Source organism: Podarcis raffonei, chromosome 9 (genome assembly GCF_027172205.1).
Source record: "Podarcis raffonei isolate rPodRaf1 chromosome 9, rPodRaf1.pri, whole genome shotgun sequence".
Taxonomy (NCBI): domain Eukaryota; kingdom Metazoa; phylum Chordata; class Lepidosauria; order Squamata; family Lacertidae; genus Podarcis; species Podarcis raffonei.
The window spans coordinates 71,424,475-71,496,563 of NC_070610.1; the positions used below are offsets into that span (position 1 = coordinate 71,424,475).

General features: G+C 43.8%; 1 protein-coding gene across 2 annotated transcripts; it reads right to left on the minus strand.

Moving 5' to 3' along the window:
* Positions 1-7,976: 7,976 nt before the first annotated feature.
* On the minus strand, positions 7,977-45,230 carry GC (GC vitamin D binding protein). 2 transcript variants are annotated; one of them, XM_053404408.1, is made up of 13 exons: positions 45,069-45,230; positions 27,000-27,069; positions 24,516-24,648; positions 23,348-23,559; positions 22,507-22,639; positions 19,597-19,691; positions 17,452-17,581; positions 15,492-15,700; positions 13,802-13,934; positions 11,500-11,591; positions 9,346-9,478; positions 8,934-9,034; positions 7,977-8,130 (listed from the first exon to the last, which is right to left on the minus strand). In XM_053404408.1, exons 1-12 carry the CDS (start codon positions 45,130-45,132, stop codon positions 8,978-8,980), a joined length of 1,461 nt encoding a protein of 486 aa, XP_053260383.1. In that variant the 5' UTR covers positions 45,133-45,230; the 3' UTR covers positions 7,977-8,130; positions 8,934-8,977. The 2 variants fall into 2 exon arrangements, with proteins under 2 accessions (XP_053260383.1, XP_053260384.1); XM_053404409.1 differs by lacking the exon at positions 27,000-27,069 and having other exon boundaries at positions 45,069-45,211.
* Between the last annotated feature and the right edge of the window lie 26,859 nt (positions 45,231-72,089).

The following is a 72,089-nucleotide window of genomic DNA, read 5'->3' on the forward strand; positions in this document are numbered from 1 at the left end:
AACCGTTTCATCCTGGGTGTTCCATTTCAGCAGCAAGTTGTACATTCTTGAAAGTATCTTAGTTTTGGGGTCTAACAGTTCTGTTTCCAATTTTGATTTTTCCACCTGGAAGCCAGTTTTTTTGTCCAAATTGTAAGCCTCCCTTATTTGATAATAATGAAGCCAATCTCGCACTTTATCTTTTAATTTCTCAAAACTCTGCAATTTCAATTTATCTCCTTCTTGTTCCAGAATTTCCCAATATTTCGGCCATTTGGCCTCCATATTGAGCTTTTTCTGGGCCTTTGCTTCCATCGGTGACAACCACCTTGGGGTTTTATTTTCAAGTAGGTCCTTATATCTTATCCAGACATTAAACAATGCTTTCCTGACAATATGGTTTTTAAATGCTTTATGTGCTTTAACCTTGTCATACCACAAATATGCATGCCTCTACTAGCAGAAGCCAGTGCAAAGACTTCAGCTAGTGCAATAGGACTTTCTTTGCTCTCCTCCCTGCATGCCTCCCACAAATCTACTCTGGGGGGTTGGGAGAAACCCCAGGAACAGGGCATGGCGAGGGGGGAGGAGCAGGAGGACACTTCTATCCTCACAACACCCCAGTGAAGTAGATTCGGCTGTGATATAATGACGGGTCCAAGCATATCCAGTGGGCATCATGGCTGAGTGGGGATTTGAACTCAGGTCTCTCCAAAGTTAGATCAGTGTTGTGTCCGGCAAATGTTTGAAGGGATTTGCACTACCCTGTTGTAAAGGGAGGAACTCAACACTGTACTGAGACTCAATCAGCACGAGAATTTCTGCTTGCCCAATGAGCATAGCTGTCAACTTTTCCCTTTACTCGGAAGGAATCCTATTCGGAATAAGGGAATTTCCCTTCAAAAACGGGAAACGTTGACAACTATGCCAACGAGATGAGGGGAGTTTGGCAGGTTCCCTCCTTTTCCTGCCTATTGGAGGAAGAGGGAGATATAAACTTAATGAACCAACGCTTATTTCCATTTATATATTTATAGAAAAGCCATCTTCAGGCTGCTCACTCTTCTGAAGCTCAAATGCAACCATCCACACTGAAGAAGAAGCTATCTGCAGGCACGGTGGGGAGACTAGCCCCCGAGGGTGGCAAGACAACAGCTTTAGGAAAAAGCTCTAAGAACGAACCCTCCCAAAATGTCCAACAAGAACTGAGCATGCTCAGTGGCCACAAGATGTTGGGTATGTGTTGGGCTGATGGTGGGGAGCATGGCTGGCATGCTAAACAGGAATACTTCACAGTGCAACAATTTGTTGCAGTTCCTACTTGTACTACGGAAAGAAAAGTGACCCAGGGGGTAGGCAGGGCTGTTGCTGCCCCCCAACTTGACCAGTTGGGAAGCCTAGGGCAGTCACACATCTATTACTATGTGCACAGTGACTGGGAGCTGAGCGATGGCAATATTAAGATGAAGCTTTGCTGAATGGAACAGTTCAGGGATGTGAAAAGCTTCACCTGTAGGTTTCTGCCTGTTCTAGCGCTGTTAAAGGCCCAGCGCCTCTATCCACCAGAGACAATAAAAGGCTATTTAAGGAAATATCCCTTTAAAAGAATGAAAGAAGCAAACCTTAGTTAAAAACCAGCAGCATTTATAGGTCTAAGCAAGTTAATGTTTGATGCATTGATAAACCAAGCTATTTTTCCCACACTTTGAACCGCCCTTTGGTGATATGAGACCGGGATGGAAAGAACATTATTTTAATAAATGATGGAGGTGTTGTTTACTTAGAAACGACAAATGGCATTTTCTCTTTCTCCCTCTCTCTGTTCACGCAATCCTCACTTCCCATGTGATGCCTTCTGGTCTCTGAGAAACTCTACTGACATGGACGCTGCGTAAAAAGGCCGTGATCTCAAGTCAAGATTCTATGCCAGCAATAAATGCGTCCATTCAGATGTCTTTGCCTTCTCAGCTGGTGGTTATTGACGAGAATTTGAAAAGCAGCTGAAAGATACATGAGCAAGAATCACACTGAATGCAACTGCGCATTTACCACCTGCTTCCCATGTGAATTTTTTTTGCATAACTGCCTAGCCTGAACTGTGATGTTAGAGCAGTTAAAACTGATGGTTTCAAGGAACCAGGGGTGCCAACTTGAATAAACTTGCCCGTCAACTTTGGGGCCCCTGGACCCTTCAAATATTTTATTGGGGGACCAAAGACTCCTTGGCCCCTAAGAGTTGGCTCCCATGGTTCCAAATGTCACATTTTTCACTTAAAGATTAATCTGTAGGGATCAGATAAATGTCAGCCCCCAAAGAAAAAAAGGTAAAAAAAGTAAGAAAATGTGGTCAGGAATGCTTGGAGGAAAGGAATCAAAATGCTCTTATTAAGTATCAAGGTCTCCGAGAACATGCTGTTCAGAAGCTTATACAAAACACTGCACCTAGCCGTTTTTTGTTTAAAAAAATACACACCCAACATCAGAACAAATTAAGAAAATCTGTTTTCCCCCACAGCCATGGGAAAGGGATAAACTAGGGACAAAGAGATGAGTTCTCTAAAAATCAGTTGCTTCTAAACGTCGACACATTATGTTGTAATATTTGCACCCTCCCCCCGCAAAACCCCCCCATACAAGTTAATTTGGAGGCATAGCTTAAACTCTCCAACACACCCTCACAACCCTGTTCTCACATCAGATTTCCAAGGAGAAAAAACAAAAGCCCCCCCCCCAGTCTAAACTATAGTTCTCTGCATCTTTTCTCAGTCTGCCTCAAACTGCTAGTCTATTCTTTTCACACAAAGATCCAGCTTGGCTTCCCCATCCTTTACTGTCCCCTCTTTGATTGTTCTGTCCCAAGAAGCAATTGGCCAGCTCTATAGTTCCCATGGCAACATATCACCCCTAATTTTGCCCAACAAAGGGAAATACTTGCTAGGCCAGGCCAGGGCTACCAAGATATATGGGACCATGCTGTACTTCTCCCAGCTGATCCTGTTTGTGCCTGGAGATCCTGTATGTCTCTCAGGGATTTCCTTATGATTCCACTCTCCTTTGAAATGTCCCATGCAATTTCTTTTCCTCCTGGCCTGAGGACTGGGTTTATGAGGTCAATGGAATCATTCAGCTGGGACTTGAAAGGAGTTTTCGGTAGAACATTACCTTGGTGCCCCTGCTTTAATCCTGTAAAGGTAAAGGTAAAGGTACCCCTGCCCGTACGGGCCAGTCTTGACAGACTCTGGGGTTGTGCACCCATCTCACTTAAGAGGCCAGGGGCCAGCGCTGTCCAAAGACACTTCCGGGTCACGTGGCCAGCGTGACAAGCTGCATCTGGCGAGCCAGCGCAGCACACGGAAACGCCGTTTACCTTCCCGCCAGTAAGCGGTCCCTATTTATCTACTTGCACCCGGTGGTGCTTTCGAACTGCTAGGTTGGCAGGCGCTGGGACCGAGCAGCGGGAGCACACCCCGCCGCGGGGATTCGAACCGCCGACCTTTCGATCGACAAGCCCTAGGCGCTGAGGCTTTTACCCACAGCGCCACCCGTGTCCCTTTAATCCTGTAGCACTTTTCAAATACCTTCTTCCTATATTGAATATCTGAGAATCATAGAAATGGGAGGGACCTGTCAGCCCTCACTTGCCAATACAGGAAATTCACTTCTACAGCATTCCAGATAGGTTGAACATCTGGATTCTGCCTTTAAAAAGGGTTCTTTGCTATTTCCACTCCTTTTGCTTTCAAATCAGAAGGTCTTTTTTATTGTGCATTCATAAGAAAAGTGCATTCATAAGAAAAGCACTGGAATGTAGACAGGTAACACCTTCTTTGATGCAACATCATCTAAGCACCGTGCAAGCAAATCAGGATGATTGTTCAATAAGCAGGTTGTCTGGAAGTGCTTTCATTTTTCCCCCCAAATGATATTTATTCAAAGTTTCATCAATACATATATATAAAACCCCAACCCTAACCCAAAAAGAAAAACAATAAAAATAGAAAAGGAAAAAAAGAGAAAAAAATACAAATCTCAAATTACAGTTTTTCATTTGCTTAATTCTTGAACCTCCTCACACCTCCCTTTTTCTATTCTAGTTTAGTTCGTTATTTCAGCAAATTCTTCCCATATTTCTCAATTTTAGTTTAAGTAATTAATCTTCACACTCTACCTTATTTATTAATCAACATAACATTTCCCTCTTTTAATATCATCTGTTAATCAATTTACCTTACTCTCTTTAGCCTTATCTTATCTTAAAATTTCAAAATCACATCACATTCATGCATTTCTCCTTAAAATCATTTCTACTAAAGCCAATTTAGTTCCTTTCCAGCATAATCCCTCAAATTTCAATAATATTACACTAATTCCAAAATTAACATAGAGTTTCCCTTCATATCTCTAATTTTCATCTAACGTCCCTTCTTCCTGGTTTCGGGTCATATCAGTCCTTTCTGTCCATTAATTAGTCCATCAGTCTGGTGTTCTAATGTCCGAGGCCCTTAAATCTCTTCTAGGCCCCCTCTGCAAATTTTTTTGTTCTTGTTTGTGCTTACGCAGTTCTCTGTCTATTGTTAGTTTCTGGGGGAGTGGGTCTCCGGAGGGTTCCATCCAGTAATAGTTTCCATTTCCCTTGATCCAATTGACCCCTTCCCCCCAGTCCCACTCCCAATCTTCATCTTTATAGTCCAAAAAGTATTTGTCCAAATAGTTGTTCACCTGTTTCACAGTCCCACTAGAGTAGAAAGCTTCCTTGACTTCAAATACTTCCCAGCTTTCAAAGACTGGGGAAAGTGGCCCTGCTCCAAATTGTTGCTGTGCATGCTCTGTTCTATCACTCCTTCCATAAATTAGAACTTATGCACAGCTAGCATGGTCCACTACGAGCTTTATCTACAATGTTGGCTTTATTCAAGCTGGTAACATTGACCATGGACAACGACATATCGAAAGCAGATGTTCAGTGACCTCAAGAACACTCCCCAACAGTCTTAGGACTCAGCTACATTAGCCAAAAAAATGCATTATAGACATGCAACACCAGATGGTGCTGTAGAGCACAAAACATTTCTATGCGATTTTACGTAGAGTTTTTTTCTTTTGTTATAATGAATTAATTTATGACTTATTTTTAGTGGTCCCCCCCGTGTGTCGATTCACCCCTACATGCCCTTTGGCAACTTCTAATCTATTTGCTCTTTTGGTCTCTATCTCAATCTCTGAGCTCTTAGCCGCCTCCTCCTCTCTTGTTGCAATTGACTCTGATGTCAGAGTGGAATTTTGCAGAGGTTTTACAGTTTCTTGCATAGAAGCCAACTCCCAGGGGCTAAGGACCCTTCGTCCCCTCCATAAAATATTTGAGGGGACTGGAGGAGGCAAAGTTGATGGGCATTGCCATTCAAATGGTGCGTGCATGCCGTCTCGTGTGATACAATAGAACATTGCACTATAAAGTGTTATATACCATAAAAACAATGCAATTGTTTGTCCAGGGGCAGGTACCACAAAAAGGAGCCTTGCTGGTAAACGGAATATATTGAGACTATGCCTAACAGACTCCAGAGCACAGCAAAGCATGCAGGACAAAACCTGCCCTACTGTTAGGCAGAGAGAGGTGAGCCAGACACAATCCATAATGAGTTCAGAGGGTCAGAGGTTCTCTAAGCTTTCCTTTTGCCCCAAAGAGAAGAGACAGGAGGACAGAGGAAGACTAGAGCTGTGATGTTATTTCACAGATAGTGCAATGTTGCCATCTGCAGGCTAAAGCAATAAGAATACACATTTCTTCATGAAATAAAACTAGGTTTATTGAGGCTTTGGTGGACTAGAGATCTCTTCAAGAATCCTAGGAATCTGATATTCTAGTGCAAGCCCTTACTGAAAACTTTGGTTTTGTTTTAGGGTTGTCACCCACTGCAACCCATTTCACTACACTGGATGAAACTGTGGCCAGATGATTTGTGTCCTTCTCTCTCTACTGTCTGGGACGCGGGTGGTGCTATGGTCTAAACCACAGAGCCTAGGGCTTGCCAATCAGAAGGTCGGTGGTTCAAATCCCCGTGATGGGGTGAGCTCCCGTTACTCAGTCCCTGCTCCTGCAAACCTAGCAGTTCGAAAGCACATCAAAGTGCAAGTAGATAAATAGGTACCACTCCGGCAGGAAGGTAAACGGCATTTCCGTGCGCTGCTCTGCTTCGCCAGAAGTGACTTAGTGATGCTGGCCACATGACCCGGAAGCTGTACGCCGGCTCCCTTGGCCAATAAAGCGAGATGAGCGCCGCAACCCCAGAGTTGGTCACGACTGGACCTACTGGTCAGGGGTCCCTTTACCTTTACCTTTTTACCTCTCTACTGTCCAGCTATTTGGAAGAGTACCTCCGTGACCTCCCCCTTCTCTCACAAACCTATCTCATCTTTCCTCCAAGGAGCTCTAGGTGGTGTACATACCTATCCTCCTACCCATTTTATGTTCACAACAACCCTGTGAGGTAGGTGAGCGATTGTCCCAAGGTCACCTAGTGAGCTTGATGGCTGAACGAGAATTTAAACTCTGGTCTCCATGGTCCTGGTTCAGCACTCAAAACACTAGACCACACTGTCTCTTCTTTTTGTGGTTGTCTTTAAATGGACTTGGACCACACAGTCCTCCAAACAGGGTATTCCTTCAAATAGGGACCTGGTGCTAGACTGAGGCCTGTCTGTCTTTGCATGCAGTACATGGGGCTCAGCTTCTGCCAACAGCGGCAACTTTGACTCAACTTAGCTCTGCCTCTTGCGTCCCAAAAGCTTACAGATTCCTTAAACCATGGGAATGGCTAAATAGAGACGTGTTTCATAATAAGGGCTGAGCTCCTTTTCCAATGCTGATTTGTATGGTACAAGTCAACACATATTAAGTACCTTTAGTCTGAGCTGATTAACCTTTTGGACCCAGATATACAAACAATGTGAGTGGGAAGGTCTGTTGCCCCTCCTTCCTCCCTGGTTCATTTTCTGCTGGCTGGTCTTATAGCTTGCCTTACATAGATGTTGGGAAGTCTTCCAGAACTCAGAGGGCCTATTCCATTTTCCTTGTGGCATATTGAGATACATCTTCTATCTCAAAACCTGTCCTGCATTCTGAAGTTTGATATTTGGGATTCGCTTACCTCTGAAATTTACATGCTACCAGAAAGATTGTCTCCCAAAATCTGCCTCTGATGAAAGGGGACTTCAGTTTTGGACGGTATGTTAGCTCAGGAGGTGTGCATCAGATTAGCTCTTCAAATCAGAATCCACAAAGAACAACTTCCACAGGCATGCCTATTTCCTCTTGAGGTTAGATTGGTAGCTGCTTGGAGCAGGGCCTTTTCAGTGGTGGCTTCAATTGCCCCTATGTACTGTGGACACTCCTGCTCCTGTTCCTGTTGTTGTCTTTTAGAAAAAAAGTTTGAGGATGTCTTTTTAATTTTATTTAATGTGAACACATGCATTAGGCCTCAACCTTTCCCCCAGGTCTCTGGAAATGTAGCAAGAAGAACACATCTTACCTCTAGCACATATAAAATGTGTGTGGAGGATTAGTAGGCCATGCACTGAACAATAGATATTAAAGTACATAAGATGGTCACTATTTTCATTTGAGGTGTTCTCCTTGAGGTAGGTCTGCCTGGCTACATCGCCTTCTGGGCTTTGTTGTCCTATGAATTTTCTATTTTTATTTTGACAGGGTTTCGAATCTGTTGTCTAGCATGATTCTACTTTTGCCACCACTCCTTTTCTGGCTCAGTTTCCTTGTCTGCAAAATGGACTTTTTGTGTGTGAAGCTGAATCACAACTGCAAAGCATTTCACTCTCTGAAGCAAAAGAGCTATACAAACAACGATAAGTAGAATTCGTAAATTATAATGAATGGGATTATTTTTCTTATCATTTCTAGGTGTGCACTTAGACAACTTTTTTAAAAAAGGCTTTCTCCCCCCCCCCCACCTGTATTGAAACAATCACAAGGCTGGAAGTATGAATACAGCTTTTATTAAGATGCCAATATGCCCTAATCAGGTTTCTAGAAAATTAGACAAAGAGATGTGTTCAGAGGTCAGCAGTGTTGACTCAGCAAAATCTAGGGTCTGTGTGCAATCTGAAGTCACAGAAAGTCTTTTCTCGCTGCATCTGCAAATATGAAAAAGAACGTTTCTTTCATGGGTATGGGAAAGGGATGAATTAATTAGCAAAGATATGCTTGTGGAGTGCTAACACTGGATACATTTGTGCAGAGAAATACATGATCAGCCTAAAGGATTTGCCATGCTACACTTTTAATTCTCAGTCACTTGCAATAGCACAGGTGTAGCATCCTGTCATGAATGAGCCAGCCCCCAGTGAAGGCTTGCAGCCAGCTCCCAGGGAAGACTTGCAGCTAGTCCCCAGTGAAGTTTTGCAGCTAAATGAAGAAAGCAGCCAGGAACAGAGAGGGTTAACTGCCATGCAGGACGAGTGTCGGCTAGTGCCAACTCCCCCACCCTGGTGGGGAGCTGGCCGGAACCCAACCAATGCTTTCAGGAAGTGCCAATTGGCGTGGACATGGAAGAAAGCAGTTTGTCAGAACGAGATGAGATGGGAGCTGAGCCAATCCCTTTTAACACTAGGCTAAGGGTAGGGCTGTTAGACAGAAAACAAAGCAAAAGGCGCAAAGTGAGAAAGTTCAATATCTTCTGTAACCGGAAGAGGTCTTCAGAAGGGTCATCTTGATTGATGATGGAGGAGGCTGTGTTAAGCCATCCGGAGCTATCTGTTTGTTTTGACAATAAATCATCCTTTTTAATTAACTACGTTCACTGTGTTATCAAGCCAGGGACTGGACTCCTGACACATCCCAAAGAGATGTTCGTGAAATAAAAACTTCACAGTGCATACATAGACACAACACCATACCCTGCATCACACACAGAGTCTATTTTTGCTTTCCTACCTACCTGAGCCTTCCCTGCTCCAGAAGACACAAATCATATTCTCACAATTAGTTCTGGGCCAAGCAGTCATCACCGGTGCATGTGTAAGCCACTTCACTTTGAACCTGAAAATAGAGGGGGTGGGGGAAATGTTTCAAAACTCTATTTTCTAGGGTTGCCATATTTCAAAAAGTGAAAATCCAGAAACAAAAAGTCGTTGAGCTCTTTTTTTGGGCAAAGTTGTTGCGAAATCTCAGAAGATAATGAAGTTTTCATTTTTTATGAAATTCGCCAAAATTTAGACTTCCGACATCAGTTGCCATACATCTGGAAATACATTTCCTGGACATTTCAGCAATGTCTCTAGTAAGTCCTAGAAACCAGAAATCCAAGGGCTGCTTCCTTGAATTGCTGAGCTGGAGAGACAGCTCCTTACCTTCAACCCGCAATACGATGGAGGTGCGTTCAAATGGCAGCAGGTGGATGCAAACGTAGACCTTTGCTCGACCAGCCCAGAAATAGTATCTTCAGAGGCACTGGGAAGTGCCTTGTGGTAGTGCTCTCTTAGTCTGCAGAATGGGCATAATATCTGGTTTAAGAAGGCCTTGCTTTTTGCAATTTCAGGGGGGAAATGACTCATTCGATATGTGTTTCATGAGTCACTACTAAGCCAATGGACTATACTGCTACATAAAGGTAAAGGGACCCCTGACCATTAGGTCCAGTCATGGCCGACTCTGGGGTTGCGGCGCTCATCTCGCTTTATTGGCCAAGGGAGCCAGCGTACAGCTTCCAGGTCGTGTGGCCAACATGACTAAGCCGCTTCTGGCGAACCAGAGCAGCGCACGGAAACGCCGTTTACCTTCCCGCCAGAGCGGTACCTATTGATCTACTTGAACTTTGACGTGTTTTCGAACTGCTAGGTTGGCAGGAGCAGGGACCGAGCAATGGGAGCTCACTCCGTCATGGGGATTCGAACCGCCGACCTTCTGATCAGCAAGTCCTAGGCTCTGTGGTTTAACCCACAGTGCCACCCGCGTCCCCATTCCAAAGGATAGGTGCCACCAAACTAACTAACCCGCAGTGCCACCCGCATCCCTCATACTGCTACATAGTGGATGTTTTTTTTAATGTATATTTAGAAACCCAACGGATGACTGGCAGGTTCCCACCAAATCTGATTTTACTTGGTTCTGATCACATGTGAAAATTCATTTCTATTAGCCTACTTTGCATCTATGAAAACAAGATTCCCTTTTTCTTGACTGATCTTGGGTTGAACCTTTTAACGTTCCGAAGTAATATCTACCTATCCATTAGAGAGCTATAATAGCATGTCACCAACTGGTCCTTTGTTTCGTTGCATCGTAAAATGTTTTGATTATTCCAGAAAAACTTTAAAACTGGAGAAAGCAATACGGCTGTGTCGCTAGCACTTTGTATGGAACCCACCTCTAAATCGAATCCTTAACATCTACATTGGGTTGGGGAACATTTTATAACCCAAGAGCAACTATATTTTTGGTGGAGGGGGCACATGCCATTGATCAGAAGAGACAGAGGTAAAGTGGGTGGAGCAATGGATATAATTTTTTACCTTTGTGCACTAGGGTAGTTTCTAACATGCTACCTCTCTACCCTTCATCCAGACAAGCAGGAAACATAACCAGGCACATCCCAGCCATACAAAAACACTCAAGGACAGTGAAAAGCAGAGTCAGAATTGGTGTGGCTGATGAGAGACATGAGGGCCAGACAGGGAGACTTGGAGGGTGGCCATTGTCAATTGGGATTGAGGTTTTCCACCCCAATCTACAAGCTGAAATAAAATCTTAAGAAATACAGCAAAGCCTATACAGTCATGCCTCTTGTTACCTTTGCTTCATGATACATTTTTTTTAGGTTTCATCCCGCGGCGACCCGGAAGTACTGGAAAGGGTTACTTCTGGGTTTCACCATTCGCGCATGCGCAGACGCACAAAATGACGTCACACACATACGCAGAAGAGGCAAATCTTTACCCGCACGTGTGCAGACGCACAGATGCGGGTTGCGTTCCTTTCAGGTTGCGAACGGGGCTCCGGAACGGATCCTGTTCGCAACCAGAGGTACCACTGTAAATTACATGGGGGTTACAGTATATTCTGGGGATCATGCCTAAAGCCAACATTGCTTATACAGTGGTACCTTGGTTCTCAAACTTAATCCGTTCCGGAAGTCCGTTTGACTCCCGAAACGTTTGAAAACCAAGGCACGGCTTCCAATTGGCGCAGGTACCCCAGAAACAATAGCTGACAGCTGCACCGGAAGTTTGGCTTCCCAAAAACGTTTGAAAACAGGAACACTTACTTCTGGGTTTTTGGCGTTTGGGAGCCGATTTGTTCATCAACTAAGCTGTTCGAGAACCAAGGTTCTACTGTAGTCATAACACACTGGGTTCAATGGTGACTGGGATTGCCAAAGTCATTTCCCCCAGAACCCTCCGCTTTCTGCCTCCTATTTATTTATTTATGCCGCGTGCATAACACTGAATGCCCACAATTTTTGGGCTTACTATACAACCACTCCTTATCTAGAAGGCAGTGCTCACCTCTTCTTGAAATCCAGGAAATTATGAGTTGTGTAAGCTCCGCACATTTCATTTCCTTTCGAAAGCAAATCAAATAACTTTGTCGGTGGTTTCTGGAGTTCATAAGGAAAAATGTAGAATGGCAGTCATATTAAGCAGTATATAAGTGCTTTTTAAACAATAATGAAATTCTGCGATGCTGATGCCACCAGTGAAAAAACCTGTCTCCGTGTCACAGCAAGTCAATAATAATCAGGCCATGTCTAAACTAACTGGGTTCCATTTGCAGTACTAGTTCTTTTAGCATTCCCTTTAGGGCAGGGATGGGGAACATGTCGTCATACAGTCATTTGTCGGACTACAGTTACCATCATCCTTGACCATGCTGGCTGGGGCTGATGGGGGTTAGAGTCTAGAAGCCCACATCTAGAAGCCCACATTGCCCTCATATTTTTTATTTTATTTTTAATGTGAAATGAGGAGCGGAAAGGGTTTCGTTTAGGGCAGTTTTTCATGTTAATATGCCATGCCATATTCTGGAGACCCTATGGAGGCAGAAGATCGCTCGTGATTGGCCCAAGGTAACTCAGTGAGATTCACTGTTGTGAGGGGGTTTATCATTGAAATAAAAAAATTTAAGGTCTTTTATATATATATATAATAAATGTTCATAAATGTACCAAGCAGGCGCATACATAGATGTGTGGACCACATGTCTGGAGCAGCACAGGAGGGCCGCCCTGAAACCATTTTCACTCCCAAACTGACCACATGTTTTCTCTGCAAGGAGGGAGGAGCTGGGGGAGCCTCCCCATTGTCTTTTCCTTCACAAATCCTGTCTTAAGGGTTTGTCTGTGTATGAATAGGGTGAGTCTGTGACCTGGCTCAGGAACTAAGTATTTGTCATTACAAAAGACTAGCTAGGCTCTCCAGGGTATCCAATCAAGTAACCATTAACAGGTAACTTGCCAGACAGGAGATAAACAACGCACTCAGATAGCTGTTGTAGATCACCTCTTCTGTGATGTAGGTATGATGTTTCTGGGGGTGGTCTTGGACTCCAAGGCAGGCAATTTAAAATGTCTATATAAGGGCAGACACACCTTTGTTCGGGGCCCTTCTCCTTTTCTGCATGTGAGGGGAGCACCCTGTTGCAACAGTTCAATAAAGATCAGGCTTACGAGCTGCTTTGCTTCTCAATATTCTCTGGTTGGCCTCTGTTCTTTTCTCCGACCGATGGAGAACCTACAAAGGACTCTATAAGGGCTCTTGTATCCCACATAAGGGAATAAGGGCAGATTTTCGTTTATTACATCATAGAATCCAAGAGTTGGAAGGGACCACATGAGTCATCTAGTCCAACCGCCCTCTTTTGCCCAACATAGGGATTGAACCCAGGATCCTGAAATTAAGATTGAGGTTGGGTGGCCATGTGTCATGGATGCTTTAGTTGAGATTGCTGCAATGCAAGGGGTTGGACTAGATGACCCTTGGTGGATTACTTCCAACTCTATGTCTCTTTCAGACCGGGCTCTTTCAGGTTTTAAAACTAGGGCACACTATATATGGGGCTGCCCTTGACATGCAACCTTCATCTGGTCCAAAATGCAGCTGCTAGCCCCCCCTCTAGGGCCCAGAGGGGGGAGAGTGCGGTCTCCAAAGGCTGATGGATCGTCAAATGACTGATAACTGTGGAATAAGGTTTATCTACATTGTAATATTGCAAACAGTTTTGCCTAACAATTTAACTTGGAAGGTACTGGTTGAATGAAGCTCAAAAGGAAGGTTTGGGCAATTAATGATTGGAAGTTGCTGCGCCATTAAACTTCAGATAACAGGCTTGGACAACATCCCGGATTGGAACGGAGACAGAGGAAGCTGCGCTGATACAAAGACAGTTGGAAAAATATATACTAACGAAGCTGCATTCGACGGATGAAAGTACATGATGTTTGACATGATTGAGAATCGTGGACTCAGGGACAAAGAATTATAAAGCATCAAAATCGAGATGTGGAAAATATGGAAACAAGGAGGAGAGGTAGGACTGAGATGTGGAGATATGCTTCAGAGATCCAGACCTTGGGGAGCTCCAAAAAATTAATAATTATAATTTGGACCATAACTTGGTCTTTTTTATTTGAGTTTTTTATATTAATTTATTTAATTGGAGCATTATGATTGGATATATTAATTGGAGGTTTTTTGTTGGGAAATCAATAAAAATGATTTAATAAAAAAGCAAAAACAAAATGCAGATGCTAGCTGGCTGGGCTTCTGTTTAGAAATGAAAAGAAGCTTTCAGAACTATATTGCATCATACCTTTCCGGCAAAACAAGCAGCGGGGTCCTCCGTGCCACAACAACTGTTCGCCACTGTTAGGCTATCGTCATAGAGAGCAACGAGAAGAGCTTCTGGGGCATACGTAAATGTCTGGGCAAAGCGGTGTATATAGCTACAGCAGAGAGAAAAGCGTCTCAGAACATTTCACAGAACGTTTGCGCTAGGTCTTCCTATGCTCTTATAAAGGTAAAGGGACCTCTGACCATTAGGTCCAGTCGTGACCACTCTGGGGTTGCGGCGCTCATCTTGCTTTATTGGCTGAGGGACCCGGCCTACAGCTTCTGGGTCATGTGGCCAGCATGACTAAGCCGCTTCTGGCGAACCAGAGCAGTGCATGGAAACACCGTTTACCTTCCCGCCGGAGTGGCACCTATTTATCTACTTGCACTTTGATGTGCTTTCAAACTGCTGGGTTGGCAGGAGCTGGGACCAAATAATGGGAGCTCACCGCGACCTTCTGATTGGCAAGTCCTAGGCTCTGTGGTTTAACCCACAGTGCCACCTGTATCCCAGCGCCACCCGCGTCCCATATATCATATATATATGACCCTATATGCTCTTATATCAAGCAGCTAACCAGGACTTTTATTCTTCATGAATAAGTTCTTGAAAAGTTTGTTTTAGGAAGGAATTAGTTCCAGTTCATTCCTCACCTTACAAATGAATTAGTACCCAAGGCTCTGGGTCAAGGCTGGTACAGTGGTACCTTGGGTTATAGACGCTTCGGGTTACACGTTTTCAGGTTACGGATGTGCCAAAACCTGGAAGTACCAGAATGGGTTACCTCCGGGTTTCAGCACTCACGCATGTGCAGAAATGCTAAATCATACTTTGCGCATGCGCAGAAGCGCCAAATCGCGTCACATGCGTGCGCAGACGCAATACTGCGGATTGCGAACGTGCCTCCCGCATGGATCATGTACGCAACCTGAGGTTCCACTGTACTGCTCTCTTTCTATTTTAATTATTGGTATGGGTTTAACCAGTGCTTTTTTCCTAAAAAAAATTAAAATACTCATATTGAAATGCTGTCCCTCAATCAGGCCAAACTTAGATGCACAAAATGTTTAGGGGTATGCGTACCCCTGTGTCCCCTCAGAGAAAAAGCACTGGGTTTAACAGATTTCACATATGTATAGAGTTTTAATTTTATCAATGTTTAATTGTTTTTAAATGATTGGCTTCTTTGAGAAAATGTTTGTACCGGTTCTTGTTTTTAACTGTAAGTTGCATTTGAGTCCTGTCCGGGGGGAAATGCAGGTTGTGAAAAATAAATATATAATAATGATAATTAGGGCTGCGTGGCTACTTTTTTCTTCAAAATAAACACATTCAGTTTCAGTCCTGCATATTACAACACATCATAGCTTGTCTGGGAGAACTTAAATGTTTTTCCTTGGTGCCTAAGGCCCCAGTCTCTTCCACAAGTCCTACCACTGATGAATTAAGAAATGTCCTGTTACCTTCAAGTCGAGTGGGAAAAAAGCATATAAGTGGGTTCTCCCACCTTTTTGACGCAGGTTTATGTTGAAGTGGGAATTAAGGTCAGTTTGCAATTTTGAGTTTGGAACCAGCAGGTGTTGCCAGTAATGAATAAGCACATTTAAATTACAGCTAATTAAAAAGCTTATCTCTAGGAAAGTGTGTGTGTGTGTAGGGGGACACTTACTTATAAATTTCCCGCTGTCTACAGTCCACATTACACAGGCATTCAGGAGTCGGACGTGCAACATTTGAACTGTCGGTATTCTTGTCCCATGGCAGGGAATATATGCATACGTATTTCTGCAAGGAGCCAGAATTGTCTAGGCAACAGTCGTTAATTCTTTTATCTTGGGTTGAGAGTTTATTGCAGGTTTTGGCAGTGTGGTTCGACACCTGGGGAGGAAAGACAGCCAATGATTTCGCAACAAAACTGAACCACATGCGATGCTTCGTGTGGAAGGATGCGGGCACCGAGGGACCGATTTCATGTGGCATGTCCAGCCGCAGAGGCCAATTTCAAAGTAATTAACTAACTCGACGTTTTTAAAATCCACCTTTTGGGAAAGGGCCATAGCTCAGTAGTAGAGCATAAGCTTTGCAGGACTGGAAATGTCCACTGTTTGAAACCCCAGAGACTTAACTGCTGGTTAGTGTAGACAATACTAAAGTAGATAAACCAGTGACTTTACTCAAGATAAAAAAGAGCCATAGGTCCCTGCTTCACCTGAAATGTCCCAGGGGAGAAATATACCATCAAGGACTGGCTGAAAAGTAGTGGCAGAACCCCCTAGGGCAGGCACAGGCAAACTCGGCCCTCCAGATGTTTTGGGACTACAACTCCCATCATCCCTAGCTAACAGGACCAGTGGTCAGGGATGATGGGAGTTGTAGTCACAAAACATCTGGAGGTGTCCTAGGGCGATCTCAGAGGAGGAAGGCTCAGAGCCCAGGGAGTGGTGGTGGGACACTGAGAACAAGTCAGAGGATGAAGCGGGGGCAGAATGATTGGAGGCTGAAGAAGCAGCAGGCTTGAGTGAGAGAGAGGGGCCAGATGCAGAATGCAAGGCAGACTCAGGACATGAAGCAGAGAAGGAGGGGCAAGAGGCAGCAGAAGCATCCACCGAGCTTGCCTTTCCTACTGCAGCAAGCTCCCCTCTTCCCTTGCCTCTATGTTTAAGGCTGCTTTGGAGGCATCCAGCTGGGGAGGAGAGTTAGTGGGAAGTAGAAGACAGAGACCTTCAGTCCTGGCAACTATTCCTTGGGGGCCAGTCCTTGGTGCTTGGGATGCTGTTTTCTTGAATAAAGAGCTAACTTTTCTGCTTGTCTCTACGTCTTGAGTGCTGACCTACATCTGAACCAGCCCTGATATATACAGTGGTACCTCAGTTTTTGAAAGTCTCCGTTGAAGAACATTTCAGAACTCGAACGCTGAAAACCCGGAAGTCAACGCTTTGGTTTTCAAATGCGCCTCGGAAGTCGAACATGCCACATGGCTTCCATACTGGGTTTTCCGTATTGAGTTTTCCTTATTGAGTTCTCCGTTTTTGAACGTTTCGGAACTCGAACGGTCTTCTGGAATGGATTACGTTCGAAAACTGAGGTACCACTGTACGTGGTCCAAACCAAAAATGAACTGATTGAAGCCTGCCTACCTACCTACAGGTAAACTTTTGGATATTCTTTTTCGGAATTCATAGACTCATTGCACTAAATCCACACTTCTTTGGAAGTAAGTCTCATTGAAATAGGGAGAACTTGCTTCCAGGTATATCAGTAGAACTAGCTGGCTCAATCTGTGTTACGTAGTCGGCATGGTCACATGACACAGCTCTTCCTGTCTTGTACCATTTTGAAACCAGTGGAGGGCGGGATCACATGTCTGAATGCCCCATATAAAAATTGTTCTGCAGATGGAAAACCAGCACATAGAAGACTAGTTGAGAAGGCCCAGTTAAAGCCCGTCTCCCTGATTTGCTACTTTTCTATGTGGAGCTGGAAGCGGTACAACCCAGCAAGAGCTACATCACCTGATTCTGTAGATAAGAGGTCTCAGCCATTCCTGCTGGACACAGAATGCTCTACTATTTTCAACAGAATGACAACGGCCATCAGTGTGAAATGGCCCTTTGCTCCTGAATGCTCACCTCCTTCTGGACGCAGTCTTCTTCCAATGAATCGCAGCACTTGGCAAGCACTTCAGAAGCATCTTCAGCGAGGGATAAGATATCCTCAACAGAAGCATTTGGACTTTTCTGAGTATATGTTATGAAATAGCTAGACATGGGCAGAGAAAATAAGTGGGAATTTAAATTAGTGTAGCTGTCCCAAAATGGTCCATTCAAAACCCCCTAAAAACTCTGAAACCCCATTTTAAAATACAATATACTCTTATAGAGACTCCTTATACTGCGTTTAAAACCAGAATTGCATTTGGGTAGAAACTGTTTCTCAGGCGGCTAGTCCTAGTCTTTATAACTCTGTAACTTCTTCCAGAAGGCAGAAGCTGAAAGAGATCATTTTCGAGGTGCGCACTATCCTGCGCTATCTCTGCAGCTTTCTTATGGCACCTGGAAGCAAAGATTTGATCTAAGGTGGGGGGAAAAAGGTGGGAGAAAACCAATGACAAACCTAGACAGCCTCTTAAAAAGCAGAGACATCACCTTGCCAACAAATGTCCGTATAGTTAAAGCTATGGTTTTCCCAGTAGTGATGTATGGAAGTGAGAGCTGGACCATAAAGAAGGCTGGTCGCCAAAGAATTGATGCTTTTGCATTATGGTGCTGGAGGAGACTCTTGAGAGTCCCATGGACTGCAAGAAGATCAAACGCATCCATTCTGAAGGAAATCAGCCCTGAGTGCTCACTGGAAGGACAGATCGTGAAGCTGAGGCTCCAATACTTTGGCCACCTCATGAGAAGAGAAGACTCCCTGGAGAAGACACTGATGCTGGGAAAGATGGAGGGCACAAGGAGAAGGGGGCGACAGAGGACGAGATGGTTGGATAGTGTTCTCGAAGCTACCAGCATGACTTTGACTAAACTGTGGCAGGCAGTGGAAGACAGAAGTGCCTGGCGTGCTCTGGTCCATGGGGTCACGAAGAGTCGGACACGACTAAACAAGTAAACAACAACAAGGTGGGAAGAGTGCACCCAATTATTCTCTCTGCAGTCTTTACAACCCTGGACAGCGTTGTTTTTTCCCTGGCCGTGCAGCTCCTATTATTATTATTATTATTATTATTATTATTATTATTATTAGAATTTATATACTGCCCTATACCCAGAGGTCTCAGGGCAGTTCACAGAATTGCTGCAGCATGCCTATTAGCCCTATATGGCATTCTTGTCTGAAGCAGTGTAGGAAAGGGGGCAGTGATTGGCTCCATATCCCAAATCCTGATACTCTCTGACCTTCCCACATTTAGTGTGGTGCATTCTAACCATGCTAAGCTAAATGTGTGAAGAATCCCAGTCACTAATATGTGTCCAGGCAAAACAATAGGTCTATTGTCGTGATCTGGCTTCAGGCAGTGACCTGGACACAGTGGATGGGAGTAAAACGTTTATAGAGGATCTATACTATAGGGAACCTGTGGCCCAACTTGGGAGCTCCTGAGTGAAGCTGGCATCTCACAAAAGGGAGACTGTGGCTCTCCCAGTTTCTCATTTTTCCATTCTTACATTCAGTTCTCCACATTTCTCCAGCAATTTGTGATTTTTTGTTTAAATCCTCATGAAAATTCATTAGCATTTTAGTGTGAATTTTGCCCAACAAACACATTTTTGTATGCAGTTTGGGCTAATGTTCAAGTTTTAGCAAACCATTTCCCTTAACATAATGCATGTTTGCATGTTATTTTTGCTAATACACTCATTTTTATGCAAACTCCCCCTTATATTATTGTCTAGTTGAAAATTGCATTGCAAAATTCAGTAAAGTGTGATTTATTTATTTATTGGAACGGTGGTTGTGTTTCAGTTCTCATATTGTTTTGCAAAATGTGAATTAGGTAGGTTTACCTTTAGATATGAAGTGAATCATTTTGTGTGTGCCCTAGACAGAATTCTTATGCACTGCTGCATTTGAAAAACACGACTTGAAAGACACATTTGGAAATGGTAGCAAATTTGGTACTATCCTGTGAAATTCTATTGCAGTTTGCTTCTTTCAACCCAGATAGATCTATCCAAGCTTTCACAATCAACAGGAACTACCAAAAATTCAGAGATTCAACAGGTAAAGTTATGACCTGCCATAAATACATAGGATGCAGAAGGTTTGCTTTGTACCTGAGTTTTGTTTTCTCTTTCCCAAACACGGAATAGCGGGAGCACGCTTTGTTGGACAGATCAGTGAGCATCATGAGAGACTTCCTCTCCAGCTTCTGCAGCGTAAAAGAAAGAGGTGAGATCAAACACTTGACACACTTAGTGAAGGGATCTGCTTCTAGCGGATCTGGAAGTGCCTGTTAACAGGAATCCGAAATATAACAGAGCTTTGCAATCACACATTTTCACTCAATTTAGTTGTCAGGGATGTGAGGCGAGTGGTCACGAGGAAGTCCTAGAACTCTGTCATAGAATACCAACCGTAAAATGGGTGTTATTCCTTCCCAGAGTGAAAGAGAGAACTCCGAGGAACAAGGGGGTGGCAGGAAGAAGGAGACAGAGGGTTGCTTCCTTCACATGCGGAGAGTGAAGCGAGCCCCTCCTTGTTGGGATGCGTCCGGGGAGTCGGTCCAGTATACCTTAAGGAGCATCTCCACCTCCATCGTTCTGCCCAGACACTGAGGTCCAGTGCTGAGGGCCTTCTGGCGGTTCCCTCGCTGCAAGAAGCCAAGTTACAGGGAACCAGGCAGATGGCCTTTTTGGTAGCGGCACCCGCCCTGTGGAATGCCCTCCCAGCAGATGTCAAAGAGAAAAATAACTACCAACTTTTAGAAGACATCTGAAGGCAGCCCTGTTTAGGGAAGCTTTTAATATTTAATAGGTCATTGTATTTTAGTGCTTTGTTGGAAGCCGCCCAGAGTGGCTGGGGAAACCCAGCCAGGTGGGCGGGGTATAAATAATAAATTATTATTATTATTATTATTATTATTATTATTATTATTATTATTATTTGGCAGGTCCCCAGCTGGCTCCAGCCACCAGCTGGCAGCCAGGCGAACTCCTGTTCTCAGAACAGCATCAATCAGCGATTCAAGCCTCAAAAGCCTTCAGAAACTTAAGCACGCAAGCCAGCAGAGATAAGAACTCTTTGCAATGGAAGTGGCGGACAGAGACATGTGTAAGCATATTTACAGGGGTTTATTCAGCTTCAGGAACAAAGGGAAAAACATGTCTGCTTCCCTTTTGTGTCCAAGCAAACAGCAGTATAGCAAAAGCAATATACAACGGAAGTTCCCAGCATACTGTCCTGGAAGTAAACAGACATGTGACATACAACAATCCACACATCTGTTCTAAAGGTGGAATGGAACTATATCCTAACACTCCCGTCCCGGAAGGCAAGTCGTAAATTTTCAGGACAGTGTCAGGCAGGCAGAGGGGCCACAACTCTCAGACATGCTTTCAGGGGAGGAGGCACAAGTTGCTCGTGAATCTCCTCATACTAGAAGGATGGCCAGAGTTCAGGCTTGGTGTCAAGCCCACAATAGGAGGAGCAGATGGCGTATTTCCTGTTGGAAAAGAGCCCACCCCACATTGGGCTCATCTGACCCTTCGAGTGCAGAAGATTGAGCTGCGTGCTCGGAATGAACTATTGTGTAAATACCAATAAATCTGAAAATTATGAAAACGCTGGCCTGCCGTCTCTTGGTATGAGAGGGAGATCGTAAATCCTGACAGCGGGAATCAAATGTTTACCTCACAGAGATGTGGGAATCTCTGTGGTGACTCTCCATCAACTGCATTACAGGCAACGGCCAATTTACGCACATCCAATGGGCAAGTGACTGTGAACATGCGCATTGGTGACTTTAAAAATGGCAAAAGCACCCCTAAAAGCGTCCAGAAAGGGCAAAATTTGCAAAATCCTAGCAATCCCAGGAGCCTTTGCACCGACCTTTGAGGCCTGTGAAGAGTTGGCGTTTGAGCTAGGAAGTTTGGAGGGTGTGATTGTAGTGAGAGTTTGGCGTCTGGTAAGTTCTGCTGGGTTTTTCGAGGGCTTCCAGAGGTTTAGAGCGTGTTTGCAGGCTTTTTCAATGGCATTTCCAATATATGCAATTTCACGTAACCGTGCGGTGCCTTGGAACATAACCGCCATGTAAATTGGGAGTTGCCTGCACTTTGAATAGTTCTGCACATGAGTCAAGGACAGCAAAGAGTGAGTTCCACCCAACTTCTCCAATGGAGAAGGTCTGTAGCCTAGTAGAAGAATATCTGATTGCATGCAGGAGGTCCCAGGTTCAGTCCCAGGCATCTCCAGGTAGGTCTGGGAAGATTCCTGGGCTGAAACCCTGGAGAGCCATTGCTAGTCAGTGTAGACAATGTAGACCTAGCACAGGCTTCCTCAACCTTGGCCCTCCAGATGTTTTGAGACTACAGTTCCCATCATCCCTAACCACTGGTCCTGCTAGCTAGGGATCATGGGAGTTGTAGGCCAAAAACATCTGGAGGATCGAGGTTGAGGAAGCCTGAGCAAGTGGACCAATGGTCTGGCTCAGTATAAGACAGTATCCTATGTTCCCAACTCCGTTGGTTTAAGCTTTTGACATATACTGAGGTTGGGAGCAGGGCCAGCCCACCTATGAGACAAGGTGAGGCAACTGCCTCAGGTGGCAAAATCCACACGGGCAGCAGATCCAGACTCCAAGGAATGCACAATGGCAGGGAAGTGTGAGTCCTGACACAACTACTACCACCACCACTACCACCACTACCACTGCTACCTCTTCTTCTTCTTCTTCTTCTTCTTCTTCTTCTTCTTCTTCTTCTTCTTCTTCTTCTTCTTCTTCTTTAAAAAACCCATTGCAAATATGCACAACATGGTGCCCTTAGGTGGCTGGCAATGCTACATAAGTGGAACAAATTGCGAAGCATCACTGAGAAGTCATTTGATGTGCTTGGTGCTTAAAGTTCATTCGTCAGGGAAATGGCTGCCGGCATTGGGCTGCAGCTGAATTGGAGGAGAGTTTGTTCGAGCTGTTCAGAGACAAAGAAAGTGCAATGAGTTTAGTGCTGAGAAAAGAAAGCACCAACCTCTTTTAAGAAGCAGACTGTGGGTTGCGCATGGGTACAACACGTTCCGACGATGGACAAGTAGGTTGTTGTGGAGGCGATCAAGAGTGGCAAAGGTGTATGGCTATGGTCAATGGAAAACTCATACAGAAACCTAGAAAATGGACCACAAAGTAGAACATAAGTGACTGCATATCACAAGTGAGGTCAGCGAAATCTTTGCAGCTACTTCCGTTGTCAGACTTCTCCAAGTGCTGAGTCTCCACATTTTATGCTGCAAAGGAATGGCAAATTTTAAATTCTCCTAACTGGATGTTAACTCATAGAAGTGATAAGAGGAAGGATAAATAATAAATATCCTATCCAACCTACAAATCCCTCCAATATTAAATCCCCAGCTGTGCAAAACAACAAGATGAAAACCCTTTTGTGGCTTTAAAGCTCTTTCTCGCTTCACAGATCCGTTCTGGAGGCCCATTCGCAACATGAGCAGAACGCAACCCATGTCTGCGGTTCGCGATTCGCCGCTTCTGTGCATGCGTGTGACATCATTTTGCGCATCTGCGCATGTGTGAGAGGCAAAGCCCGGAAATAACCCTTTCCAGTACTTCCGGGTCGCCGCGGGACGCAACCTGAAAATGTTCAACCTGAAGCAAATGTAACATGAGGTATGACTATATTATGATAGGATAATCAGTAGATGGAGGAGTTAGGACCTTTAGCATTCTCTCTGGGGAATCTGTCTCCAGGCCTCCCCTGAGCCCATGAAACCTGGACCAGCCATCAGAGTGTGGCCAGAGATGGACTCTGGTGCCTGAATGGGACAGGTAAGTGGCACAGTTGAAATGCACACATGACTCACCTGTCTGCAAAGTCCTGGGGGTCCTTTCTGAAGGCCCCACACAGTTCCTCATTGGATGGCTCCACATATGTATGGAACTCCTTGGGTGGGTGCTTCAAGGCTGCAAGGCAAAGCTTTCGTTCAAGGCCTTCCTCGCGGCAACAGGCAGCTGTCCTTGGATGCTTCGGGAAAGGGTTATTTGGGTCGCAGGATTTGGCCGAGAGTGCTAAAGACTGGGTGGGAGGAAGAGAGAGGGAAGGAGAAAAGAGGAAAAGGTTACAAGTTTGCCTAAGTACTACAGCCTCTGATACATAAGATCACAAGAAAAAACACTATCTGATCAAAGCAAAGGGAAATCTAGGTGGAATCTACACACATACAAAAAACACTGTGAAATTGTGAACAGAATGTGAGTAAACTCTTTTTATACTTTTATAGAAGACTCTGTCGTGTCTTATCTTTAATGAGGGAATAAGGGGGAAATACCAGAACAGTTATTATAGAGGCTTTGGTGAGCCTGAGCAAATGCATCTGCTGAGTTTAAAAAGGGGAATGTTACTCTGCTAAATTGTAGAACTTGTTAACACAAGTTGGAAAGGATATAATCAAACAATAGATGCTCTCCTGCATCCCTGAACTTTCCCACATGACCTTTCTCAAACTCCTCAAACCCCTGCTGTAAATCAGTGCTGCATCCCTCTTCTCCTGCAGTGTCAGGAGAAGAGGTGTGTGTGGTCTCCACCATTCCTCATCTGTCTCGCCCTCTTGAGTCCAATCCCTGATAGTTTGGAATGGATCAGCTCAGCAGGAGCATATGGGTGAACCAGCAGAGGCAGCCCCTTCCCATGGCAGGGACAACGGCCCCCTTGGGAGCTACCCCGAACTACCACGGTGGTGGTCCGAGCTCTGACAAGCGTGCCTGGCCAGCTGACTGAGGCGAGAAGGGAGGGAGGACAGCAAGTGCCCTGGCCATGATGCTGACATCCACGCTGCCGCCAACTGTTGCTCACTGAGCTTGCCTGGGCGCACGCTGGCCTGACCTCGATTTGGAAGGAGTGTGGCATGGAGGGGGCAGGGGAACCCCCCCATCACCTGCCATACCTCCCCCCCCAATGTTTTCCTCAAGTTGGTTCCACTTACAGTAGCACCGAGAAGGGTTGGGTGCACATATATGCTTGTGGAAGTGTACCTCTGTTGTGTAGCATTCCGGGTCGGCTCCCTCAACGCAGCATTTTTCCGCAAGGGCGACAATCTCCACCGCGATACTCTTGACTTCCTCAAAGGTGCTGTTGGTATACTTCCTGCTGTTCATGATAATTGCTCTGTGAACCAACAGGAGGGAAAGGGTATTACAGTGGTGCCTCGCAAGACGAAAAGAATCCGTTCCGCGATTCTCTTCGTCTTGCGGTTTTTTCGTCTTGCGAAGCAAGCCCATTAGCGGCTTAGCGGGCTTAGCGGATCAGCTGATAAGTGGCTTAGCGGCTTAGCGGATCAGCTGATAAGCAGCTTAGTGGCTTAGCGGATCAGCTGTTAAGCGGCTTAGCGGATCAGCTGATAAGCGGCTTAGCGGATCAGCTGATAAGCGGCTTAGCGATCAGCTGTTAAGCGGCTTAGCGGATCAGCTGATAAGCGGCTTAGCGATCAGCTGTTAAGCGGCTTAGCGGCTTAGCGGATCAGCTGATAAGCGGCTTAGCGGCTTGGGAAAAAGGGGGGGGAGGAAAAAAAACCCTGCAGGAACTTGCAAGACATTTTCGTCTTGCGAAGCAAGCCCATAGGAAATTCGTTTTGCGAAGCACCTCCAAAACGGAAATCCCTTTCGTCTAGCGGGTTTTCCGTCTCGCGAGGCATTCGTCTTGCGGGGCACCACTGTATAATAATCTTAGTATAATTCAAAGTGCTGGTTTTGCCCTATGGAGCCTTAAGGACCACCTCTCTCCATATGAACCTACACAGACCCTGAGAGCATCCTCTGAGGCCCTTCTTTTTGTGCCTCCTCCTCGAGAGGTCCAGATGGTGGCAACATGAGAATGGGCCTTTTCTGTGGTGGTTCCCCACTTGTGGAATGCTCTCCCCAGGGTGGTTTGCCTGGCACCTTCATTATATACCTTTATGAGCCAGGCAAAAATATTCCTCTTCAACCAGGTGATACGATAACGATACGATACAATATGATAATCTTTATTGTCATTGTCTCATACAGAACAACGAAATTGAAAAAAATCTACATAAGACATTCAAAACCCAACAAGCCTGCTATCCCAGCTATCCCAACCTGGTTAGCTCCTTAAAGACTCTGATACCCCATAATTAAATAAAATATACTCCCATAGAGACTCCTTATACCGCATTTAAAACCAAAATCGCATTTGGATAGAAAGTGTTTCTCAGGTGGCTGATCCTAGTCTTTGGCTGGTTAACATTTGATACCTTTAATAATGTGTTGTGGGAAGGGGGTGGGGCTCATTGGTTTACTTTTCTTCCTATTTTTTATATCATGTACTTTGTGTTTTTTTATCTTGCATTTTTATGTTGTGAACCGCCCTGAGATCTATGGATGAAGGGCGGAATGCAAAATAAACAGACAGACAGACAGACAGACAGACAGACAAACAAACAAAATGACAAACATGGAATTGTGGAGTTGGGAGGGATCTCAAGGGCTTTGTTGCAATCAAGCAATATATCAATTTTGTTTAATAACAGTATAAATAAAACAAATATTTCCACGCTATACTGTTGCCACCAGCAGCAGCCAGCAAAACCCTAGACACGAAAAGCCATTCAATTCCACATTCTGGCAGTCTCTACCCACAATGCAGTAGGTCTAGGACCCTCGTACCTACGGGACTGCCTCTCCTGGTATGTCCCACGGAGGATCTTATGGTCTTCAAAGGAAAACTTCTTGGAGATCCCGGGCCACAGAGAGGTTAGACTGGCCTCAACCAGAGCCAGGGCTTTTTTGGCCGTGGCCCAGATCTGGTGGAACGCTCTGTCGCAAGAGACTAGGGCGCTGAGGGACTTGACATCTTTCCACAGGGCCTGCAAGACAGAGCTGTTCCACCAGGCCTCTGGCCAGGGCACAGCCTGACCCCCCTCCTTTGGCAATCTTCACAGAACTTTAGCCTAATGGTTGCCATTAATTTGATTCTGAATTGATTTTAGAATGTATTGATTTTAGAATATATTTCAATTACTTGATTGTGATTTTATGTAAACTGTGTTACTTTTATTGTTGTTAGTTGCTCTGAGCCTGGCTTTGGCTGGGGAGGGCGGGATATAAATAAATAACAAATAAATAAATAACAAATAAATAACAAATAATAAATAAATAATAATAATAATAATAATAATAATAATAATAATAATAATATATTATTATTATTATTATTATTATTATTATTATTATTATTATTATTATTATTATTATTTCTCCCTCAGATTCAGCCTGCCTTACCAAATGGCTGTGTGATCCACCAAACTCTCTCCTTATTGGGTTCTGCTCTGGCTCCCCCCACCCGGCTTGGCTCAGTATTTTCGAAACCAAACAGGGCAGCCCTGTTCAGAAACAGATATTTGATATCTCCCTTTTACGACCAGAGCTTCCCCATTTTGGCTGGTCTGAAGGAGAGCAGGTGTGCGGCTCTGAATAGGTGTCGCCTTCAAAAATACGTACAGAGAACGGAATTTGTCTTTCCCCAAGTGGTTGAATTCTTGACAGATTTTGTCTCTCATGTAATCCCGTCCTGAAAAACCAAACAGGAGGAAGAGCAATTAATTCAAAAGCCCGTTTGCATTTCAAAGAGCTACCATATCACCCCAGTTACTGTTATCATCATTGTCACCATGGAAGGGGGGGAAGGGGAAAAAATAATGTATGAGACTATACGGTTATGTTGAAATTGCAAATAAAAACATTTTTATTTTTATTTTTTAAAATAGTCTTCCCCTCCCATGAATTTGTTTAATCTTCCTTTAATGCAATCTAAGCTGGGGGCCATCACTGTTGCCATTGGGAAGAAGTTCCATACTTAAACTCTGTTTTGTGTTCTTTCTTTTGTACGTCACATCTGATGTAGGTGGGGTGGCCCACAACACAACTGAAAGCATTTGTCCATCTTTCAAAGATGTGCCCATCTCCAGATTCCTGCAAGGTTGCCTGCTTGATAACAAGAAGAGCATATGTTTGAAGAAGATTGGGAAATGTTTATTGAATATATGGGGGGAAACTGTGTATATTTGAAAATGTGGGCAGCATTCAGATAAATTCAACCGTGTAAATAATTTTGATGGATGCAATAATGGAAGACTCAATGGTTTAGCTTATATAAAATATGCAGGGATTTATGTAATGCAAAATGAACCATGGGAAGAGAAGAAGAAGGGAAGTAATTGATATTTTAAGGTTGTTTAAATATTCTGAAATGTAAAACAGAAAATGTAATAAAAATTTTTTGGTGGGGGATGTTGCTTGCTTGATAATGGCCGAGCTTAAAGATCCTGAAAGCATGCTGCTGTTTATTCTTCAATAACTCCAGGTTAGGAACAGTTTCTGGAAGATGGCTTACACCTTTGGAGAGGCACAAAAGGACCCCTGACCATTAGGTGCAGTCGTGACCAACTCTGGGGTTGCGGCGCTCATCTCGCTTTATTGGCCAAGGGAGCCGGCGTACAGCTTCCGGGTCATGTGACCAGCATGACTAAGCCGCTTCTGGCGAACCAGAGCAGCGCATGGAAATGCAGTTTACCTTCCCGCCGGAGTGGTACCTATTTATCTACTTGCACTTTGACGTGCTTTCAAACTGTTAGGTTGGCAGGAGCAGGGACCGAGCAACGGTAGCTCACCCCCTCGCGGGGATTCAAACCGCCAACCTTCTGGTCAGCAAGTCCTAGGCTCTGTGGTTTAACCCACAGCGCCACCTGAATCCCTTGGAGAGGATAATAAGTCACAACCTAAAGGCAGCTCACTTTTTCAGTAATTGCCACCGAGTGCTTACGGCGCTGAAATGAGTCTTGACAATCACCAAGGGGAAGATATTTTATCCTAAAGCCACCTCTCTTGTTTCCTCCCCTCCAGGGCCCCAATTTCCACAATTCCTCTCTCGTCTCCTCTTGATTCATTAAGGCTAATAGGGCTGCAAAATGTAATAAAATAAAAAATCCCAGCATCCTTTTTACCGCTGCTTCTTTCATCCTCACTGCACATTTTGGAAATGAGTATGTTATGTTCTAGAAGCAAAAGCTGAGAATTTCTAAGGGAAATTGCTGTTTCTGCTCATTAATTCCGGGCAAAGGCTTCGTGTAGAGAGAGAGAGCATGGAAACCCATGCAACAATGAAGGAAGGATTTGTGCTTTCCTCTGGGAGCCTTGAGACTGTCATTCTTCACAGGCGAAATAAAAAAATAAAAAAATAAAAAAAAAATAAAAATTCATTCCAGTAGCACCTTAGAGATCAACTAAGTTTGTTCTGGGTATGAGCTTTCGTGTGCATGCACACTTCTTCAGATACACTGAAACAGAAGTCACCAGACCCTTATATATAGTGAGAGGGTGGGGAAGGGTATTATTCAGAAGAGTGGTGGGATTCAAGGAAGTTTTGTGCAGTTAAGAGTGGCAGTTTAATACTCTGGCAGTTTAAATCCACTTTAAACAATGGAATTTTTTTGCTACCTGGTGAGTGAAAAGAAAAATGCCTAGAAAAGTGTCGGGCGAATGAAAGATGAATGGGAAGATGTATAAACACCCCACATGCAAATCAAGCTGCATGCTCGTGAATTGTTGACATTTCTCTGTTTTGAAAGACAATGGAGTGAAGTCAAACAGCTGCATTAGCAGCACTGAAGTGACTTTCCTGGGGTGCAAAGCTGGGCAGTGTGTCTGGAGGTGCTGGGCTGCCCAGACAACAAGACCCTTCTCTTGCCCTCGCCGGTGAGGCTCAAAGGAAAGCAGAGCAATATGTTTGGCACCAGCTTGGCTCCAGGAGCTGCTGGAAGGTGCCATCCAACACATCAGGAGTTCAGCCTACACTCGAGTAGGACCCTGGCAGAGACACATGCCCGACTGGCATGTTCCCTCTCTCCTGGTCGATCGTTTGGGAGCTTCAAAAGCTTTCTTCAGCCCAAACATCACAGCGACCGGTGCCAACCGACATCGGCACACTTAGGGATCCGCAGAGTTTGCGCCACTTGCGTGGCAGACCTCAGCAACTCAGCATTTTGGCTAATCTACTTTATTTACATATAAACACACACAGAGAACTGCAACATGGCTCCCTCTCTCTCTAGCATCAGACAGCAAAGAGAAAAAAGAACAAAGGACAATAGTCCCACTTCACGGAACACAGTAACACAAACATCCTGTTTCCATCACATCCCAATCTGTGGAGTCAAAACATACACCATCATGTGACAGACAACAATCCAATGACTGCAATCATGGAGCAGGAATTCTAACACAACGATCTTAGGGACTCTACTCCTGATGTGTGTAGGGTATGCTCCTTAGCCTTTTCTTCTCCTGAAGATATCCCACAAGGTAGGGGAGGTTTAGGGTCAGAACTTCTCTTCTAGATGGGCTACCTACCCAGGTTGACGAGCCCCATCTGCCACTCAGTTCCCTCTACAGCAGGTTTAGAAACAGCCTTCTCTTGAAAACTGAACCCACTCTTAGTCTCATCCACTCAATCTGCCAGAGCCTGTCTGTGAAGCAGCACCAGTGAGGAGGTTAGTCTAGGATGCATTCTGAGAGGGCCAGATAGAGGGGGCTGGAGGGCCACTTTTGACCCTGGGAATGACCCCCCCCCCTGCCTTAGAGCAATAATAATGAGAAAACAGAAAGATTACAACTTCTGTTTTAGGAAGCGATTCAGTACAGAGGCCAAGGGCATTGGAGAGTAGAAACTAGCAAAGAGGTAGAGAAATAGACAGGAACAGAAGAATAATCAATACTGAGTTGGTCTGTATAAGTTTGGAAAACAAGCATCTTAGAAAAAAAGACTGATAAAATAAATATGCATTCTTAAAAATGCAGGTTAGTCTACAGAAATGGAGAATAGAGAAAGAGGAGAGAATGCGAAGATGGTATTTCAGGGAAATAATAAAATAAGTAAAACTAAAAGCAACCATATCGGCGCCATCCAGGTGCTCCCAGCAGTATTTTCAACGAAGGGAAACAAATGAGTGAAAAGTAGACTCGGCTCCTTGAAAATAAATGGAGGAGGATGCAAAGGAAAAAAGAGAGGTTCATTAAATGCAGTATAAAAAGAAAATAAGAAAGTATGGGAGTGTTAGAGAATGCAGCATACATAATATTCACTTTGAAGGTGCATTACTCAAGTCTATAAATAAATAAAGAAAAGCAATCCATGAAGAACCAAAAGCTGCAAGAAGCAGGCGGGATTCTTCGTCTTTTTGAAGCAACATTTGAGAAAAGTTAGAATGAGTGCAAGATCTTGCAAAGCAAGTGAGTTCTACAGGCAGGGATGTGGAATCAGTGACTCTTCGGAAGTAGTTAGACTCTGTCTCCCATCGTCCCCAGCCCACACAGCCAGCGGTCAGGGAAGATGGGAGCTGTTGTCCAACAGATAACTAGAAGGCTCCTGGCTCCTCATCCCTGCTCCATACTTGCACCAAATTGAACATTTGAAATTGTTTCACAATGGATATAGGTTCTGCTGAAGATGGTATTAGAGTGGAAAGGAGAAAGTCCAACAGTGAATTCCTGTGAATTTTATAAAATTTATACAGTGCTTGACTGTAGAGAAAAAATCAAAGTGTTTTACTCAGACCCTGTTTTACAATTTTGTGTTGTGCGTTCCACTTCCTGAGTGGTGGTACCCAGCTTCTTTTAGAGCAATGGTTCCCCTGTGAGGAGGTGGGATTAACTAAAGGGAGCACTAAGAGCAGTGGCATAGCATGGGCTGCCAGTGCCCAGGGCAGCTTGGAAAGCAGGGTGGGAAGGAGGGAACTGTACTGAGCATGTACGGTACGTGCATTCAACTGCCTAAAGGTGTTCATGTCACCCAGGAGCAGGGGTTGGCAAGGTTTACCTTGACTGGGCCAGTTCACTCCAGTGGAGATCCCTCTATGGGCTGGATCACGCTCCCCCCCCCCACGATTTCTTGTGTCTGCGCAGACGTGATTTCCGGCGTCTGCATCTGTGCGATTTCCGGCGCTGCAAAAGCGAGTTTCTGCGCCCCGCTGTGCCGGTTTAGCACAGCGTGCGGGGACTCACTGAGTGGGCGGCTCGGTTTGGGGGTGGCTTGTGGGCCAGTTAAATGACCCCCCCGGGCTGCTTGTGGCCCATGGGCCTTAGGTTACTGACCCCTGCCCAGGAGAGAGCAGGTGCAGAGATAAGAAAAGAAGAGTTGTTCTGTTGTCGGGAAAGATCATTTCCTGGTTTGCATGGAGAAGCTGTTTTATAATAATAATAATAATAATAATAATAATAATAATAATAATAATAATAATAATAATTTATTATTTATACCCTCCCATCTGGCTGAGTTTCCCCAGCCACTCTGGGCAGCTCCCAATCGAGTGTTAAAAGCAATACATATTAAATATTAAAAACTTCCCTAAACAGGGCTGCCTTCAGATGTCTTTTAAAGAGAAGATAGCTGCTTATTTCCTTCACATCTGAGGGGAGAGTGTTCCAGAGGGCGGGCGCCACTACTGAGAAGGCCCTCTGTCTGGTTCCTTGTAACCTCACTTCTCGCAATGAGGGAACCGCCAGAAGGCCCTCGGCACTGGATCTCAGTGTCCGGGATGAATGATGGGGGTGGAGATGCTCCTTCAGGTATACTAGACCGAGGCCAACAACAGAAGCACATTGAGACTGCACCAGGTGTTGAAATTTTGTGCCCCTAACAATTTTGCATCCAGGGCAACTGTTTATGTCGCCCCCTCCACACTACTCCTAAGAGGCAAGGGGGTGGTAGAAGGGTCACAGAAGGTGAATCCCTCCATCCCATAAACTCATCCCCTATGCCTCCTACCATTATTCAAAATAGCGGTTTGCACAACCCACTAAGGAAGACAACAACACAATGAAATTCAAGACCGTAACAATTGGGTGCTGTACAGGGAATTGGGGTTACTCGTGCGTAAGGGGGCTGCTGCTCTAGGCAACGTTGTCTGGCTAAACCTTTCCCTGGCTGGACAGCCCTTTCTCCATGGCTGTCTCAGTCACTGGTAGAATCCGTCAGTGGGCGTCTCCTGAACTTCTTCCAACATAAAAGCTCTTTGACGCCAAGTCTCCGCCTAGCCTCCCTGCGCGGAAGTCTTCTGTGCAGAGTGGGCGTGGCCAGCGGAGGTCCTGGGCTCTCCCCGCTGGTCTCTGTGGAAGAGTCTTGGAGCCATCTCTCCGAAGTCCTTCCCTGCTCCCCTTTCTTCCTGGTGTCACGCCGATTTTCTTCCCCAAAGGAAGTGTTCTCTCTCTCCCTGCTGGTCCCTTCTCCTGCATCGTTGGGGAGCCTTACCTCCACTCTTGGCTCCGATGGCAGTTCCCTGACAGGTGCACATTTATTGAAAATCCAGTTGAAACTATTTAGTTTAATTTATTCAACAAAACTGATGAACTTGATTCAGTAATACCAGCTTTTCAAAGTCTCATAGTCATTGACACCTTCAGTGCCCCCTGCCTCTTAGCGCCCCCTCCCAGGTAATTGCACTGCCCCACAGAGGGTAGTACTGCCCACTGTGAGAAACCCGCACTTAACAGATGTGCCTTATCATGCTGGTTTGGGGTCTAGACTATCCTGTTGCTTCTCTTGCCCCTTGCCTGTTAACAAAAGGAAGAAGGAGATTTCTGTTCCGGTAAGAACCCGAAGAGGGCACTATCGCGACGCACATTGTCGAAAGAGCGAGGATTTGCTAGCGCATATTGTTCTGGCTGGAAATATCTTGGAGAAACATACAGAAGTCAATATGATTCCAATGAAATAACATACTGCGTCTCCATTATGAAACCTCAAAAGAGAATATTGCAACTCACGTAGCTTCCATTTGTGCTGAAGGGCTTATTAATGAATAGCTAATCTCACCGAGTAGCTGCGTAAGTGTGCTGGCTTGGCCTCCGGAGAGACGGCCATCAGTTTAAATGCAAGTGGGGAATCTGGGGGAAATGGTGGTGGCTTTTGCATCCACTTTTACATTCAATTCCATGGAGTATTTCTCTCCCAAGAAGACTGTTTGAATTGAAACCTGGGCTATATTTGCAGATACATACCATGTTTTGATTTGTATGCTAGTCCTCCCCATCCAAACAACACATCTGCAAGTATTTTTTTTTTTTGCTTCCAAGTTCCAAGTTTTCAAAAGTTTCTGCTCCTTTTGTGAAGATCAGTCATAGAATCATACAGTTAGAAGGAAACATGAGGATCATCTAGTCCAACCCCCTTGCAATGCAGGAATACACAGCTGTCCCTTATGGGAATCGAACCTGCAACCTTGGCATTATCGGCACCATGCTCTAACCAACTGAGCTGTCCAGTAACATAGGTAGGAACACAGGACGCTGCCTCATACTGAGTCACACTATTGGTCCATCTAGCTCAGTAATGTCTGCCTTGTAGCAGTCAGAGGGATCCTCTAACCCAGTGGTTCTCAACCTGTGGGTCCCCAGATGTTGTTGGACTACAACTCCAATCATCCCTAGCTAGCAAGGCCAGAGCTCAGGGATGATGGGAGTTGTAGTCCAAAAACATCTGAGGACCCACAGGTTGAGAACCGCTGCTAACCTGAAGATGCCAGGGTTTGAACTTTTGGCATGCAAAGCTGATGTTCTGCCACTGAGCTATGACCCTTCCACAAGGTTTTGGGTTAATTGGGTTCTGGAATTGTAGCCATGGGAGAGACGGTGGTGCTGCAGAAGGGAGCACAACTCTGGGACATTTTGTAGAGGAGGTATCACAGAATCAGAGCATTCATAGTGCTGGTTTTGACCAATGAAGACTTAAGCGACTCAGGGTCACAATACTTCAAGGACCACCTGTCTCCATGTGAACTGACCTCCACCCTGCGATCATCTTCTGAGGCCCTTCTTTGTGTGCCTCCTCCTCGAGAGATCTGGTGGGTGGCAACACAGGAACGCAGTGGATTCCCATTAGTGGAATCCTCTCCCAGGGGAGGTTCAGTATTCACCTTTAGGCACCAGACAAAATGGCCTCTTCAACCAGGCCTTTGGCTGATTAACATCCTATGTCCTTTTAAATGTGTTTGTGTGTGGGGAGTAGTATTCGTTTGTGCTTTTTTTGTTCTTGGTTTCATTATGTGTTTTGTGTTTTTCTTTTGTTCTTTTTATGTTCTTTTGTTATTTTGATGCTGTGAATCACCCTGAGATCTACAGATGAAGGACAGTATACAATTTTAATTAATAACAATTTTAATTTAATTTGTATCATCATCATCATAACACAGGAGGTCCCAGGTTCACTCTCAGGCATCACCAATAAGGACTGGGAGATACAGATTATTGAGACTTTACAGATCTTATAGCGTAGCAGTGGCAGCAATTGGAACAAATGCTATCCAGCAGCAGCAGCAGCAGCAGCAACAACAAGCCTGTTTTTATCTACAGCTTAATAAAGCGAGCATCACTCTGGCACTGACATGCCTTTTATTTCTGGTAAATTGCTGCAAGGATTTCTCAATCTGGCATAGGACTAGTACACCCTGCCCACGTATTTTCTGTTTGGTCAAGGCCGTCTTGTGCAACTGAGAAGGACAGTTATCTCAGGGTCATTGTCCTGCTCTAATGACCTTTGCCTACAAAAACAGTTGCTGGATCCACAGGATAATCGGGGAGGAGCTTGCATTGGGTGGCTAGCCAGGGCTGTGGAGAAAGTCTCAGGTCCCGTTTGCACTCTACATTTCAAGCAGTACCATACCACTTTAAACAGTCATGGTATCCCTCAAATAATCATGGGTGCTGTGTTGGCAGCACTGAAGTGATCTCCCTGGGATGCAAATTAGGCAGTCCTGGGCTGCCCAGACGACAGGACCCCACTCTCGGCCTCCTGATGTGGTCCAAATGAAAGGAAAACAATACATTTGGCACCAGCTTGGCTGCAGGAGTTGCCTCCCAGAGCTACAATTCTCTGAATTTTCTGGGAAGTGGGATTGATTCTTAAACCACTCTGAGAATTTCAGACCCTCTAAGTACAGTGGTACCTCGGGTTATATACGCTTCAGGTTACATATGCTTCAGGTTACAGACTCAGAAATAGTACCTCAGGTTTAGAACTTTGCTTCAGGATGAGAACAGAAATTGTGCTCCGGTGGCACGGCAGCAGCGGGAGACCCCATTAGCTAAAGTGGTGCTTCAGGTTAAGAACAGTTTCAGGTTAAGAACGGACCTCCAGAACGAATTAAATACTTAACCCAAGGTACCACTGTACTGGATTTACAGAAGCCGTCCTGGTTTCTGATTTTATCCCAGAATGTCCTGCTTTTCCTTAGGACGCCTCTGTTTCCATAGGAGAAATGTTGGAGGGCATGGCAGGACATCCCTATTTTCATCGGAGGGTATGGAGTTAGCGACCCCCCAAGTCAAGGAGATAAGTAACTAGATAAGCTTTAGAAGACATTCGAAGGCAGCCCTGTGTAGGGAAGTTGTTAAAGGTTTAATTATGTTTTTATATATTTTGGAAGCCACCTAGAGTGGCTGGGGCAAGCCAGTCAGATGGGTGAGGTATAAATAATAAAATCATCATCATTATTTAATAGTCAAAACAAAATTTTTTTTCCCTTCCAGTAGCACCTTAAAGACCAACTAAGTTAGTTCTTGGTATGAGCTTCGTATCTGAAGAAGTGTGCATGCACACGAAAGCTCATACCAAGAACTAACTTAGTTGGTCTTTAAGGTGATACTGGAAGGAAAAATTTTTTTTGTTTTGACTATGGCAGACCAACATGGCTACCTATCTGTAACTGGAATTATTTAATAGGACATCCCTATTTTCCTCGAAGAAATGTTGGAGGGTATGGAGTTTTCCTTTCTTAAGCTGAAGAGTAATTTTTGCGAAGGTGATAATCTCTATTTAGGCTACAGATTACCAATTTTACAATATTGTCATAGGCTTGAAGAAGAAGAAGAAGAAGAGTTTGGATTTGATATCCCTCCTTTCACTCCCTTTAAGGAGTCTCAAAGCGGCTCACATTCTCCTTTCCCTTCGTTCCCCCACAACAAACACGCTGTGAGGTGAGTGGGGCTGAAAGACTTCAAAGAAGTGTGACTGACCCAAGGTCACCCAGCAGCTGCATGTGGAGGAGCGGAGATGCGAACCCAGTTCACCAGATTACGAGACTACCGCTCTTAACCACTACACCACACTGACTTGGTGACAGGACAAGAAAGGCTTAGGTGTGATGTCTTCAAGCCTGTGGTTTTATATCTGTAAGATGGGCTTCTGCAGCTTAAGTGCTCAAAGCAATCCATTTATTGAGTTATTGGCTCTAGCCAATTTCGTTAAGTATCTCTTTGCATGATTGAAGAGAGCAGAAGCTACTAGCTAAAGATGCTTTGAGAAGGCAGGTCTTCCTTCACTTCCCTGGCAGGAAGTGAGGTCACTGGCAAACACACGAGAACAAAAGGCCAGAAGTCAGTCTTGTTTAGAGGTCGGGGCTGGGGAGGGGTGGAGGGGTGAGAAAAAGAAAGAAATCTCAGAACATTTCTCCAAAAAATATATGCTGATAAAATGTGGCTTAGCTCTTAGCCACTTCTGCCTCACCATCTACAAAAAGACCCTGCAAACCTTTCTTGATACAATAATGAGATGGGGGGCGGGGAGTGTGTGTATTATGATGACCTGGTCAAAAAGCAAAACATTTTTGGTCCCCAGGCAAAATATGGCAAATTGAGCCATTGGAGCACACTATAGACACTGTGGGGACGCGGGTGGCGCTGTGGGTAAAACCTCAGTGCCTAGGGCTTGCCGATCGTATGGTCGGCGGTTCGAATCCCCACGGTGGGGTGAGCTCCCATCTTTTGGTCCCAGCTCCTGCCCACCTAGCAGTTCGAAAGCACCCCCGGGTGCAAGTAGATAAATAGGGATCGCTTTATAGCGGGAAGGTAAACGGCGTTTCCGTGTGCTGCGCTGGTGCTGGTTCGCCAGAGCAGCTTCATCATGCTGGCCATGTGACCCGGAAGTGTCTCTGGACAGCGCTGGCCCCAGCCTCTTAAGTGAGATGGGCGCACAACCCTAGAGTCGGTCACGACTGGCCCGTACGGGCAGGGGTACCTTTACCTTTACCTTTATAGACACTGTGGGCTTATTTTACCTTGTGAAATGCCCTAAGCTCTTTGGATGCGGAGTGGTATATAATAATAATAATAATAATAATAATAATAATAATAATAATAACAAGAAGAAGAAGAAGAAGAAGAAGAAGAAGAAGAAGAAGAAGAAGAAGAAGAAGAAGTTGTTGCTTAGGCCTGGGACACAGCTTAGTCAAAGAGGCTGCAGATGAAGAAGCTCCTGGAACTTTTACTGGCTTTGAAAACACATTTGGCTGCTTAACGTGGAGGCCTCTCCATTTATCACATCAAGAAAATCCAATTAGAGCGTTGATAAAAACAGAGCATCACTTCAACTGCCTTTCCAAAGCAATTGAAGCATTAATTACCATGTAATTTGTAGTCTTTAGGCTCAGGAAAATACTCTGAGGCTTAATGAGGGAGGGCATGAGAGCGATAGAGAGAACGCCTTCTGTCCCAGGAACACATGAACTAATGTGTTTGCCAAATAACCAGAGAGGTGCACTTGCAACGACACAAGAAGCCTCTCCAAAGTAGACAGACGATCTTCTCCTTTAACAAAGGAGATGTGTGCTTGTCCATAGCCTGGCCCTTGGGGAGGGGGCGGAAAAGGAGTTTTGTTCTGCCCCATCACCCTTTCGCCGCCATACACATTGGCCCATTCCATCTACAGTGGCACCTCGGGTTAAGAACTTAATTCATTCTGAAGGTCCATTCTTAACCTGAACTGTTCTTAACCTGAGATACCACTTTAGCTAATGGGGCCTCCTGCTGCTGCCACGCCGCTACCGCGCAATTTCTGTTCTCATCCTGAAGCAAAGTTCTTAACCTGAGGTACTATTTCTGGGTTAGTGGAGTCTGTAACCTGAAGCATCTGTAACCCGAGGTACCACTGTATACATTTTGCTCTTGAGGGGGCCGTGGTTGGGACGAGAGAGGGAGAAGTGGTGAGATGGAAAGCAGCCCGTTATATTTGCTAAGCAAGGGTAAGACTGAAAGCCCCTTCCGCATATACCTTTAGATTCATGGGGGATGAAGATCCCCGCCTAGGGTTGTGTAGCTATTGCAAATACAGTGGTACCTCAGGTTACATTCGCTTCAGATTACAGACTTTGCTAACCCAGAAATAGTGCTTCAGGTTAAGAACTTTGCTTCAGGATGAGAACAGAAATCGTGCTCCGGCGGTGCAGCGGCAGTGGGAGGCCCCATTAGCTAAAGTGGTGCTTCAGGTTAAGAACAGTTTCAGGTTAAGAACAGACCTCCGGAACGAATTAAGTACTTAACCTGAGGTACCACTGTAATTTATTTGCTTCTCTTGAGAAATGCCTGTAAGGGCAAGAGGCAGGGGTGAGCAGTGGGCAGAGGCCAGGGTGCCATCTCCTGGGGTCCGAGCCCTTTTTGGGACCCCCAATATTTTTGGGGAGGGGCACCCCCATGTTGAATGAGGGGGGCAGTGGGCGGCTTTTCTTCCTCTTGCTGCTTCCAAGGAGCAGGTGTGGGGAAGCAGCCCTAAGCCAGTGGCAGCAGCAGGAGGAGCCATGTTGATGCCACATCCAGCTCCACCCTCTGGCTCCTTCGATGTCCTGACATCATGCACGCAACTCTGGCCCCCCAATTCTCAGTTGGCAGAGACAGTGCAGTGCTACCATGTCCTGCAACAGTGATGAGGCAGGGCTGTGGAGACCTTGCTGCAGTTTGGGCATCCCAATGGGAGTGCCACATTGACTTGTGTGCTCAGACTGCCCTGACCTTGCCACCCCCTGCCCATTCTGGTAGGTGGCAGCAACACAGCTGCAAATAGCCCCTCCCCACTGGCAGTTCCTGGTTGTGGGCATAGTTGTGGGGTGGGGGGCATCTCCCTCAATAACTGCTTAGCTTAGCTGTGGGGGAATCTTTGACCTGCCAAATGTTGCTGGACTACAGCTGCCATCAGCCTCAGCAAGCATGTTGAATGACCAGGGATGATGGGAGTTGAAGTTCAGCAATATCTGGAGGGCCAAGTACAGTGGTACCTCGGGTTAAGAACTTAATTCATTCTGGAGGTCCGTTCTTAACCTGAAACTGTTCTTAACCTGAGGTACCACTTTAGCTAATGGGGCCTCCCACTGCCATCGTGCCACCGCTGTGCGATTTCTGTTCTCATCCTGAAGCAAAGTTCTTAACCCGAGGTTCTATTTCTGGGTTAGCGGAGTCTGTAACCTGAAGCGTCTGTAACCTGAAGCGTCTGTAACCCGAGGTATCACTGTATTCCCTATCTCTGGCCTAGCTTGCCAAATATCATTGGCCTAGCTGTGCTAATACCGCCCTCATACTATATGGCAGGATAATTGTGCATTTTGAAACGCAGATTCAAAACAGTGCAAGGATATCTTTGTCTTGCAACTGTGAGAGAAACAAAGGGAAAGGTCAAAAAAAAAAAAAAGGTAAAGGACCCCTGGACTGTTAAGTTCTATCAAAGGCAACTATGGGGTTGCGGCGCTCATCTTGCATGGTGAGGGAGCCAGCCTTTGTCCACAGACAGCTTTCCAGGTCATGTGGCCAGCATGACTAAACCGCTTCTGGCGCAATGGAACACCGTGACGAAAACCAGAACTCACGGAAAATAATAATAATAATAATAATAATAATAATAATAATAATAATAATAATTTATGCCCCACCCACCTGGCTGGGTTTCCCCAGCCACTCTGGGCGGCTTCCAACGCAATATTAAAATACAATAGTCTATTAAACATTAAAAGCTTCCCTAAATAGGGCTACCTCCAGTCTTCTAAAAGTCTGGTAGTTGTTTTTCTCTTTGACATCTGGTGGGAGGGCGTTCCACAGGGCGGGTGCCACTACCAAGAAGGCCCTCTGCCTGGTTCCCTGTAGCTTGGCTTCTCGCAGTGAGGGAACCGCCAGAAGGCCCTCGGCACTGGACTGTTTACCTTCCAAACACAGTGGTACCTATTTATCTACTTGCACCAGCATGCTTTCAAACAGGTAGGTTGGCAGGAGCTGGGACAGAACAACGGGAGCTCACCCCATCATGGGGATTTGAACCGCCAACCTTCTGATCGACAAGCCCAAGAGGCTCAGTGGTTTAGACCACAGTGCCACCCAAACCATAGGACAGAAGCAGAGCACACTGTTCCCATACCCAAGACTGCAGGTGGAATCCCATGCATCCTTAAATAACTCTCATGTTTGTTGCCAGGCTGGTGGAAGCTGCTCCTTCATAGTCCGGTGGAAGACCTGATGCCTTGCTTGCGGAACGTTCCACCTGCAGAGTCTGGGAAGAGGTGAGCTGCATTCAAAGGGACCACAGGCCTCATCTGACCCACAGACTGGGAGTTCCTCACCCCTGACCACCTCTGGGAGAAGGTCTAATGAAGGCCCCCCATTGTCAGAGCCCAAGAGCCTCTGTCACGCAGCTATACTGATCTAGATGGACCAAAGGTTTGACTCAGAATATGGCAGCTTCATCTCTCCAGCCAGCTGTGAAAGTAACATTGCAGAATAATAATAGAAAAGAGGGACTCACACTGTGAACATAAGAAGAGCTCTGCTGAATCTGGCCAAAGGCAAATCTCACACAGCATTGTGTTCTCACAGTGGCCAGTCAGATGCTTATGGGAAGCTGGCAGGCCTGGCTATGACGTGAGGGCAGTAATGGTCTCCCTTCCTGCAGCTTCCAGCCACTGTATCTGACAGCGGAGGTAGAACTTATTTGTATTGTTTTGTTCCAGTTTTAATATACGTGCTGGTGAAGCAAAGGAAGTATTCTAAGCAGACTCCACAGTGTTTTTCTTTCTTTTGTTCCAAAACACATTTTTTTAAAAAGTATGAATAGCTTCAATACTTAATCCTTCGCTGTGCATATTTAGCTCTTTATCATCTAATCTGCTCCCTGTGTTTTCCCTGTTCCTGTTGGTTAGCTACTTGCAACGTGAAATTGTCACCTTCGTTTGCCTTGGGGAGCTGTATTGTTCTATGGCTGAAAAGGTCTTAAAAGAAAGAGCTTGTTGGTGTTTGAACGCAGATCAAAAGAAGAGAGAATGCACAATATTCTCATGGCAAAGGTGGGTTCATCCTTTTGTGGTTGGAATTCCACCAAATAATGCATTTGCCCTGGGAACGCCTAGAAATAAAATGTGCTTTTAGCAACTGAAGAAGGGGGCACAGCTCAGTGGTAGAGCATCTTTTGTCTTCAGAAGGTCCTAAATTCAATCCCTGGCATGTCCAGTTAGGGTTGGGAGAGACTCCTTGGATAGCCATTGCCAGTTACTGGGCTAGAGGGACCAAGGCATCTTATTATATTCCAAGGACTTCTATTCCTTCACTCAGCGTCTGAGCTTGGCTCCGTGCTCGGGGAGAAGGTCCATGCAGAAGGTCCCAGGTTCAATCCCTGGCATCTCCAGGTAAGACTGGGAGAAACTTGAGCTTGAAACTCTGGAGAACCATGGACAGACACTGTAGATGATTCTGAGCAAGATGGACTCAGTATCAGAAATTTCTGAGGATATGCCTGGAGGTGCAGAGTGTTCTAACACAGGTGAGTGGTGAGGTGAAGGGCAAACAGGGGGACAATTTTGCATCAGCTGGCATACTGGGATAGGCCAACTGGAATGTTCAAATGCTAAAGGCTATATCTGAACAGTTGCTAGAAGGCTGCCTGTTTGGATAGCTCAGTTGGTTTGGATAGCAGAGCGTGGTGCTGATAATGCCAAGGTTACAGGTTCGATCCCTCTATGGGGTAGCTGTGTTGAATGGGGGTTGGACCAGATGATCATCAGGGTCTCTTACTGCAATTCTATAATTCTATGATTTATCTCTTGAATTCAAGGATTGTTGATATCGACTATATCAGGGTGGTCAACTCCCAAGAGACTGTGATCTGCTCACAGTTAAAAACTGGCTGTGATCTACCCCCTTTTTTGTGGTTCAGGTCAAAGTTGAGTTTTTTCAGGAAGGAAGTAAAATGTTGAGGTTTTTTTTAGAGGAGCTACAGTTGTTCAGCTTCTTTGGGGGGAGCCAATGATCTACCTGTGATCTACCGCAGACGTCCAGTGATCTACTGGTAGATCACGATCTACCTGTTGGACATGCCTGCACTATATTGATACCAATACTTATTCTGATTCTCTGAGCATATAAATAAATATTGGAGTTCAAGATGTCTTAGAGCAGCCTTGGCCAATGTTGGATCCTCCAGATAGCAATCTTAGATTTGACCATTAAAGACAGACTTGCATATTAAAAACAAATTAGGTATTGCATGAGGGGTATTCTTTTACAAATGCAGCAAGATTGGGGTTACATTTAGACTTCTTTCCTGGCTGAACTTTCTTTTAGAATTGCTCTCTAATCCAACATTAATTTTCTACTGGAATCTCACGCTTTTGCAAGGAGACTTCTACCCTCCTCTTTCCCTCTCCCACTACTTCTCATATTTAATTAATATTTTCCTTTTGTGTCAAAATGCTTTAAAAGAAATCCTTTTTCAGAACTGGTATTTACTGGGAAATATGTGTTGGGTAGAGGAATTGAGTGGGTGGCTGGCTTTGTAAATCAGGAGATAGTAAGAAAAAAATTCTCTTTGCTTAACTCTAGTTCTACAAGTGAAATCTTTGCCACTTGTTAAATTCAATTCTATATTAGCAATAACAAAAAAATATTATACCCACCAGTGAGCATAATTGGGGGTTGTGTGCATGTAGAGGTTCAGGTTTCAGTGAAATAGCTTTGTTGAATTCTTTTTAGGATGAATTAGGAAACTGTTGTTTCATCTTTAGAGGGGATATCAAATTCAGGCTTCCCCAACCTGGTGCCCTCAAGATATTGCTGAACGACAATTCCTATCAGCCTCAGCTGGCATGGCAAATGGGCAAGGAATACGGGAGTTGTTGTTCCAGACATTTGGTGGAATTTGATGTCATGCAGAGATGAATGTTCTGCCTGCAGAAGCACATCAGCTTTCTGGATGGAGCTATCCTTCCCATGTGCTTTTCTGGGGGGTTCTCTCGACTGCCCCAGTGCAAGGTGCTTGGGGTGGGAGGAGAGTGGGCTCATTTAATCTGGTAAACTGATACGCTTGTGCAGATGGAACATTCATCTAGTGTGACGGTGAATTCCTCAGAGAGAGGTTTCGGGGAGAGGGGAAGCCCCATTGTACAAATGGAAGTATTTGCAAGGGAGTTCTGCTTACGGGGTTTGATAGGTGAAACCCATATGAACATACAGAGGATGGACATGCCTGCCTGGACTCTGGACATTTATATAATATGAGGATGAGGAACTTCCAGATGTTGCTGGAATTCAAATTCCAGTATCCATGGCAAAACGTTTCTCTGTAACCAGGACTCTAACTATCTGTGGCCTATTAGAAGCGGGTGGAAGGTTTTTACCCCAACACTCTGTTTTAATGTATCTATGTGTGGTGTTTGTTTTTGTTTTTGTTGTACGGTGCTTTGATTTGCCTTGGGCAAGATAAAGCGACTCACAAATTTAATAAATATTCGAAGCTAAATAATGATTGGTCTTGCTAGCCAGGGCTAATGGGAGTGAGCGTCAAATTTTATTCATTTCAATTATTTATTACATTACAGTGGTTCCTCGGGTTACATACACTTCAGGTTACATACGCTTCAGGTTACAGACTCTGCTAACCCAGAAATAGTGCTTCAGGTTAAGAACTTTGCTTCATGATGAGAACAGAAATCGTGTTGTGGCGGCGCGGTGGCAGCAGGAGGCCCCATTAGGTAAAGTGGTGTTTCAGGTTAAGAACAGTTTCAGGTTAAGTACGGACCCCCGGAACGAATTAAGTACTTAACCTGAGGTACCACTGTATGTTATATATTTATTAAAATTTATAAATTGTTTTATTTATTAATTAAATGGACCCAATGGTTCATAGAAGTTCAAAGGTCTCCATCCTCTAAGTTCTGAACAAGCAGGGGTGCCAATGATACATGCAGGTGAGCAAAATGATTTTCACAAATTGTGACCTGGGACGGGTCTCTTTCAGACCTTTTAACATACATGTGGGCACACACAATCTAGGAGTTCATATAATGCCCAAGCAATTCATACACACACACACACACACACACACACACACACACACACACAGAGAGAGAGAGAGAGAGAGAGAGAGAGAGAGAGAGAGAGAGAGTATTTCTCTTCAGAACACTCTTACAAATTCACCTGCTTAACACATTTTTCCCAAGCAAGTGATAATGAGTTTCTTTCTCACTGCCAAGCAAGGACCAGAAGCAATCAGTGTAGTTTACGAACCCATTGAAACAGCAATTTCTTGTTCAAGCGCAAGGAAATCCTCTCAAACGTTTCTGCTCGTATTATGAAGGTCTTGACACAGTCTTAGAAAGAACGAAATCGAACCCTTTCTCTTTGCTGTCAGGGGCAACCCAAAATTTCCAATGGAAGTTTCCACAGCAGCAACACACAACGTGTGCCTGCATACATATGTATATTTTAAAAAACCCTTACCTCTCTCGATTGCATGGCTATACGTTAACATGAGCAGCAAGGCGGTTATGATGACGGTCTTCATTTTTGTCCCCTGACAATTGCACAAGTTTAAAGGGGAAATGATACGATCGCGGTTTGCTTCCCGGGGGCTGCTTCACAAAGGCGGCGGAAAAGTTTGCCATGCCACTTATATCTATTTACTCCCGATTTTTTGATCAATCATTAATTTTGGAGTGGGGCAGGGGGCATGCATCCTTGGCCTGACTGAGATAATCTGAAGCTTCTTCAGCAGGCAAACAGACCCTGGTGGGTGCTGACAGACTCCGGACCATATTCCATTTTAAACATTAACTTAAGAATGCTCGGTTTTGGCACATAAAAGAGAGAGGACCTATGTGGTCCCTCTGCTGCAGCATCTTCTTTCTGACAGTACTCTCCACATCAAATGTGGCACATTTATCTAATAAAAGAGTAGGCTCTGGCACTGTGCACCAGATTTGTCCCGAATCCCAATGCAAATCAGGCCTGTTTGGAGGGACCTGGGCCTCAGACAACTTGGACTGAAACAGCCACAGATCTCCATGGGTCAGTTTGGATGGCCCAAAGGGACCCAGGGCTGTCAGTGGGTGGGGCACCAGGCAGGAAGGAGAGCTAGGTATCACATTTCCCTGCGAAAAGACCTCCCTGACTACCAGCTGCATCTTCCCAGAAGAAGCTAGACCACCTTTAAATGCAAAGGAAATCAATTTTCTCCCCATCCCTAGACTGTACTACATTCAGTATCAGAGGCCGTGTGCCTCTGAATAACAGTTGCTGTAGATCTTTAGTGGAAGAGTCTAAAGAACTCGTGCTTATGGGCATTCCATGGGTATCTGATTGCCACTGGGAGAGAAGAATTGGCTCTTTAGTCTGATCCAGCAGGACTTTTCTAACGTGAAAATGACACAGTGCATTAATGCTACACACAGAGATAATTAAGATATAATATCAGTATTGTGAGTTAACCAGTCTCATACAACCAACATATTTTAGTCTAATTAATGCACAAAGGGGTTAACACCATAGAGTAAGCTGTCCTGACAGGCTTAGCTCCCCTTGGGAGGGACTAGATGATGAAGCTTCCAATCTACCAGAGAAGCTCAATGTGTGAGGAGGTCAGAGCTGGTTGCTGCAGCTCAGACTGAATGGGTCTTAAAAGTCACTCTTGAGCTCCTAGACCAATAATTTAGGAACTTTCACCACTGATGCTCAGCCAAGTTTTACTGCGTGTGTAACTTTTTCTAAATGTTGTATAGATATGCACATGAACTTGACCTTTGGAGAGTGTGTAAGTAAAGTATTTTAAACTTACCAAATATGTAGTCTTTTTCTATGCGGGGGAAGAGGGGAATTTTTTTGAAAGAACTCACAAGGGTTTTAAGGCTTTAATAGCCTCTATCTCCACACTTTACTTTGCTGCATGTTTCGTGTTTTTAAATCTATGCTGGAGTTTTCTCACCAAAAGCACTTGCCCCAAATCTGGATCATGCCATTCAGAGAATTATCCTTTTTATATATCTGTATTTTTCATTGGCACTAACAAATATCAGGTATAATATATAAAAACACATATTACAGATGATTGTTCTGCAAAAACATGCATATGGGGGAAACCCAGTCAGATGGGTGGGGTATAAATAATAAATTATTATTATTATTATTATTATATTTGTTCAAAATTCCACGGAGATGTGAATATGAGGAGACACTGGCGCTAAATTATTGGTGAATTTTCATGGGGACTTAAAAAAAAAAAAGAAATCACAAGCTGATGTGGAAATGTGGAGATCTTAATTTAAGCCTGGAAAAATAAGAAACTGAGAGGAAACTGAAACTGACAGATTCACACACCCCTAAGACAAACCTATCATGACTAGCAATTATTGCTGGCCTCATTCCCCATGACAGCCTCCCTTTAGGAATGAGGTGTGAAGCCTGATGCCCCATCATTTCTGTGCTTCTGGTGCATGCTGAAAACCTTTCTCTCCAAACAGGGTGAATGGGCATGGGGACCGTGCATTAGAGAACACCAGCCTATACCCCCCTATTGCTCAGCACCAGCCACTGGAGCAAGCACAGATTGCTGTTACTATGGCTTTTTGCTGGAGTCTTTCAGGCACTGCCCTGGATCGGTCCCAGAAAAATATCTTTAAACGAACTATAAGGGCAGTGGCAACTAAAAACGATCTAAACTCTATGTACACATCTACATGCGCCCCATTATATTTTAAACTTAGAGAGGCCTGTGAACATTCATCTTATTTTAATGAATTGACTTTTGTACAACTTTGGAAAACTTTTACAGAGTTATGATTAAATACAATAAACTCTGCTTATAGACGTGGGAGACACAGAGGCATACCAACAAATGAAAATGTTTACATTGGGGGATGTCCTGAAGTAGAGGGCCTTATGCATTATATCTTGCTCTGCCCCTTATATAATGAAGCAAGAGAAAGACTTTTAGCACCTATAATCACAAGGTCCCCTGGCCAGAACCCCTCTGACATGATTTTATATCTCTTCGCAGACACAGATAAGTATGTGATCTGGTATGTAGCACTCTTTGCAACTGCCGCTAGGAAAATTAGAGCAAATTATATAGCCAAGGTAGCCACCAACTGTAAAGGAGATGGATTTATTTGACCCTGTCTACATCAAGCTATGTATGTATGGGATGCGGGGGCGCTGTGGGTAAAACCTCAGTGCCTAGGACTTGCTGATCGCTTGGTCGGTGGTTCGAATCCCCGCGGCGGGGTGCGCTCCCGTCGTTCGGTCCCAGCGCCTGCCAACCTAGCAATTCGAAAGCACCCCCGGGTGCAAGTAGATAAATAGAGACCGCTTACCAGCAGGAAGGTAAACGGCGTTCCGTGTGCTGCGCTGGCTCACCAGATGCAGCTTGTCACGCTGGCCACGTGACCCGGAAGTGTCTGCGGACAGTGCTGGCTCCCAGCCTATAGAGAGATGAGCGCACAACCCTAGAGTCTGGCAAGACTGGCCCGAACGGGCAGGGGTACCTTTACCTTTACTTACATCAAGCTATATTCTGTCTTCATCACCAAACTCCGAATATAATTGCACATTGTATCAATTAACATTATTTCTTAATATATTAGTGGCCATGTGATAATTTTAGCTTATAAATTTTATTTTTTAATGTCTTAACTTGTATATTAAGGTACTTTTATAGATCTGTTTAGAGTAGGTAATGTCTTGATAATATAACTGTTTTAAGTTTTTTGTATCAATCCAGTATATTTTCTTTTAATTGTTGAATGTTTCTGTGTACATTGCGGCACCCTTTGGCTATGTGCAATAAAACTGCCTGCCTGCCCTGGATCTGTCATTTACTCTGCCTGAAGGCTCCATCCAGGTAACATAACTTGGGAAATCAAAAACTGGCAATCTGCTCCTGGGCATTTGTGAATTCTTGTCTTCAAATCCAGGAGCTGAACCTACAAGCTGTGATAGACAGGGCAGAATCTCTTGCCACTCGGGGTACTGTAAGAGCTGGAGGAGAAGAGCTATAGCAGAGCACTTGCTTTGCATGGATGCAGAAGGTCTCAGGGCATCCTCTGAGATTCCCAGCTGAAAGGACCTCTGGCAGCAGAGCTGAGAAACAGAGACATCTCCTTAAGACGCCAAAGAACTGCTGTCAGCCAGGCTAGATCAGTCCTGCAACCACAAATGTTACAAACCCACTCTCTGATACATGTATGGATAAACCCTTTGACCCTGAACAGCAGATGAGCTCTATTCTGAAACCTTGTGAAAAAATAATAATAAACCAAGATAAATGACAATACAATTGTGGGGGGTTTTTTTGAGTGTTTTTATTAAAAATTCCAGCATAACAATTTTAACAGACATACATAATCCACATTATTCCCCACCTCATTTCCCCCCTCCCCCCCTAAAAAAGAAAAGAAAAAACCCTCCCCCCCTCGACTTCCTTCAGTTCCTTTCTCTGGTTTCTCAGTACATAATTTTGTCTGCATGTTATAAAATTGTAATGATCCTCAATTTATCTGTCTGTATATTACCAATAAAGAGTTTGTGAATGTTTATTCAAATCCTGCAAGGGAGTCCAGTTCATTTTTTTGTTTCTTCAAGTACTTTGTAAAAGGTTCCCATTCATCTTTAAAGTCACAGTTATGCTTGTCACATAGTTTGTGTGTCAATTTTGCCAATTCCGCATAGTCCATCAATTTCTCTTGCCACAGTTCTTTAGTCGGGGTTTCCTCATTCTTCCATCCTTGTGCTGTTAAGACTCTTGCCACCATTGTCACATACATGAAAATGTTTTTTTAATTTCTTTGGCAGGTCTTTCCCCACAATCCCTAACAAGAAAGCTTCAAGCTTTTTCACAAATGTTAAATGGAACACTTTCTTCAACTCATTAAACTGACAATACAATTGAATGTGTGGTGCTCTGATTCCAGCTGTCTTGGTTGACTTGCTCTGGGTTCAGGGGAGATGAATGCATGGGGTGGGAAAGCAATGTGCAAGCACTATGGCCAATGTGTAGGGACGGTGGGAACTGCAGGACAACAAAATTTGCAGGGCCACAGGTCCCCCCACTCTCGCTATTCTGCACTAGATGGTCTTGATACTGTATAAGGTTGCATATGCACACACAAACACACACCCCAAGAGCTCCACAGCTTCTAACGAAAGGCAAGCAAGTGGAGTGAGTGAGCCCAGCTTTTTAAATAAAACATTTGCATGTACAATGCAGAGCTAATCTCCTCCTGAGACAAAGGTTGAAGTCTAGTCTGCCAGATATCATGGTGCTTATATAACACATCGCAAACATCCAATGCAGATAACCAGACAGGCAGAAGGAGGGCTGATCCCATTACAAATATCCTATTCAGTCCCCTGACATAGGGATCTCTTGATATATTTCAGGGGACATTCTAGCTGTGTCCTATTGTAATGTACACCTTCCTGTCCATCGTGGGTTGTGAATGTGGCAAGAGCAAGGGACAGAGGCAAGGGACCTTAGGCTGAATTTGTTTGCACATTTTTTAGAAATAGGGAATGATGAGCTCATCCTTGCCTAGCTCTGTTTCATGAAAAATACTTTCTGGGGTGAACCAGACGCTTCTAGAAGTATTTTACAGTCTGGTTTTCTTTAGCAGTTTTCTTTAGTGTGAGGGAGAGGGAGACCTCTTGCACCTCAAGGTCCGCATTATCTTCTAGACAACCTTCTGGGAGGGGCACATTCCTGTGGTGGGTGGGGCCAGAGACAAAATGGACTGTGCATCCAACCTAAATTTTACCTTTTATATGAGTTGGCTAGCTTTTCTTATTTTCTTTAAAAATCAAGTCTTCACCCAAAGGCTTTATTAATTCCTCTTCCACCACAGCCTGTTATTTCTTGACCCCCTCTCAATTTTCATCCTTTCACCCCTAATCACAGTCATTTCTTTTGCCTCACCTCCCTAGAAGACCCCCTCATACTTTCATCTCTCCCCTGGTCCCTGCCATTACTTGACCCTTCCTCAAATCCCCACTCAGCTCATTGGGTGACCTTGGGCCAGCCCCTCGCTCTCAGATGAACCCACCTCACAGGGTCGTTGTGATGATACAATGGACAGGAGGGGAAGTATTGAGCTCTGGAGGAAAGGTAGGATATAAATGTAAACAACAAAAGAAAATGCTAGGGGGGCTTCAAATCTTCACTCTGCATTCTGTGACAGGACTGCTTCTCACCTGTTTCAAAGAGGGAGATTGCTGTACTTTGTTTCCCAACCCAGTCATTCATCCATGGGGTTTCAAACCTCCATCACAGTCTGTGCATTCTGTGAATTCTCCTTACATCCAGAATTGACTGAACAAGCTCAGTTGGGGAAAGTGCCTGGATTTCGCTTTAATCAGAGCAAATGGGACCTTTTGTGTTCATCCTTTATGTAAGAGCTCACCCCTCGGTCAAGCCACCACTTGACCTTTTTCAATAAAACTTAGCAGGTCGAGGCTATTAAAAACTTTCATCGCAAGACATCTCCCATAGCTCTTAAACAATCTCTTTTCTTCTTTTCACAGGTCAAAAGGTCTTTAAAAAAAACCAACCCTTGTGAGACACGACGAGGTATTATGGGTAAACTGGGCAAGGGTTAATGATGGTAAGGATGGCCCTTTAAAATAGGGCTGATTCAAGGAAATTGGTGCTTGACCTGAGTTGGGTCAAGATAACTCTAGATCATCCTGGGTTAGTTTGGGCCACCCAGAATGATCCAGGACTGCCAGAGTGTTGGGTGAGAAGACTGTAGGGGTCTGCTATCAGTCAGCTGATGCCACCATGACAGCTGACACCATCATGACCCGCCTACCCATCAAAGCTGGTCCGTGCAGGGAGACAAAGGTCTGACTCCCTTGGCCAAAAGTCGGCCACCCCTAGGCCACCCATGACTTATAGGGAAGAGCAGAATAACCTAGATGCTCATATAAGCAAGCAGTTGGGAGATCAGACTGGGAACTCACGGTTTTGTATACAGCTGCCACACGTGGTGAAGCATCTTCCTAGCTAGAAAAGGTGTCCCAGCTACAGGAGTGAATCTGACTTAGCCAAGCTGACCATTTGCTGTTCTGAGTGTTTATTATTTTATCATTTCATCACTTTCACAAAGGAAAGGGCAACAAAGTGTTCCTGTTCAGGATGGGACCTAGGCTGAGCAATGATAGCCCTTAGCCATGGAGAATTTCAAGGGAAGCCCAGCGAATAAAGGTGTGTTCCAAAGCCATGGGAACATAGGAAGCTGCCTTATACTGAGTCAGACAATTGGTCCATCTATTTTTTAAAAAAATAATTTTTATTAACAGGCCAATCACATCATATTGTTCAAATCACATTAGTTCCAAATTATACAGCCAAATTTTAATTTTTTGGGGGGGTACCCATATATCAAGCTCCACACGTGTCCAAAATTCCGGCTAAGTCCAGACTTCACTTATTTTACTGCATTAATTAATCAATCAGTCCTATCCAGTTCAGTCCAGATAGTTCTTTATATATTTTCTTCATCTTGTTGTTGTCGTACATTCCTTTCTTTGCGATCTCTGATGATTCTCATAAGCAGAATGAAAACTGGTTTCTCTGTGTGGGATTAGTCCAGGACAGCCCTGTTCAACACCTCCGTAAACAAAATTAATCTTCATTGTCTTTTATTTTTCCAGGCTAGCCGAATAAATCAAATAGATCAAGGGGCTCTGTCAGATCAAACTTCAGTTTCGTACTCCTTCTCTTTCCAGCATTCCTGATTCTCCTCCCCCATCTCTCTTTTCTTTTCTCCGGCAGCCTGTCATGGCGAGACGCCATTTTTTTACTGCGTCATAAAAATTCCTCAGCGTCCACCGATCTTATTTTCCACCTCCCACACAGTCTTAAACTTCTGCTTCTTAAAAAAGACGCAACGATCTTGTTTCTTTCTGGAGTGGAGGGTTATTTTTGTCACATCATATAAAGAAAAAAAAAGAGTTTTTCCTCCACCCCCCCTTCGTTCCAAACATACAGTCTCTTGGTGATGACATATCAAAAGATTTACTTATCCATCCGTCGCTTTCAGTCGCAGAGATCCATTATTCAGCAGCCTTATCTGTCGAGCTTTGCTTGATATAATAATAATAATAATAATAATAATAATAATAATAATAATAATAATAATATCTTTATTGTCATTGCCCCCTCTCAGGGACAACGAAATTACTTGACTGCTCCATAAAAACACTAATTAAAACAATACAGTATAGTACAGCAAGGAAGATTAGATGACTTTCAAAGTCCAGGCTTCCCATTCAGGGCTGAGATCGCTCTGGAGAAGAAGCTGTTCTTAAGACGGCTCGTTCTTGTCTTCATCGTCCTGTATCTCCGTCCCGACGGCAGGAGCTCGATATATGTGCTTCAGCTTCATTTCCAATCATCTGTTTCCAATTATAATTCCGGGCTGAAGCAACCAGCACGCGCTAATCGGAATCGGCGTCAGGAAGAGCTGACCTCACCGAGGGCTCGTGCCAAGTGTTCTGCACCCCCATCTCTCGGATCAGGGGGTGCATTGTGAACACCGCTGGCCAGGCAGCACCCCACCACATCCTGGTGGGGAGGGAAGGCTGCCTACTTCCCATAGCAGCGCCTAAACTACCTCATGTGGGTCAGAGAGATGTTATTGTCGGCCATCTTCCAACGCGCCCCCTGGTGGGCCCCTGACAATTGGTCCATCTAGCTCTGAGTGGTCAACACTGACTAGCAGTGGCTCCCCAAGGTTTCTGGCAGAGAGCCTTATTCCAGCCCTTTCTGGAGATGCTGAATTTGGGACCTTCTGCATGCAAAGCCAACTGATCTACCATTGAGCCTTGTAGGCATCAAGAATGCTAAGTCCCCAGTCCTAAGCCTATTTCGTAGATGTTCCTGTTGAATTCTGTTGGGCTTAACTTTGAGTGAATGGGATTGGATTGTAGAACATACTCTGCCTCCAAAGTAGATCAATTAAAACCACATTAAAAAAACCACAGTACGAAGACTAAAAAAGCCCAGCTAATTCATGTTATTTCCCAGAAGCAACTTCATAAGCAATGCTTATGAAGAAGGCTCTTGGATTTGAACATGACAATGACTCTCTTTCAGCATCGTGACTCGATGAAGACTAAGGAACTCCACTCAGTAGAAACAGCTTCCATTTTTCTTCCTTTCCATTGCACTTGCATGAGCTTTTGTAATGGATGCAATTTTCCAGCTCAGTCAATTTTCTCAATATCACTGTCTTGTCCTCTGATTTATTTACTGCATTCCAAAGCATGGTGCAATCTGTCCTGGAGTTTATCAGTAATTATTCATATCTTCCTTGGAGGAATGAGGGTGTGCTTTGTTTGCAAGGCTTTGGAGAGGAGAAAGGCAGTGAGACAGCCTACTGCAACTCATATTATGGGCTAGGATGTCTGCATTAAATGACCTTGAATGTATTCCTTTGCTGGGCCTGATGGTATTATTTTATTTATTTTTAAACGTATCAGCTGTATCATAAAAATATTGATCAAAACAGCTTACAATGATACATGTAAATAATAAAGGCATGTGCAAATTTAAAACCAGAAGCCATCAACTAACCATTATAGAAATATGTACTTTTAATTGCCAGTGTATGTTGGGCAGAACAGTAAAGTTTTAGGCAGTTGTTTAAAGGTTGAAAGAAAGCTTTCCTGGTGTATCTCTATTGGCTGAGTATTCCAAGGACAGGACCAATGATGCTTGAGCCTCACCATCAGGGGACAACCCATGATGCTCTTGTATACAATTTCTTTATGAAGAGCAAAATGTCACTGTGTCAGGTGAGGCATAGTGAGACAAGGGTCCCGTTCATTTATAACAGCTGTAAATGGGAGAAAGGGAATGCTAACAGTGGCAAAAGGGTTGACACAAAGGCAATGCATTTGTCTGTAATACTGTGCTTGTGTTTAGAAAGATTAACATGACATTACAATGAGCAGCCAACATTTCTCATTTTAAGTAAAGAGGGTTTTAATCACCATCTAATAAGGATTAACATTTCTAAAGCAGCTGGTAAAAGGTAACTTCCCCACAAGCTACAAAGACGTCTAATGAAGCTGGTTGGCTTTTATAATATTATAATCTTGATGTAGCCCAGGAAATCCCTGAAGAAAGAGAAAGATCAATTCTCCCACTTCAAATTCCAACAGGAGCAGAGAGAAATGATCACCCCCATTAGCAAGAGAGAGGACTCAGCCCTGAGCAAATAAAAGAAAGAAAGTTTGTGGGTCAGTCCATGAAGGTAAGAGGAATAAATGAAGTTTTAATGAAAATTTGCACAAGTTTTTAAAGGGGGGCAGGTCCCAAACTTTCAAAGTAAACTTTATTTCTAGAAGAAAACTGCTGGAACTGCGGGATAAATAAATACAATGGAATCGGACCTTTCATGCTACTTTCTTAAAATAAGCTTCAAACACTTTTGGATCTCCTCTCCACAGAAAATTCCAAACTGGCAACCAGAATTGGCTGGACAAGAATCCAGGCTGTACAGCAATATCCACCTCCTGCCAAATGAAGGGCCCTGAAAGGAGACCAGCAATACCAGTAATGTAAGCAGTGATGTAAGCAGGTCAAAGGTCGATCTTAGACCACCACTCTGTTCTCCCAGAGGCCAACCAGATGCCTATGGGAATTCCTTAAGCATTCTCCTCACTAGAGCTTCCCAGGAATTGATATTCAGAGGCACACTGCACCCAACGTTCTCAAATGCCAGCTCAATAACTGAGTAATGACAGTCGCCGAAACATGCCAGAACTGCTTTGTTTCCTTGCCACAAAACAAATGCATCACCTATATTGCCACCAAGAAGTTCAGATACATCATCACCATCATCATCATGGGAGCCAGTGTGGTGTAGTGGTTAAGAGCGGTAGTCATATATATATATATATATATATATATATATATATATATATATATTAAATGATATTTATTAAAAATTTTCCATTATGATACATCAAAAAATAAAAAAAAGAAACAAAAAAATTAAAAACACATAGAATTCAAAGTCCTTATTTTCAATGACATATTTCCCTGACTTCCCCATACCTCCCCCTCTTGTATTCCAATTCAGATTGTTGGTTCAACAAGTTCTTGTCCCCAATTTTTAACCTTTTTATATTTAATTCATTTTAGAAAAACCAATTTTAACTTATAAACATCAATATTCAAACAACACTCCAACAAGTTCCTGTCCCTAATTTTTAAGCTTTTTATGTTTTATATTTTATATTTAGTTCATTTTGAAAAACCAATTTTGCCTTATAAACATCATGAGAAACATGAGAAAGACAGACTGTGGGACTGACCTTGACGCATAGATAAGAAGGGGAATGAGTGGAAAGACAAGATCAGCCAAAGCTAAAACATTGCAGACTACTTTAACTTCTCGGCTACGCAGATCATCGGTTCCCACGATTCCTGTGGCACAAGAGGAAGATTTAGAACAACCTAGGCCGGAAGGAATGGCCTCAGGAGGGGACTTTACTGTAGTGCTAAATAAAATTTTTGAAAAATTGGAGGGTCTAAGCAAACAAGTGACTGACCAGTCAGCCAAGATAGACCAAAATACTGCTAGTATTAACAATTTGACCCAGCAAGTAAATTTAAATGCGCAAACTATTGGAAAGCTTGTGGAAGACACTACTGCAAATCGTAAAATAGCTGAGGAGGCAAAGCAGAAAGTTGAGGAAGTTCAAGGAGAAATTAAACCTATGCGTAAACAGATAGGGGAACATCAGGCACTTCTGTCTATGATCGAGTTGAAAAATAAAGAAAATAATCTGAGAATCAGATCAGTTCCAGAAATTGAGAGGGAAGATTTAATTGCTTACCTTACAAAAGAATTTACAGAATTTTGGTCTCTGGAAGAAGAAAAGGACTTCAAAATTGTAAGTGCATTCAGACTGGGAAAGGGAGGGAGGAAGATTAAGTCGAGAGACTGTCTGATCTCCCTAAGAACGAAGGAAGAAAGAGATAAGATTCTGAGTGCGCACTTCAAGACGCCTTTAGAGATCCAGGATACAAGGGTGGAAATTTACAAGGACATTCCGAAACACTTGCTTGAGCTTAGAGCGAACTACGGTGATCTGGTGACACTATTGAGGAGTAACAAGATTATCTTCAGATGGGAATTCCCCCAGGGGATATCCTTTACCTTTACAGGGAAAAAAGTTAAAATCAAATCTGTGGAAGACAAGGAAAAATTTCTGAAGGATTACGGAGAAGACCTTCAGAAAGGGATTGAAGAAGAATCAAGTGACTTAGGACCTGGACTACTAAGTCTTATACCTACACCTGGGGGATTGAAAGATCCTGAGAAAGAGACGCCACTTCTAGGAGCAACAGGAGGAAAATAGTGTTATTTCAAAATGTCTCTGCAACTATTAAGTTGGAATATTCATGGTTTGAATTCCCCTGAAAAGAGGAAAATCTTTCATCTATTAAAAAAGGAACAATTGGACATAATTTGTTTGCAGGAAACACATGTGATAAGGCTTCACAGGAAAGTGTTAATTAACAAAAAACTAGGCCAAGAATTTATTTCATCAGACAAGGTGAAGAAGAGAGGAGTGGTTATTTATGCAAAAGAAAGCCTATCACCAAAATTTCTTTTTAAAGATGAACAGGGAAGAATTTTGGCAATTGAAATCCAAACACAAGGAGAAAAATTTTTGATTCTAGGAATTTATGCACCAAATGAGGGGAAATCGGAGTTTTACAAGAAGTTGCATGAGACAATGACGGACTTTATGGATTACAATAACATTATTATGATGGGAGACATGAATGGAGTGGTTTCTACGAACATGGACAAAGCACAAAGACAGACTGTAACGAAAGAGGGCAGACTACCAAAAACTTTTTTTGAACTGACTGACAATATGGACTTGATCGATATCTGGAGGACCAAAAACCCCCTAGGTAGAGAAGGAACGTTATTTTCTGAAGCCAAAATGACATGGACTAGGATTGACCAAATTTGGATAACTAGAGGACTGGCACCTAAGATAAAAAAGGTGGAAATCTGCCCAAAAACCTGCTCCAACCATAACGCTGTAAAGATGGAAATGAAACTAACACCCATCAGTTCCTTCAGATGGAGGATGAATGACTCCTTATTGAGAAATCAAGATATTGTGAGGAAGGCCCAAAAGACTTTGAGAGACTATTTTGAAATAAATTTGAAAACAACGGTCGAGAGAAGAACAATCTGGGACGCAAGCAAGGCGGTTATGAGAGGGTTCCTGATCCAACAGAATGCAATAAAAAAGAGATCTCAAAATGAGAAAAAAGGAAAATTTTTGGAGAAAATAAAAGAAGGAGAGAAGAAGCTAAGAGCTAAACCAAACTCAAAAGAGATATTAAGAGAAATTAAGCTACACCAGGTACAATATATGAAATTGATTAATGAGGAAGTGGAATGGAAAATTAAGCTAATGAGACAAAAGACTTTTGAGTCAGCCAATAAATGTGGAAAATTATTGGCGTGGCAGTTGAAAAAAAGACAGAAGTTAAATACGATTACAAATCTCGAGATTGATGGGAAAAATATACAGAACCCGGTGGAGATTAGAAGGTGCTTCCAGAGATATTTTAAACAACTTTATATGCAAGGGCCGCAGAAAGAAGCTGACATAGACCAATTTTTAAGAACCAATGGATTACAAAATATATCCCAAGAAAATAAAATAATATTGAATCATCAAATTACAGAACAAGAAATTGAAGGTGCCATTCAGAATATGCAATTGGGCAAATCTCCAGGACCGGACGGATTAACCTCCAAATATTATAGGACTTTGAAAGACTTCTTAATTCAACCATTAAAGGAGGTCTGCAATGAGATTATGGAAGGGAAGAAGGCGCCTGAATCGTGGAAAGAAGCATACATCACATTGATACCCAAGACAGAAGCTGAAAAGACACAACTAAAGAACTACCGTCCCATCTCCCTTTTAAATGTGGATTACAAAATCTTTGCAGATATTTTAGCCAACAGGCTTAAAAAAGTATTAGATGAAGCAATACATAAGGACCAGGCAGGCTTTCTTCCAGGTAGACACTTATCTGACAATACAAGGAATATAATTGACATTTTGGAGTTGTTGCAAACGAATATAAATACGAAAGCAGTGTTAGTTTTTATTGATGCGGAGAAAGCCTTTGATAATATTTCTTGGAGTTTTATGAAGAAAAATCTTAAAGGGATGGGAGTGGGACAGGGGTTCGAAAATGGTATAGGAGCAATCTATTCAGAACAAAAAGCAAAATTGATTGTAAATAATGTGGTGACTGAAGATTTTATGATAGAAAAAGGAACACGTCAGGGCTGCCCTATCTCTCCATTATTATTTATTTCGGTCCTGGAGGTGCTGCTGAACATGATCAGAAGGGACCGGTCTATTAAAGGAATACAGGTCGGAGCCAAACAATATAAATTGAAAGCCTTTGCAGATGATTTGGTTTTGACTGTACAGGAACCGGAATCTAGTATGAAAAGAGCTTTGGAATTGATTAAAGAATTTGGTCATGTGGCAGGATTTAGATTAAATAAGTCAAAAACTAAAGTATTAGAGAAGAATTTAACACCAATAGAAAAGGACAGGTTTCAGAATGAAACAGGTTTAACTGTGGTTAAGAAAGTGAAATACCTAGGGATTAATATGACTGCGAAAAATTTGAACTTATTTAAAGATAGTTATGAGAAATGTTGGTCAGAAGTAAAAAAAGATTTAGAAATTTGGTCTAATTTGAAGCTTTCCTTGTTGGGTCGAATCACAGCTATAAAGATGAATGTTTTGCCAAAAATGTTATTTTTGTTTCAATCTTTGCAAATTTTGGACAAGATGGATTGTTTCAAGAAGTGGCAGAGAGATATTTCTAGATTTGTCTGGCAGGGCAAGAAACCCAGAATAAAGTTTAAAATTTTAACTGATGTAAAAGAAAGAGGTGGATTTGCCCTGCCAGACCTTAAATTGTACTATGAATCAGCAGCATTCTGCTGGTTAAAAGACTGGCTGCTTCTTGAGAACACGGACATTTTGGATTTAGAAGGTTTCAATAATGTTTTTGGGTGGCATGCATATTTGTGGTACGACAAGGTTAAAGCACATAAGGCATTTAAAAACCATATTGTCAGGAAAGCTCTGTTTAATGTCTGGACAAGATATAAAGATTTGCTGGAAAGTAAAACCCCAAGGTGGTTGTCACCTATGGAAGCTAAGTCTCAGAAAAAGCTCAATATGGAGGCCAAATGGCCAAAATATTGGGAAATTTTGGAACAAGAAGGTGACAGATTGAAACTGCAGAGTTTTGAGAAATTAAAAGACAAAGTGCGAGATTGGCTTCATTATTATCAAATAAGAGAGGCCTATAATTTGGACAAAAAAATTGGCTTCCAGGTGGAGAAATCAAAATTGGAAACAGAACTGTTAGAACCAAAAACTAAGATTTTGTCAAAGATGTATAACTTGCTGTTGAAATGGAATACACAGGATGAAATGGTTAAATCAGCAATGATTAAATGGGCGCAGGACATAGGTCATAACATTATGTTTGCTGACTGGGAGCAGTTGTGGACCACCGGTATGAAGTTTACGGCATGTATTGTCTTAAAGGAGAATATTATGAAAATGATTTACAGGTGGTACATGACCCCAGTTAAGCTTGCAAAAATTTATCACCTGCAGGACAACAAGTGCTGGAAATGTAAAGAAGCTGAGGGAACATTCTTTCACCTTTGGTGGACATGCCCAAGGGTCAAGGCTTACTGGGAAATGATATATAATGAACTGAAGAAGGTATTTAAATTTACCTTTCCCAAGAAACCAGAGGCCTTCCTTTTGGGCATAGTTGGCCAACGGGTGCCAAAGAAAGACAGAATATTTTTTATGTATGCAACAACAGCAGCAAGAATACTTCTCGCCAAGTACTGGAAGACACAAGATCTACCCTCCGTGGAAGAATGGTAGATGCAAGTGATCGACTACATGGAGATGGCTGAAATGACTGGCAGAATCCGGGACCAGGGAGAAGAATTGATGGAACAGGACTGGAAAAAGTTTAAGGACTATTTACAAAAATATTGCAAAATGTTTGAGTGTTAACATGATGTGGGAAGTGAAGGTAACAGGGCATGTGGGATTTGGTTAAATCTGAATGAAAAGTAAATTTTCAAAAAGGAGAAGGGGGTTATGAACAGAATAAAATTATGTCTTAGTATATAAGATGAGGAATGGGCTAAGATATTGAAAACTTGGGACATAATAATTAGAAAAACATAATTTGTAAGCATGGTTTGAAGATGGGTTTGAATTTGCTGAATCAGATTGGAATAAAGAGGAACACAAAAAAGGGAGATGTGAGGAGGTCAGGACAGAGGGATAAGGAATTTTGTAACTGTTTAAAGTGGACTTTTCTTTTTTCTATTTTTCTTTTTTTGTTATATATTTTTGTTTTTTGATTTTTCTGTGGGTTTTAATTAATGGAACGATCTATGTGAAATAATGAATTCTTTGTTTTGTAAAACTTTAATAAACATTTATTTAAAAAAAACAAACAAACAAAAAAAATAATTATACATCCGTGCTTATTCTTAAAGCCTTTTTCTAAAGTCGACCTAAATTCCCTTCCACGATTTCCTCAATTCTCATACAAATGACAAAACAAAATAAAAGCAAAACAAATTATAATTATACACCCTTTGGATTCCCAAACTCCACCCCCCTTTCCCGGTTCCAATCCCCAATAATCGTCCATCAATCAATCTACTCTCAGCCTGGAGACCTCACGTCCGAGGCTCTTAATTCTCTCTCAATTCCTCTCTGCCGGCTTTTTTGATAGCCCTTGGTATTAAACACCAAATCTCGGAGAAGCTCTAGTCCAATAAAGTCCATGTTTCTTCCAACCAGACCTCCATACTTAAAAGTGGAGCCTAAATCTTGTTTCTTACTCCTTTCAAATCCAAATGTCTCCAAAGCTCCAACTTCCACCTTAATCAGATTTGTTATCCTTGGGTCTTCAGATATCCACACAAGGAGATCTCTCCATTCTTCAGTCTCCAATTCAAACCAAATTTTCACCATCAAGTTCTTATTTTCCTTTGCAGCCATCACGTCAGGCCTCTGGCTCTCCTTTATCATCTGTAAAATTACAGCTCCTCCTTCCTTTTTCTCAGGAACAACATAAATCTCTTTCTTCACACTCTCAAAGCTCCCAAGTTTCTCTTCTTGTTCAGCTGCATGGGCTTCCTGAGACAATTCCTTATCAGATTCAATGAGTTTGTTTACTGTTAAGTCCAGAGTTGTAACATTTGTAGCCAAAACATCAATTTGGCCTTGTAACTTTCCCAAGAGAACAAAGACTCTGTCCAATTCAGCTTGAATTTCCCCTCCTTCAGCCATTCTTGTAATGTCCCAAAACCCCCTCTAGAGGGATTTTGGTTACTTAGTGTTCTTTCCAGTTCAAATCCAAAAATCAAATTAGTTTGTATCAGTTCTTCCTTGTTTCCAACAAAATATAGTCAAATTGTAACAAATATAGCCAGCAGAAGCAACAGAAACAAAGTTCTCTTTTTCCGTCTGACAGCTAATTTGACAGCTGTCAAACTCTTCAATACCTTCAACAGGCTCTCTCGCAGATCACTCCCGGGTCGGGGGGGTGGCACTTCAGCTCCCAAAATTAGCTCTTATCCTCCAGTAAGGTTTCTTCTAGTGCCAAATCGTGAAATTAATGTCTTTTGCCCAATAATAAAAGAAAAAATTCTCTCGACCTTAGTTAGCAGGTCCTTGCTTTAGATTGTTTACAGGAGGAGGAGGTAGACTTCCTGTTTACACCTCCTCCGATCGTACCTAATTCACCGAAAATTTTTCTTTAAAAATCCAATTTCCGTACTACTCACGGGTTGTTATTTTGAAGTCCAAATCACAAGAAGAAGTCAGCGCTCTCCGGCCATGGCAGCGTGGCTTCACTCCACAGGAGAAGCAGTCGACTCTCAGCACCGCGCTGCTCAACCCGTCTCCCGCTCCGAAGCCTTTAAAAAGGCTCCTTCGCAGGTCGGGGGGGCGCAAATGGTGCCCGCCGAGTCACCAAGTTCACAGGCTTCACCGCCTGTGATTTTTAAGGGTTTCCGCGTCGCCGCAGCGGTACGACCCTAATCCTGTGGAGCCGATTCCCTCTGGAGCTCGGAGGGAATCCGCCATTAGTCGCTGGCGCTAACCCGGAAGTCCCAAGAGCGGTAGTCTTATAATCTGGTGAACCGGGTTTGCTTCCCCGCTCCTCCACATGCAGCTGCTGGGTGACCTTGGGCTAGTCACACTTCTCTGAAGTCTCTCAGCCCCACTCACCTCACAGAGTGTTTGTTGTGGGGGAGGAAGGGAAAGAAGAATGTTAGCCACTTTGAGACTCCTTCGGGTAATGATAAAGCGGGATATCAAATCCAAACTCTTCATCATCATCATCATCATTTTATTTGTATGCTGCCTTTCTACAGTTAAAACAATGCTCAAGGCGGCTTACAATATGAAAAGATTTACACAATTACAAATAAAGCAAAGTAGTCCTAAAAATAAAAACATTAAAAACTACATAACCGAACTGAACAATTTTCACATAAAAATAAAGATACAAAAAGTTAATATCACTAACAACAGCAAAAACTCCCCCCCCAAAAAAAACTTTCCCCCAAATACCCCAGTCCTTGCTGGGCAGTAGCTGCAGCCGCAGTCCTTGTGAGGCCAGTCAGGCCCCGCCCTGGGCCAGGTGGAGAGAGGCAGGAACAGGGCCCTCAGGCACTCAGGAGGGGAGTCGCTGTGGAGGAACAGGCTCATCTTGAGCCTTCCTCAAGAGGGAATGAACTTTCTGATTATTGAGGGTGACGTGGGTGAGTTCCTCATCAACGGCACCTGGGTTGGCTACCCAGAGCCAACATCCACCTTACTGCCAGCAGCAGGCCCAAGTGCCCCATCATCTCCACCATGGCCAACTACCTGAGGACCCCAGCTCACAGAGCATCTGGCTGAGCTGGCTCAGCAACAGGGATTGTGTGTATTTTCATGAACTGAACAGAGTGAAAAAATATAAGTCATGGAGGTGTGGAGAGTGTGTGTATGAACTTAGCAGCGCTTAGCTTGTTGTTTTTTTAGTTGCTTCTTTGCTAATGTTGCTAATAATGTTTTATAGATTATAAATGCTGTATTGAATTGTTAATCATATAATATGACTTTTGCTGTAATTAGCTTATTTTTTAGTTACTGCCTTCATAGAATAATAGAATTATGCAGTGTCCTGCACAGGGATCAAACCTGCAACCTTTGTTAATAGTGTTTTATAGATTGTAATTGTTCTACTGAAGATTTGTGAATTATTTTACATTATTTATGCCGTACTTGTGATGTTCTATGCTCTACTATGTTAGTGTTATTTATTGTTTATAAGCTGCTTTGGGATTCATCCCTGATCAGGAGATCCATTTTTGTTGTATCCTTCACTCTTGTCCCTTCTGCCTCTGCACTGTCCCCTCCCACCCTATGTTTAGCCACACAGGAAATGGATTTGACAAGTTGTAGTTTGTCATCTCTTCTCTGACCCCTGAGATAGCCTATTCTTCAAAAGGGTCATTGGTGCCAGGTTGTCCCTGACTTATGCAAGTTGGCAGGTTGCCAGGCCAAACAAAGTGCCCATGTGATGAAGCATAGCTTTGGAGAAAGTTCTGTATCTCGAGCCAAAGGACTGCAACACTTGTGGACATCTTCATTTGGAGTGAAGCTTTTGAATTAATAATAATACCTCTGTTTTCTAATCTCAGTAAATTTGGGATTTTTCAGGATAGAGACAAGGTGAGCAAGAGGCAACACAACTGAAGTGTATACAGTGGTACCTCGGGTTAAGAACTTAATTCGTTCTGGAGGTCCGTTCTTAACCTGAAACTGTTCTTAACCTGAGGTACCACTTTAGCTAATGGGGCCTCCCGCTGCCGCTGTACGATTTCTGTTCTCATCCTGAAACAAAGCTCTTAACCTGAGGTACTATTTCTGGGTTAGCGGAGTCTGTAACCTGAAGCGTATGTAACCCGAGGCACCACTGTATAGTAATGCATGGAATGGAGAAAATTTGATGGAGACAATGAAGCTGGACATTGGGAAATTCAGGACAGATAAAAGAAAATACTCTTTCACACAGCACACAGTTGAACTATGGAATCCACTCCCAGAAGAGGCAGTGATGACCAACAACTTGGATGGCAGTAAAAGAGGATTAGACAAGTTCATGGAGGATGAAACTACAAATGGCAGAGGCCGTATGCTTGCAAACACCAGTTGCTGGAAAGCGCAGGAAGGGAGAGTTCTCTTGTGCTCAGATTCTGCTTGTGTGCTTCCCATGGTGGGCATCTGGTTGGCCACTGTGAGAATGGGATGTTGGAAAGCATCTCCAAGTAGGGTTGGGATGGGAATGCCTCCTGCCCAAAACCCTGAACAGCCACTGCCAGCCAGTTTTACCAATGATCTGACACAGTCTCTGACAACTTCCCATGTGTATCCAGACACAAAGAGCATTGTGCTTCACACTGCCACTCTCCCACCTTCCCACCCACATCAAACCCAGTGTCGTGTGGTGATTGTTTTCTTAGGGGAACACTTAGGGTCAGAGGCACCAGTTTACAAGGGCGATTGGAGAAAGGCTGATGTTGACTTCCTGACGTCATGCTTGTGAGCATCTTGCCTCCCTCCCTAAGCCAGACAGAAGCTTCCCAGGCTTTGGGAAGGAGGCACCAGGCACCTGATAGGATACTGGAGTCCTCCTGCCTCCTTCTCAAAGCTGTACAGGTCTTGGGAGGGTGGTGGGAAGGCTCCTGGCTCCCATCGGAGCCCACCTTACTAGGTTTTCAGAAGAAGGCACCAGGTTTTAATACAGTGGATGCTCGGGTTGCGAACATGATCTATGCGGGATGCACATTCACAACCCGCAGTGGCGCGTCTGCGCATGTGCGGATTGCGATTTGGCACTTCTGCGCATGCACAAAGTGCAATTTAGTGCTTCTGTGCATGTGCGACGCCTGCTTCTTGGGAGAAGGGCAATGACAGGCCTAGACAGCATCTTGAGAAGTAGAGACGTCACCTTGCCAACAAAGGTCCGTATAGTTAAAGCCATGGTTTTCCCAGTAGTGATGTATGGAAGTGAGAGCTGGACCATAAAGAAGGTGAATCGCCGAAGAATTGATGCTTTTGAATTATGGTGCTGGAGAAGACTCTTGAGAGTCCCATGGACTGCAAGAGGATCAAACGCATTCCATTCCCGAAGGAGTCTCCAAGCAGCTAACAATCTTCTTTTCTTTCCTTCCCCACAACAAACACTCTGTGAGGTGAGTGGGGCTGAGAGACTTCAAAGAAGTGTGACTAGCCCAAGGTCACCCAGCAGCTGCATGTGGAGGAGCAGAGACACGAACCCGGTTCCCCAGATTACGAGTCTACTGCTCTTAACCACTACACCACACTGACTGGAAGTCACAGGAGTCACATTCCTCCGCATTCTCTGTTCTTGAATGTGGAGGGACCAGTGAGCCCTTGGACTAGAAAGGTCTCCCATACCCTCCAGGGAGGTCTCTGCTGTCTGCTCTCTAACTTCCCCCTCCTCATCCTCCACTATCTCGTAACTAGGCATTTCCTCATTCAGCTCTACATCATCCCTGTCTCCCTCTCTTCCTGAAACAGCTGGAGTCAGGGAAGACAAAACTTCCCACATTTCCTCCTCTTCTGAGAGGAGCTGAACAGACTAAGGGCTCATTTCCCATTCCTCCTGTTCTGTCCAGTCCCTGACAGCTTATAATTCACAGTCCCATCCCCATCAAAATTAGCCTCCACCTCTTAATCAACTAAACCTTCAGTTGATTATCTTCACAGGTAAAATAATCATTCATCCCTGCTTCCTAGTAAGCTTGCTTAGTAGTGTAGCCTTAGCTGACTAGGACTGAACTTTTAAGTTGCTGATTGATTTGCCATTTATAGTTGCAGACTTACGGCTGTTCTGCTCATCCTAAATGTAGGAGTAGCCAATGGGGAATCCTCCTGATGTTGTTAGACTCTAGCTCCCGTCGCCTGTGACATTTGGCCATGCTTCCTGGGGCTGATGGAGTTCGACAACATCTGAAGAACTTCACTTAAGTTTCCCTTGACCACAGTGTTCTGTACACCAGCCAGGTTTCCTCTTATACCGTGTTGTACACATCCTGCCCTTAGCTTTAAGAATTGCAGGGAAATTATACATCTAATTATCACAGTGGCTATAATTGTGTTAACGTTGCTGTCAATTACTGCTCCTTTCCCACAAATATAACTGCTTGTATTTCCCCCCCTTTTTGGCTGTTTTTAATTATCTCCCTTCTTCCCCTGCAGAGCAGCTTTCCCATTACGCTAAGCCTTTCCACGTTGTTCCAAGGCAAGCTCCTCTAGCCCATTTTTATCACCTGTGTTTCACGGCTCAACCTGTTCCTTCTCTTACATAAAGTTTCACTTGTTAAATCATTTCTATGTGCTCCAAGCCTTGATGGGATTAGTCTAATTTCTTGCATGCCACGAGCCATCTGACACATGCATTTGATATTCTTGAAACTAACTTCACTCCTAGTGTTCTGCATGATTTAGGACTGCAGATTTGGTACAGAGTGTAGGTATGGAAGTACACAATGAAATGCTCCTGGTACTTCTTCTTTTTTAAACTCACTGCATGTAGAAATCTAGCCTCTTAGGAAGAAGGCTAGGCTAGAATCCTCTTTCTGGCATGCTAGTATGCCTAAGAGAAAGTGTGCTCCTTTTACAGAGTTTCTGAGGGCACAGGTCGGTGCTGTGGCTCAGTGCAAAATGACTTTTGCTATATCCTATACAGTGGTACCTCGGGTTACAGATGCTTCAGGTTACAGACGCTTCAGGTTACAGACTCCGGTGACGCTGTGGGTTAAACCACAGAGTCTAGGACTTGCCAATCAGAAGGTCGGCAGTTCGAATCCCCGCGATGGGGTGAGCTCCCGTTGCTCGGTCCCTGCTCCTGCCAACCTAGCAGTTTGAAAGCACATCAAAGTGCAAGTAGATAAATAGGTACCGCTCCGGTGGGAAGGTAAATGGCGATTCCGTGCACTGCTCTGGTTTGCCAGAAGTGGCTTAATCATGCTGGCCACATGACCTGGAAGCTGTCTGCAGACAAACGCCGGCTCCCTTAGCCAGTAAAGCGAGATGAGCGCCGCAACCCCAGAGTCGGTCACGACTGGACCTAATGGTCAGGGGTCCCTTTACCTTTACCTTTAACCCAGAAATAGTACCTCGGGTTAAGAACTTTGCTTCAGGATGAGAACAGAAATCGTGCGGTGGCAGTGGGAGGCCCCATTAGCTAAAGTGGTACCTCAGGTTAAGAACAGCTTCAGGCTAAGAACGGACTTCCAGAACGAATTAAGTTCTTAACCTGAGGTACCACTGTACAGTGGAACCTTGGTTGCTGAACGCTTCGGAAGCTGAACAATTCGGAACCCGAATGCTGACAACCCGGAAGTGAATGCTTCCGTTTTCAAATGCACCTCGGAAGTCGAAGGGCTTCTGAGGCATGTTTCTCCATTTTTTAAAAGGAATTTGTTGACTGGCAATTGAGCCTCAGGTACTGAACATTTTGGAAGTCGGAGGGTCTTCTGGAATGGATTACATTCCACAACCGAGGTTCGACTGTAATAGCACTCCACCTACTTTGTGAGCCTCCCAACGAGTCTTACGGTTTCATCTTCTTCTGTGCAGCCAGTGCCTGCACAGAGTGGTCGTGATGGGAGCAGCCTCCGTGTGAGTTCAACCATTAGCTTCCTGAAGAGCTTTGGGACAACTGAGGCTTTCCAAGCTACTCTTTCCCCACCTAAAAAAAGAAGGAGAATTGTGTTGCAAAATGTTGAGCTATAGAAGTGCTTAACAGATGCAAGGGACCTTTATAATAACAGCCTTTTAACCAGCTAGGGTGATGTTCATCACTTTGCACCATTAGCAGCTCTGGGGACTTCCATTGCTAAGTTAACATTTCAGTGGCGCTTTTGCAGAGCTGGTTAAATATTTTCTCATTTCTCTGACACTTTGCTCAAATCCCGTAAGCGCGCCATTCAGCAAACAGGGAGGAGGTCAATGTACTTCTGGCTCTCGTTCTCTCTCCCTGTGGTCTCCTTTGGGCTGTTTGCACAGTGAGTACACAGCATTAGATCTAATCATTAATAAACTTCCTTTCAAAAGGCACTCCCCAGCGGCTGGGTCTGCTTGAACCCACTGACACCACATCCGGCTTTAAACAATAATGTTAGGGAAATGGTGCTCCAGGGAGCCTGGAGGTGCAGACAAAAAGCCATGTTTGAAATGGTCTTTAAATTGCCAGAAGACACAGCTGGGCATAATGTTAATGACCAGTTGGTCAAGGGAGGGAGCAAACATGCTAGTTTTGAGAGTGCGGGACTGCCACCTGTTGCAAAAACACATCACAAACAATGAGGGAAACTTGGCTCAGCATCCCAGATCACCTGGCTCAAAGGAAGTTGATTCAGAGGGTTTCTAGAATGAGATGCATGCTGAGCTGAATCACACAAATAAATCAAGAACATAAGAAGAGACTGCTATATCAGCCCATCATAGGCTACCCATCTTGTGCTCACAACCTGATGCCTATGGGAAGCCCACAAGAAGGATGTGAACACAACAGTACTCCCTCCAACAGTGGAGGCAGAACAGAGCCATCATGACCCTGAGGTAAGACTCCTCTTCTTTAGGGGATGAGGCTGGGAATTCAGACTGTGAAAGGGAATTGCCCTCAGGATCGGTCCCAGAGGTACATAGCAGATTGGAAGCATTTGTGCAAGCCATTGTGCCATTCCCTTAGCCCAAGAAGGTTGCATTGCCCTCCTCTGAATACACATCAGAAGCCCTAGTGGAACCTCAGTCACCCACACTCCATCAGAGTCAATTACAGTGGTACATACGCTTCAGGTTACATACGCTTCAGGTTACAGACTCCGCTAACCCAGAAATAGTGCTTCAGGTTAAGAACTTTGCTTCAGGATGAGAACAGAAATCGTGCAGCGGCGGCGCAGCGGCAGCAAGAGGCCCCATTAGCTAAAGTGGTGCTTCAGGGTAAGAACAGTTTCAGGTTAAGAACGGACCTCCGGAACGAATTAAGTACTTAACCTGAGGTACCACTGTACTGCTCAAGCAGGCTTGATCCCCTTTCAATGAAGAGACTCCTTTCATGGAAGGCAGAGCGAGCTACTGAGATACAGCTGCAGCTCCTGTTTAAGGCTCAGTCCAAGGATGACTGCTGCTGAAACAACACTCTAGTCCAGCCTGAGCTCTACATAGAGCTGTCCCAGGTACTGTACTGCTGAATCCATTGCTCAAAACAGAGCAGTACTCTAATCAGGCAGATGGGCTTGGCAACATCTGAGAACCAGGACAATGATACTAGCTCCTGTTGAGTGGGTCCCTGAGTGGTTCAGGGCCTAAAAAACTGCCCGTCTCCCCGTCTCTAACAGAGGTCATTAATTTATAGGTGGTTTTCTTTGTAATTATTGTTCCTATTTATTTCTGTCCTTCCTGTTGTTGCTTGTTCCAGAGCTAATTTATAATTCCCGAGAAACAGTAACAATTTTTGTTTTCAGAGAACATTATGAACAGCTTGAACTGCTTAAGGGTACTTATCCGAAGGAGCAAAACTAAATAAACAAAATTGTTAAAAGAAAAATGGAACACTATTATAAACCAAGGTGGCTATGTGAAGCCCCTTGGCCTGATTAGCTGATTGTCAGTGCCTGCAGATCACTTTTTTTGATAAGCCAGGTCTTGACCTGCACTTTACATCATATATGATATCTGGGGTTGGGCAGGTAGGTGTGGTTTGGCCAAAATGGCTTGTGGGCTAAATGAGGAGTGCCTTATTAGACCTGTGGTCCTGAGGTTCCCCACCTCTACTGTGAATTAACACTAGATATTTGCTAGCATGGTCACTGGTTTTGTCATCCAGGGCCAAGACAAAAAAATGTCATTGGAAAATGTATTAAATCACATTGACTATACATGATATTTCACTAGTGTCCAGATAGGACACTACTAGTTCTAATAACCTCTGCTGTTCTCAGCTATGGAAAGTGTGGTTGCTTTGGTCTGGTCCATACATATCACTTAGCCACAGTTGTTAAAACCATGGTTTATTTAGCAGTCTATGAAGTTTAAACAAACCATGGCTTATTTCTCTGGGGGTTTTTTCCTGCCTTGTGGCTTTGTAATTTACTGGGGTGGCCAAACAAACCTTGATTAAGGAAGGGTCTTCAGTTCACACATAACACCAAGTCATAGTTAAAACAAGCCAACGTCCATAAACTAACAAGAAACCATGTTTACAGATTGTGGTTTCTTTGCAGTAAACAAACCATAGTTAAGCTGCTGGGTAAGGTTTCCATGTAACACTAAGCCATTAATAAATTAATAATAATTTATTATCTTTATCTACCATCCTTCATCTGAGGATCACAGAGTGGTTTATATTATAAACAATGTGTGTGAACCAAGGTTTCTAGAACTGGCTTCAGGTTTTATGGTATGTTTCCAGGGGAAAATGTCCCTTGACGGGCCCATTCTGTCAGGTGTCCCTGGCAGGATTAGCCGGTTGCAGTGGCAGTGCTCCAAACCATGTGAGTGGGACTGGCAACGAGGGATGGGGAAGAAATTTGATTTTGTTCGCATTTCAAGGAGAATCTACCTAATTCCCACTTCATAAACCATTACTAGACCTGAAACACAAATGTCCTCATGCACTTCTCCAAATATTGCAATGCCGTTCCCCGACCAATGTGTAGGGAAAAAATCTGCATATATTTGAGAAAGGTATGCGTAGATATGCAGCTGTTAGTGAAAACGAATATGCAAAAATTATTCTATTTTAATATTAATTAAATTTCTGTTCCTCTGTTTCTCTCAAAGGAGCTGAAATGTATCACATCAGGGAAAATTACATGCAAAAAAAATATGTGCACATTGGTCAAAACTGCATACAAATAAGATAAATTTGCACTGAAATGTTGGCAAATTTTCATGAAATGAAAAATTGCAAAACTGATGCAGAAATGTGGATACTGAATTTATGAAATGGGAAACTGAAATGGGCAGATACTTACCACCCTTTAAAATTCCCGCACAGATCCAAGCAATGCTTCTCAGGGGAATTTTTTTTTAATATAATATTTTTTATTAATTTTTAGCATACAAAAATTTTAAAGACATACCACACAAATTATTATACATATATCCTTGTTTGGACTTCCTTCAGCATCTCTGATAGCCTTCCGTCTTGATTATTTCTCCTGCAATTCTTAACTTAATATTGCCTTTACATTTTCTAACAAATCATTTCTCCCTTTCCATTTTTACAATATGTCTTAAATTACTCCTCACAGAACT

Coding starts and splice junctions, on each gene's coding strand:
- GC (XM_053404408.1), bottom strand. CDS start 45,132: ATGAAGACCGTCATCATAACCGCCTTGCTGCTCATGTTAACGTATAGC. Junction 23,560..24,515: donor CGGAATGCTACACAACAGAG/GTACACTTCCAC, acceptor CCTCCCACCCAG/TCTTTAGCACTCTCGGCCAA. Junction 17,582..19,596: donor AAAGAGAAAACAAAACTCAG/GTACAAAGCAAA, acceptor GCCCATGTCTAG/CTATTTCATAACATATACTC.